Raw genomic sequence first — 72,089 nt, 5'->3', positions numbered from 1 at the left:
TAAACTGGGGCATTTCCAGCTCAGGCCATTCCCTCACCCCTGTACAATGTCTGTCCCTGCCACAGCCGGTAGTGCCGCAGTAGATTTATGCTGCACAAAAGCTGTGAGCCTTCTGCCTGGGGAACCCCTGCAAAAGCTCCCAACAGGAGTCTGTGGACCCTTGCCAGCAGGGACAATAGGATTACTTTCAGGAAGGTCTAGTTTGAGTTTAAAAGGGGTACAATTGGTGTGATTCCATCCTGCGGGGCTGTTCCCTGGAGCAGCATTTGTTTATCTCCGTCCGCCTTCTCTCCCATCTAAGTGCATGCAGCCACCTGATGGAAGATTTGATGGACATGGACATGAGCCCCCTGAGGCCCCAGAACTATCTATTCGGTTGTGAACTAAAGGCCGACAAAAATTATCAGTCTAAGGTGGATAATGATGAAAATGAGCACCAGTTATCTTTAAGAACGGTCAGTTTAGGGGCTGGTGCAAAGGATGAATTGCACATTGTTGAAGCAGAGGCAATGAATTACGAAGGCAGTCCAATTAAAGTAACACTGGCAACTTTGAAAATGTCTGTGCAGCCAACGGTTTCCCTTGGGGGCTTTAAAGTAACACCACCAGTGGTCTCAAGGTTGAAGTGTGGTTCGGGGCCAGTGCATACTAGTGGACAGCACTTAGTAGCTGTGGAGGAAGATGCAGAGTTAGAGGAGGAGGAGGATGTGAAACTCTTACGTGTATCTGGAAAGCAGTCTGCCCCTGGAGGTGGTGGCAAGATTCCACAGAAAAAAGCAAAACTTGCTGCTGATGAAGATGATGATGAGCATGATGATGATGAAGAAGAAGATGATGATGATTCTGAAGATGAGGAAGCTGAAGAAAAAGTGCCAGTGAAGAAATCTGTACGAGATACTCCAGCCAAAAATGCACAAAAGTCAAATCAGAATGGAAAAGACTCAAAACCATCATCAACACCAAATCAAAAGGACAAAAAATCTTCAAAAAACAGGAAAAAACTCCTGTGGGGAGACAAAATATACAAAAATATACGTGTGAAATAAAACTTAGAATTTTAATAAAGTAAAAAAAAGAGGGGGTACAAATACATACAGGAGTCATTGATTCAGATTACAGTGGGGAAATTCAAATTGTTTTATCTACTTCTACTCCCTGGAAAGCAGAGCCAGGAGAGCACATAGCACAGCTCCTGATTGTGCTGTACGTGGGAATGGGAAAAAGTGAAATTAAACGAACAAGAGGATTTGGAAGCATGAATAAACAAGGAAAAGCAGCTTATTGGGTAAATCAAATTACTGATAAACGTCCTACCTGTAAAATAACTATTTAAGGAAAGAAATTTAAAGGTTTGGTAGACACAGGAGTGGATATTTCAATCATTTCTCTACAGGACTGGCCATCCACATGGCCAATTCAACCCTCTCAATTTAACATAGTTGGAGTTGGTAAAGCCACTGAAGTATATCAAAGTAGTTATATTTTGCATTGTGAGGGGCCTGATGGACAACCTGGGACTATTAAACCAATGATAACTTCTGTATCTATAAACTTATGGGGAAGAGATTTATTACAACAATGGAGAACACAAGTTCTAATTCCAGAACAATTGTATAGCCCTCAAAGTCAACATACAATGCGTGAAATAGGGTATGTCCCTGGTATGGGACTAGAAAAAAATTTGCAAGCTTTGAAAGAACTGCTTCAAGCAGAAAATCAAAGTTCCTGCCAAAGATTAGGAGATAATTTTTGGTGGCAGCCATTATTAAGCCTCCAGAACCTATACCTTTAAAATGGTAAACAGATAAGCCAATTTGGATAGAACAATGGCCACTAAGTAAAGTAAAACTGGAGGCTTTAGAGAAATTAGTTACTGAACAATTAGAAAATGGGCACATAGCTCCAACATTTTCTCCTCGGAATCTTCCAGTTTTCATAATTAAGAAAAAATCAGGAAAATGGAGAATGTTAACTGACTTAAGAGCCATCAATTCAGTTATACAACCTATGGGAGCATTACAGCCAGGATTGGCTTCTCCTGCTATAATTCCAAAAAATTGGCCTTTAATAGTCATAGATTTAAAAGATTGTTCCTTTACTATCCCTTTAGCTGAGCAGGACTGTGAACAGTTTGCATTTACAATTCCTGCCGTAAACAACCTGCAGCCAGGTAAGCGTTATCATTGGAAACTGTTGCCACAGGGCATGTCAAACAGCCCAACAATTTGCCAGACATATGTAGGGCAAGCAATTGAACCTACTCATAAAAAATTTTCACAGTGTTACATTATTCACTATATGGATGATATACTTTGTGCTGTCCTCTCTCAAGAAATATTACTCCAATGTTATGATCACTTGCAAAATTCGATTTCTCACACTGGTTTAATTATAGCTCCTGACAAAATTAAGACTACTGCTCCTTACTCCTACTTGGGGACCTTAGTAAATGACACTACCATTGTGCCACAGAAAGTAACCATATGTAGGCCGGGCACGGTGACTCACGCCTGTAATCCCAGCACTTTGGGAGGCTGAGATGGGCGGGAGATGGAGACCATCCTGGCAAACATGGTGAAACCCCGTCTCTACTAAAAATACAAAAATGAGCCAGGCATGGTGGCGGGCACCTGTAGTCCCAGCTACTCAGGAGGCTGAGGCAGAAGAATGGCATGAACCCAGGAGGCGGAGCTTGCAGTGAGCGGAGATTGCGCCACTGCACTCCAGCCTGGGCGACAGAGCAAGACTCTGTCTCAAAAAAAAAAAAAAAAAAAAAAGGTAACCATACATAGGGGTCAACTAAAAACATTAAATGACTCTCAAAAATTACTAGGAGATGTTAATTGGATACGACCTGCTCTAGGCATTCCTACCTATGCCATCAGTAATCTATTTTCTATCCTTAGAGGAAATCCTAGTCTCACTAGCCCTCAGCAATTAACAAAGGAGGCTGAGGTCAAGTTACAGCTGATCAAAAAGCAAGTCTATAAAGCTCAGATAAATAGAATGGATCCAGAGAAGACTCTAGATTTGCTAATTTTTTCAACTCAGCATTCACCTACTGGTGTTATTGTCCAAGAACAGGACTTAGTAGAGTGACTTTTTCTTCCACATACTAATTCACAGACTCTAACTCCTTATTTAGATCAAATTGCTACTATGATAGGGATTGGGAGAACTCAGATTGTTAAATTACATGGATATGATCCTGGAAAAATTATTGTCCCTCTCACGAAGGCACAAATACAGCCAGTTTTTTTTTTTTTTTTTTTTTTTTCTGAGATGGAGTCTCGCTCTGTCGCCCAGGCTGGAGTATAGTGGCATGGTCTTGGCTCACTGCAAGCTCCGCCTCCTGGGTTCACGCCATTCTCCTGCCTCAGCCTTACTAGTACCTGGGACTACAGGCACCCGCCACCACGTCCCGCTAATTTTTTGTATTTTTACTAGAGATGGGGTTTCACCATGTTAGCCAGGATGGTGTAAATCTCCTGACCTCGTGATCCACCCACCTTGGCCTCCCAAAGTGCTGGGATTACAGGCATGAGCCACCGCGCTCAGCCACAGCAAGCTTTTATAAATAGTCTTACTTGGCAAACCCAGTTAGCTGACTTTGTGGGTATTCTCAATAATCATTTTCCTAAAATGAAGCTGTTTCAGTTTTTGAAATTAACTAATTGGATTCTCCCTAAAATAACTAAATTTAAACCAATTGAAGGTGCTGAGAATGTTTTTACAGAGGATCTAGTAATGGTAAAGCTTCTTATTCTGGTTCAAAAAGTAAAGTTTTCCAGACATTCTATACTTCAGCTCAAAAAGTGGAGCTTGTAGCTGTAATTGAGGTATTGGCTGCTTTTGATATGCCTATTAACGTGATTTCTGATTCTTCATACGTGGTTCATTCCACACAGATAATTGAAAATGCTCAGTTACGATTTCATACAGATAAACAACTGATGACTTTATTTACCCAATTGCAAACAGCAGTTATGAGTAGAATGCATCCTTTTTACATCACTCACATTAGGGCTCATACACCTCTTCCAGGACCTTTGACTGAAGGGAATCAAATGGCTGATCACCTACTTGCTACTGCAATATCTAATGCTAGACACTTTCACAATTTAACCCATGTTAATGCCTCTGGTCTCAAATGCAGATACAGCATTACCTGGAAAGAAGCTAAAGCTATTATCCAGCGATGCCCAACTTGCCAAATGGTGCCTTCCTCATCTTTTACAGGAGGAGTTAATACTCAACGAAGACTGGAACCTAACTCTCTTTGGCAAATGGATGTCACACATGTTCCCTCATTTGGGAGACTAGCTTATGTACATGTATGTGTGGACACCTTTTCTCACTTTGTCTGGGCTACATGCCAAACAGGAGAGTCTTCTGCCTGTGTTAAACGTCACCTTTTGCAGTGTTTTGCGGTGATGGGCATTCCAGCTTCTATTAAAACAGATAATGCCTCAGGCTATACTAGCCAAGCTCTAGCTACATTTTTCTCTATGTGGAATATTAAACACATTACTGGTATCCCATACAATTCTCAAGGACAAGCCATAGTGGAAAGATTGAATCTCTCCCTAAAACAGCAGTTGCAAAAGCAGAAGGGAGACAGAGAATATAGATCCCCACAGATGCAACTGAACCTAGCATTATTAACTTAAAAATTTTTGAGCCTGCCCAAAGGCCAGATGTTATCAGCAGTTCAACAGCATCAACAGAAACCAGCTGCAAACACAGAAACAGAACAACTGATTTGGTGGAGAGAACCAATAACAAAAAGTTGGGAAATAGGTAAAATACTAACTTGGGGTAGAAGTTATGCTTGTATTTCTCCAGGACTGAATCAACAGCCAATTTGGATACCATCAAGACACCTGAAACCTTATCATGAGCCAGATACCGAGGAAGAGAGTCTGGGAGGATCCTGAGGACCCCCCAGTTGCAGCCATGTCGAGACTGACGCCGAGGAGGACCTCAACTGTCATGAGCAACACTTGTCGAACACAGCCACCCATCTGGGGACAGATCAAGAAGCTGTCACAGATGGTGGAAGAAAACCTGAGGAAAGTGGGACAACCAGTCACAATGAATAATTTAATGGTAGCTATGATAGCGGTTATCACCACTGCCGTGAGTATTCCTTCAATAAGGGCTGGTAATAATGCCTGGATGCAATCACTATGACACAGTCACACATGCTTTCTGATCTCAGTATTTACCATAATAAATCTGCTTCTATAAGTGAGGCATACTGCCCTCAAAAACCTATTTGTAAAAGTATGGCAAAAGTTCCTATTACTGGAACCATGGCGGTATAGTGGCACCTCAACCTCAAATGATTTGGCCCATTCTAGGAGCTTAACATAAGGATTTGTGGAAACTATTAAATGCTCTTAATAAGATCAAAATTTGGGAAAGAATAAAAAAGCATCAAGAAGGACACTCTACATACTTGTTTTTGGATATTACAAAATTAAAAGAACAAATATTTAAAGCATCCCAGGCACACCTGACCTTAATGCCAGGAACTGGGGTGCTTAAAGGAGCTGCAGACAAATTAGCGGCTAGTAACCCATTAAAATAGATAAAAACACTCAGAGGCTCTGTGATTTGAATGATGACTGTGCTTTTAATCTATGTTGTTTGTCTTTGTATAGTCTGCAGATGTAGATCCCAACTCCTGCGAGAAGTAGCTCACCGTGACAAAGCTGCCCTTGCTTTTATCTCTTTGCAAATCAGAGAAGGGGGACATGTTGGGAGCAAGTCCCCCAAAATCTGGCCATAAACTGGCCCCCAAACTGGCCATAAACAAAATCTCTGCAGCACTGTAACATGTTCATAATGGCCTTAACGCCCGCACTGGAAGGTTGTGGGTTTACGGGAATGAGGGCAAGGAACGCCTGGCCCACCCAGGGCAGAAAACTGCTTAAAGGAATTCTTAAGCCACAAACAATAGCATGAGCAATCTGTGCCTTGAGAGCATGTTCCTGCTGCAGTTAACTAGCCCAACGTGTTCCTTTAATTCAGCCTATCCCTTCGTTTCCCATAAGGGATACTTTTAGTCAATTTAATATCTATACAAACAATGCTAATGACTGGTTTGCTGTTAATAAATATGTGGGTAAATCTCTGTTTGGGGCTTTCAGCTCTGAAGGCTGTGAGACCCCTGATTTCCCACTTCACATCTCTATATTTCTGTGTGTGTGTCTTTAATTCCTCTAGCACTGCTGGGTTAGGGTCTCCCTGACCGAGCTGGTCTCAGCACATATGGTGGTGTGAACCTGTGGTCCCAGCTACATGGGAGGCTGAGGCAGGAGGATTGCTTGAGGCTGCAGTGAGCCATGATCATGCCAGCCTGAGGAACAGGGGAAGATCTTGTCTCCAAAAAAAAAAGAGAGATGTATATGGAAGAAAAAACTAACAAGAAGGGGTGATAGACAGCATAAGGCATGTAGGAGAAAGGGCATGTTTCAGTTCGAGCAACTGGGTGGGTATTGTTAACTGTTTAGTGAGATGGAAAATCAGGAATTTGGTTTTAGTCATGTGATCTTATGAGCTATAACTCCTAAATGAAACTGTAACTCCTCCTGGGGAATATGTGCATTTTAAAGAAGAAAGCTCTCAAGGATCAAAAAAGGTGAAACTAGAGTGGTGGATTGGCAGGCAGTTGGGTTGTCATTTTTTAATCAGGGATTCAAAAATGGGCTTGGAGGACTGCCTATGGAGAAGGCTCTCGGCATAATGACCACATTGTTATAGAGATGGGCACAGACTCTGGAAGAAAGCCTGGGACATTTCTTCCTCTACCTCCTCTAGTCTACATCCTTCCCCTGCCTTTTTCCTTAAGATTTGTTTCAGTGCTACGAACCTGAGGTTTAGTGGAAAGTTTTCCCTCAGTTGCTCCTGACTATACTTTGATCCAAAAGGCTGGGTGAGATCTGCCTCACCCTGCAGTCCCTCCCAGAGCAGCCCTCACCTCTAGTTTCCAAGCTCATCACCCTTGAGGGAGGACATAGCTGATGTTCCCAAAAAGCTGCCAGACTTTCCCTGGGAAAGGAGACCAATTCCTCTGAAAATCAGTGACAGGAAGAAGAAGCTGCAATTGCTGGAAGTGAATATTCACACAGAGCAGGAAAGAGAAAGAGAGGCAGGAGCCAGGTTTCCTGAGCTCTGATTCTCAGAAGCCTTGTTCTTCTCCAGAGTTATCCAAGTCCAGCTGTTTCTCCCAAACCCATTCAGAGGAGCCCCTTGGAAAAACAACAATCCTTAGATCAAAAGAATTTATACCCAAAAATGTTCCTTAGAACAAATTCTTGTCTCTCTCCATCTAAATACCTACCACTTGCTTGGCATTTGAAATGCTTCAAGTTATACCAGCTTGAAGAAGTTTCCTATTGATCTCCACTTATTATACTGAAGTTAGACTATGAAGCCATCAAGAAAACTTGGTTTATACTATCTACAAAATCAGTTCATCTAGAGGAAATCCTCATGCTTTTATAAAAGCAACTTTGCTTTTCATGTAAAATTCTCAGAGCCTTTTATATATTATATATAATATATTATATATAATATATATTATATATTATATTATATAAGTATAGTTATATGAAATATTATATATTATATATTTATATAAGTATAGTTATATGAAATATATATTTATAAAATATAGTTATATGAAATATAGATATTTTATAAAAATATATAATTTATATAAAATATAGATTATATAAAAATATATATATATTTTAGATGGAGCGTTGCTCTGTCACCAGGCTGGAGTGTAATGGCACCATCTCGGCTCACTGCAACCTCCACCTCCCAGGTTCAAGCCAGCACCAGCAATAGCGACACACAGGTCCCACGCTTTGTTTCGAGTCTAGAAATCCTTTCACTTCCCTGTTGATACCCCAAGTTCCTGACCTTTTCTGCCCAAACTTTCCCCTTATCTCTTACATTGTCCTCATAAAATTCTCTCAGGGGAGAGAACAGAATCACGGCATATTTGATACTCCTCTGGTATTAGCTTTGCCTCAACCTCCTGAGAAGCTGGGACTACAGGCGCGCCACCACACCCAGCTAATTTTTTTATTTTTAGTAGCGATGGGGTTTCACCATGTTGACCAGGATGGTCTCAATCTCTTGACCTCATGATCCACCCGCCTTGGCCTCCCAAAGCGCTGGGATTACAGGCGTGAGCCACTGTGCCCAGCCTAATATTAATGTACATATATACATTATGAATCGCCAAGATAGTGTGTATGTGTGTGTGCGTGATCTCTTAAGACTAAAATTCTGCAGAATCTTTTTTTGGGAAATACTGACTTACTGAGTAATTCTACCTTCCTCTTACATACTTTTTTGCTGCAGAAAGTGTCAACACCTTTCTCTTCAGTGTCAACATCCATAGAAAAAGTGTCAACACCTTTCTCTTAAGTGTCAATGCCCCTAAGTGTCAACACTTTTCTCTTCAGTGTCAACACCCATAAAAAAGTGTCAACACCTTTCTCTTAAGTGTCAACGCCCATAAGTGTCAACACTTTTCTCTTCAGAGGTCTTCATTTTCTTTGTGTGTGGCATGGCAAAAGCCTAAATGAAAGTTTAAAGATCCAGTGTGTGTAGATATAGATACATATACAGATAGATAGATTTTTTTCTTTTTTCTTTTTTTTTGGAGACAAGGTCTTGCTCTGTCACCCAGACTGGAGTGCAGTGGTGTGATCATGGCTCACTGCAGCCTCAACCTCCTGGGCTCAAGCCATCCTCCCTCCTTCGCCTCCCAGGTAGCTGGAACTACAGGTGCATGCCACCATACCTGGCTTATTGATGTATTTTTTGTGGAGATGGGGTTTCGCTATATTGTCCAGGCTGGTCTTGAACTCCTGAGCTCAAGCAATCCACCTGCCTCAGCCTCTCAAAGTTCTGAGATTACAGGCGTAAGCCACCATGCCTGGCCAAATATGTATTTTTAAATAAGAAGGAAGTAAGTTTTTCTTACAAAGTAAGTTTTGTCTTTTTGCCTATTGAAGCCAGGAATTTTATTATTCTTTTTTTTATGTATAAAATAGTCCCTCAGTGACCAACACAAACAGAAAAATATAACAAAACTGCTTTCCAAAAGACGATGAAGTTAGAAAAACAATTTTACCAAAATATAACTTTAAAATATACACTTAAATAAAACTACCACAAAACAGAGATATACTGTGATTTTGCCACCATATATTTGAAAAGTAGAATGACTCATTATTTTAATATTTCCTAGAAGTATTGTTTTATAATTTGCCCAAGGATTTGATTTGATTTTCTAGTGGCCCCAAAGGTGGCAATATCTGCTTATGAAAGCCTTGATTTGGGCTGTGTAGGCTGCCATAGTTTTTTTCAGACTTTTCTTTTCGTTGAAACGAGATTGCACTATAGGTCAGCAGCGTCACCCATGCTTCCTAGACGCTTATATAATCAGAATTTACTTCTTCCTTTTCTTTGCAATAACACATTTTTTTCATACTTAATGAGTGTAAAATATTCTCTGAGAGGAATCCACAAACGTTGAAATTTCTTCCTCCTTAGGAAAAGACAGTAGATTGTCAATTTATTTATCCTTCATTTCACTCAAAATATTTTCTTATAAATTCCCTGCAAGCTTTCTCTCTTCCTTCCTTTCTATGGAGATTTGTGAAAAATGTGACACACACACAACTGATAGTAGTGGCATGGGCCTTGGCCCATCCTCGTTTGTCTTTTTTTTTTTTTTTTTTTTTTTTGAGACGGAGTCTCGCTCTGTCACCCAGGCTGGAGTGCAGTGGCCGGATCTCAGCTCACTGCAAGCTCCGCCTCCTGGGCTCATGCCATTCTCCTGCCTCAGCCTCTCGAGTAGCTGAGACTACAGGCGCCCGCCACCTCGCCCGGCAATTTTTTTGTAGTTTTTAGTAGAGACGGGGTTTCACCGTGTTAGCCAGGATGGTCTCGATCTCCTGACCTCGTGATCCGCCCTTCTCGGCCTCCCAAAGTGCTAGGATTATAGGCTTGAGCCACCGCGCCCAGCCTCGTTTGTCTTTTAAGAGGTGTCCTCCAAAAAAAATTATAAAAATTAGCTGGGTGTGGTAGTGACACCGGTAATATCAGCTACTTGGGAGGCTGAGGCAGGAGAATTACGTGAACCTGGGAGGCAGAGGGAGGCGGAACTCGCAGTGAGCTGAGATTGCACCACTGCACTCCAGCCTGGGCGACAGAGCAAGACTCCACGTCAAAAAAAATAAAAAAAGAAGAAGAAAGCAAGTGGGCGGTCCTCAGCTCTGAGAGCTGCCCCCACTCCAGTGGGGGTTTTTCCTCAAGTGAGATTCTTCAGAGAATCCATTTCCTTTTTCTTTTTTTTAGAGACAGAGTCGCGCTCTATGGCCAAGGCTGCAGTGCAGTGGTGCAATCATAGCTCACTGCAGCGTCAAACTCCTGGGCTCAACTGATCCTCTCACCTCAGCCTCCTGAGTAGCTGGCGTATGTCACCATGCCTGGCTAGTTTTGTTTGTTTGTTTAGACTGAGTCTGGCTCTGTCATTCCCACTGGAGTGCAGTGGCATGAACTTGGCTCACTGCAAACTCTGCCTCCTGGGTTCAAGCAATTCTCCTGCCTCAGCCTCCTGAGTAGCTGGGATTACAGATATGCAGCACCATGCCTGGGTAATTTTTTGTATTTTTAGTAGAGACAGGGTTTCACCATGGCCAGGCTGGCCTCAAACACCTGACCTCAAGTGATCCACTTGCCTCGGACTCCCCAAGTGCTGAGATTACAGGCACGAGCCACTGTATGGTTCCATTTGCTGTACAAGTTGGAGTGGTGGCTGGATTACAGAGTTGTTGTGTAGCTCAGAGACAACCGTGCAGGTTATAATTTCTCTACTTGCCTCCTGGATTCATTTTTCATCCTTCCTTGCCCTGCTCTGTGCCTGAGGAGACTGAACCAACCCCTTCAGATCACAGGACAAGAGGAGAGAGGGGCCAGGCTTTATTCTCTATGCCTTTGCTTAGGAGCTGTGTCTGTTGGTAACTGTCATGCTCCATACCTATCACTCCCATCAGGTGGCCCATGTTGCCAGGCTCCAATACAACTTTTCTCTCCCCTTGCTCCTTTAGTCCTAGGGGAAATAATGGTTTCCTGGAGCCAGACTTTGGGTGCCTCATGCCACAGGGTATGGATTTAGCTAGTAGCCATGGCAGTTGCCTGACAAGACCATTCTGTTTCCTTGTGGCAACCTCCATAAATCACAGGACTGGATTTATGTGATATTTAAAATCTTACAGATTTAATTAAAGATTTTCGAGTAGATGAGCACATAAGATCAGATATGTAGTCTAAGAATATTAACCTGGTAGAGTATCAAGTATATGGGAAAGGGAGAGAATGGAGATGACACCAGTGAGCAAACACTGCCATGGTCCCTGTCAGTGGTGATGACAGGTGAGATACACAAGGTCAGTGGGAAGGTTCCAGATAGACATCTACTCCAAAGGAACCAAAAACAGATTGTCTTCGGGGGACACAGTGGAGGGATGTTTCAAGTAGGAATCTGCCAACGTTGTCTTTTCTGAATTTCCTTTTGTGGGGAACTGCTCCTCTGCTACTCTATGTGATTTTGATGAGGCTGCCAATTGCAGAACTCTGCCCCTCTGACCACAGAGGGGTGTGTGTGTGATAGTGGGAGGGGCAGCCAAGAATAGTACCTCAAGCCCAGCCCATCTTAGTGCCTCATTCTCTTGGGCAGAGTGATTGATCTAGGGATGGCCATGTGCCTGAATCTAGGCTAATCAATGCCTTTTTTGGTGACTTTTCCATTTGGAGCTGAAGGAGAAGGGGCCTTACTTTCAGAAATATGTGAATAGGGATGCTGCGGCCTCTTTTCTTTTCCCCACAACATGAAGAACAAAGAAAACATAAACAAGTGAGTGGAGGGTGAAGATGGTGACTTCCTTAGAGTTCCTGAGTCTAGTCAAACTGGAGGTGAGATCAATTTCTGGACTTCCCAGTTATGTGATCCAGTAAATCTCCTTTTATGCTTAAGCTAGTTTGAGTTTTGAGTTGGGTTTCTGTCACTTGTAATTGAAACAAGTCTGAACTTAAAAAAAAAAAAAAAAAAGCAGGGGGGCAGGTGTCGGGCACAGTGGCTCACACCTGTAATCCCAGCACTTTGGGAGGCTGAGGCAGGCAGATCACCTGAGGTCAAGAGTTTGAGACCAGCTTGGCCAATATGGAGAAACCCTGTCTCTAGTAAAAATGCAAACATTAGCCGGGCGTGGTGGCATATGCCTGAAATCCCAGCTACTTGGGAGGTTGAGCCAGAAGAATTGCTTGAGCCCGGGAGGCAGAGGTTGCAGTGAGCCGAGATGGTGCCACTGCACTCCAGCCTGGGTGACACAGCAAAACTCCATCTAAAAAAAAAAAAAAAAAAAAAAAGTAACATGTTCTTCCTATTAGAAATAGGCTTAAGAAACTTCCATGAGTCCACAGTAAATTCAATGGAATGAATGCTTAAGCAGATATGATCTAAGGAAGTTTTATCAGCAAACTATGGATAAAAGGTGTTTAGGAGAATGTTGGGGAAACTAGTTTTGCTCATTTTCATTCTTTATTTTCCTTCTTACGCTAGTAGTTTCTGCTTTTGAAATTCTAAGAGGAAAAGAAACAGTAAGTGTAGTCAGCCAAGGGAAAAGATATAGACTGGGAAGCAGTAGAGGAAGTCTGGGAACAGAATGATGGAGAAGGGAATTACGAGAAACGCTATGGCATATGAGGGAGCTCCAGCCTGGGAGTCAGGACCTGCGTACAGTCCTGGCTCTGCCACAAATGTGCCATCTGCTTGCATAAGCTAGTGTGACTAAGTTGTAATTTCTATACCTGAGAAATAAGCAGGCCTGGAATAAAAGATGATTAATATTCCCTTTCAACAGTCTATTATTCCAGTGTGTCCCTATTTTTAGCAGGAACATGAAGGAAGCAAGGGATTAGGGAGCATCACTATTAGATTCATAGCTGTGAAGACAGTTTCCCAGAAGGGTTCCCAGGAGGTCTGGCTTGGAGGGCAGCTGCTCCAATGCCCCCAGACCCAGGCTCAGATCAAACCACAGGCAGCTGAGGCTCTGGCTTTATCCTGGAAGGGTTAAGACATGGTCAACGAATGGGGGAACCAAGGCAGGTCTTCTTGTTTTGCAAAATAGTTAATGCAATCCCTTAGGCAGACAGGGTAAAACCAACCTCACTTCCTCCTTCCCTCCTCACCCTTTTCCCACCCAGTGAAGGAATCCTGACTCAACCTAAACCCCACCCACATCAGCATACCTGGAACCCATCCAACCTAGTGGTGACCTGAACAAGCCAATTTCACACCGGAAAAATCGACAGCCTGCTATTATCACAGCCAGGAAGGCAGGGAAGGAGCAGTTTCATCCTCATGGCAATTCAAGCAGGAGGAGAGAAGAGTATGGGGAGAAGTAGTGAATAAACACACAGGAAAAGGAAGTTCTGCAGAAGTTTGCTCCTGCTCCAAAGTTTGGGTTTGAAGGGTAGTGTATAAGAAGAAATGAGTTTTCTTCTAGCTCTTTCAAACTTTCTGCCATTTCTGCCAAAATACCACCAAAGAGTTTCTCAGTTCTCAGATTCCTGAGAAACAAGAGCTGCCACACAGTAGGTACTCAGTAAATAATTTTATTTTAAATTATTAATTTAAACATTAATTTAAAGTTAAATTAAAATAGATTACTAATTATTAAGCACCTCGCTCTGTCACCCAAACTGGAGTGCAGTGGTGTGATCGTAACTCATTGCAGCCTTAAATTCCTGGGCTCAAGTGATCCTCCCATCTCAGCCTCCAGAGTAGCTGGGACTCTAGGTGTGCACCACCATACCTGGCTATTTTTTATTATTTTTGGTAGAGGTAGGGTCTTGCTCTGTTGCCCAGGCTGGTCTCTAATTTCTGAGCTCAAGTGATCCTTCCACCTTCCAAAGTGCTAGGATTGTAGGCATAAGGCCCAGCAATAAATATTTACTGAGTGGATAATTGAACAAATGGATGGACACATCTGTTGATCATTATATTGACTCTCTTTGTGGTGCCAGACGTGATGAGCCGCCAGAGTAAAATATGCTCCATGAAAGAGAAGGGAGGATCAGGAGAGGCGCTCAAGCACACTCAGCTGAAGCTGCTTCCCCACTCTGGACTATCCAGGGAGAGTTTTAATATTGGTCACAGAGGGCATCGCCCTCAGTCAAGGAGCTTCCATAGGCCCTTCCTATAGGCCCAGGACCATGAAGTTATTTATTAGTCCCTGACTTATAAGAGCTTGCAGTCTAAGTGAAGAGACAGTGTTAGCTCAGAGGGAATAAAATGATATGATTTGCATAAATCAATAAATAATTGGCCTTAAGTAGAGAAATGTATAATTATAATGAGTTCTAAGAAAAGAGAGATGAGTGGGGCTGGAACAGTCCAGAAAGCACCATTGAAGAAGTGGGATTTGACTTTGATGCAGGGAACAGGCAAATGCTCATTCACGTGGGGAATGTGGATTAATTTTCTGAACCCCGATCCCACCTGGGGCATCACAGTGCTGTTTTCCAGATGCATGCCCAAGTCCCCTTTCAATTTTCCATCTCTGGTCTGCATGGCAGGCAAGATTTCCATCACCATTAGAGCAGACGGGGCTTCACAAAGAGCAGTGCAATTTGAGTGCTGATGAGGCCAACAGGTTTGATTCAGAAGACTGTTATTGCTGCCAGGCTGTAGCTTAGACATATAAATTTGCTGCTTCAAATGTTCCATCAGGAGAATCAGCTGGGGAGCACTAATCCTAAGTGAAACCATCTTGATTACAAAGGAAGAAACGACAACACCATATCGTTTAACTGCTGAACCTTACAGTGAAACACAAAGCGGCATTAAAGTTCTCTGCCTGTAATGCCATGGTTTAAGCGGTTAATCTTATTTTAGCTGAATGGCATGTTCATTACAGCAAATAAGTAGGTAATGTGTGGGATTACTGAAGAGGGAAGATAAATTAAACCAGTTACGGGCATCATGTTGATTTTTTTTAACTGTCTGATTTAACTTGGTATTTTTCAACAGCCAGATCTAATAAACACTCATTTAGCAGAGATTAAAGAGATGGGACTCTTGCCCAGAAAAGGTGTTATATATGACTTGAGATGCTAGTTCTAAGGGCAGTAATTCATGATGCTCAGCACTTGCTCCAGCCTGGAATTTTCAGTGCTTTAACAGGAGGGGTTCATGAATGGCAAAGCAGTGCTTCTCACTTTCCACTAAATAGTTATGTTTCTACCATTTGTACTTTTCATGGGCAGCTAAAGGACTTTTCTTCAAGGTCTCAAACATTCTTTTCTGTAGACCTGCTACAAAGACACCTTCTAACATCAGACAATGTAGTTCAGGAATGTATTTTGTTATCTTTTCTCAAACAAGCGCTACTCTAACTTCAAAAACCATTCATTGAACTATGGGTACCAAGGACAGAGGAGATAGTCCTTGAATTGGAAGAGATTACAATGTAGTCTGGAGAGGAGGAATAACAATCACACACAATAAAGAACAATAAAGAAGCTGGTAACAGCATGAGAAGTGCATAAACAAGTGCCAAATTACATAGCCAATTTGTGCAGTGTAGCCCATAAGGAAACAGATGGACAAGTACTTACTGAGCAGCAAGAAATACTCCAGGTTGGGTATTGTGCTGTAGGCTTTTTGTATACTTAATTTGCACAAAAAAAATTTTTTTGAGGCAAACATTATGACCTCCCATTTCACAGGTGTAGAAACCGAGGCTGAGAACCAAGTTGCTTGTTCAAGTGGGGGAAAGGCCGAGGTCTGATTTCAAAGTCCTTGCCTTTCCTTTATGGCAAGTTGTTACTTTAAGAAATGTGAAGAGTCAGGAGAAGAAAATCATGTAAGATGTCATGGAAGGAGTGGAATTGGATCTGAGTCTGAATGTACCCTTCAACCCAACTTCAAAGCAGCAAATGCCTTGATGCAATTTGTTTTACAATCAATTCTGCTTCCAGGAATTAAGCCTAAAGAAATAATTAAGAAAATGTCCCTTTAGAAAGTCTGTATCCATTTGCACTCACACCATATGTTATATAAATTCATTGTTCTCATGCCAATTCCAGACATTATCATTCCTTTTCAGTATCTGCAGTATCTGCCATTCCATTAGATCACCATGTGGCTACAATTTGTGTTTCTTTAGTGGGTAGATATGAACACCGAACACCTATTCATATCTTTGCTGCCTAACTTTGTTTTAGAATTCTCTGTGCCTTTTCTTTTGCTGAATTTTTTTTTTTTTTTTTTTTTTTGAGACAAGGTCTCGCTCTGTCTCCCAGACTGGAGTGCAGTGGCATGATCTTGGCTTACTTCAGCCTTGACCTCTTGGGCTCAAGCGATCCTCCCACCTTAGCCTCCCAGGTAGCTGGGACTACAGGCACACACTACCATGCCCAGCTAATTTTTCAAAAAATTTTTTTGTAGAGATGGGGTTTTGCCATGTTACCCAGGCTGGTTTTGAACTCCTGAATTCAAGCAATCCTCCCGCCTCAGCCTCCCAAATGCTGGGATTACAGGCATAAGCCACCACGCCATGCTTTGCTTATTTTTCTATGAGATATTTATTTACCTCTAAATAATTTTATTTTAAATTTAATTTTATAAATTAAAATTAATTTTAATTGTCTCATTAATTTAGAACACTTTACATGTTAAGATTTTTGAACTGTCATATATGCTGCATACTACTTCTAGTTGATTTTTTTTTTAACACAGACAAATCTGAGTCATTTTCTTTATAATTTCTGCAGTAGCATCCTGGAAATACGGTTATAGCAAGAAGTAACCTTCAGAGTAAGTAGCTTTCTCGAAATGGTAGCTCAGGTGAACCAACAACCAGGGCAGACTTGTATAGCTTCTAAGTATCTGCAAGGACAATCTCAGTCGTGCAGACTCAGGGCTCCAATGAGATTCATAGGTGTTAAAAGGACAGGTAACCCCTGATGGCTATACAACTAAAGGTCGCCTCAGTTACACTGATTTCTTAGTAACTTGAATTCCTAGGATAATCTCTAATTTGTTCAAAGTGTACTATTCTTTTAGCCTACCGATAAGTCCACAAATACTGTATGTGACATTTTGTCTTAAGATTGATGCAGGATTTTTCTTGGCCCCTTCACTGGACTCCCAACAGGAGGGAACATTTACTCGGCCCACCACATTCAACCCCTTGTGGGTGGCAGCCTGTGAGCGAGTGAGTGCAGGACCCAGGCGGCCACTCCAGGCACCAGCAGAAGCAAGCTCCATGTGGGGCCCATGGCCAAACCAGCCATGAGCCCGTGAGTGTGGGATCTGGCCAGTTGCTCTGGGCACCGGCAGGAGCAGGCTCCATGTGAGGCTCATGGCCAGATCAGGAGTGAGCGAGCGAGTGTAGGATCTGGTTGGCCACTTTGGGCACTGGCAGGAGCAAGCTCTGTGCAGGGCCCATGGCACCACCAAGATGAGGGAGCTTGTGACCCCAAAACCCCAGGGGGAGTTTTACGGTGCTCTCTTAGTGCTGCCATCTGCAGACGGCTGTGTGTTAACAGCTCAGCTGGCCCCTTGTCTCGTCACATGGGGTGGCTGCCCTCTGACAGCAAGGGCAAAGGGCCGGTGCGATAGCCTTTTGGGGTCCCCACACTCCGTGGGCCCCGAGCTCTTGTCCATCCAGCATCCAAGGAGAATGAGGTTGCGTGGACACTTGAAGGATGGTGAGGGTGGAAAATTTAATTAAGCAGTGGAAATGGCTCTTAGCATAGAGGGGAACTGGAGAGGGGATGGGAAAAGCAGATAGTCTTCCCCAAAATCTGGCCCTCTCTTCCCCAAAGTCTGGCCATCTCTCCTTTCTACTGACTGAGTCTGGGATCTTTATAGGCACAGGATGGGGGTGGGGTGGGGTGGGGTTGGCCATAGGTAGTTTTGGAAAAGGCAACACTGGATTGGTAAAAAGACATTATTCAGAAGGAACCAATCAAGAGAGACAGAGCAAACAGGAATAGAAGTTCTCACTTTGGGCTGCAGGTTTCAGGCTTTTGGGCTTAAAGATGGGGTTTCACCGGGGACCCATCCCTGTTTGCCTAGGCATTTGGCTGCTTCCTGCCACTCTCGATATTTTTGTTTTGTTTTCACTCTCAATATTTTTTAGTGAGATTTTTTAGTTCATTTTTGTGCTATGTTCATCAGATTTGACATCAAGATGATGCTGACTTTGTAAAATTAATTGGAACTTCCTTCCTTTCCTCCCTCCCTCCCTCCTTCTTTCCCTCTTCTATTTCATCTACTTACTGATATTTGAGTTTAGTATATCATGTTACTATTTGTCCTGTCCTGTGTTCCCGTTTCCCTCTTTTCTTGATTTCTGCTATATTGATATTTCTCCTTCCTCCCATTAGTTTGGTAGTTACACCTTCTTTTACTTTTTTTTTTTTTTAGCGGTTACCTTAAAGGTTTCAACATTAATCCTAATATCCAATGTTACTTGAATTTTTATCTCACTCCCAAATAATGCAACAACCTAAAACATTTGAACTCCAAGAATATTGTGGTGGTTAATTTTATGTGTCAACTTGACTGGGCCACAGGGTGCCCAGACATTTGGTCAAACATTATTCTGGGTGTGTTTGTGAGGGTATTTCTGAATAAGCTTAGCATTAGAATCAGTAGACTGAATAAAGTAGATTGTCCTCCCCAATGTTGGTGGACCTCATCGAATTAATTGAATACCTGAATAAAATAAAAAGGCTGATAAGAGGAAACTTCTCCTGCCTGACTTCTGAGCTGGGGCATTAGTCTCCTGCCCTCATATTGGAACTACATTGACAGCTTTCCCGGAGCTCCAGCTTGCCAAATGTACATCTCGGGATGTCTCAAGTGCCATAATTACATGAGCCAATTTCTTACAATATGTATGCATGTCATAGAAGACATTTATATGCTATATATATTTAATATATGTCATAGGAGACATATAATACAGAGAATATATGATATATAGATCATATAACATGTAGATTGCTTATATAGAATGTTATATATGTAGATTATGTATTTCCTATGACATATATTAAATGTACAATATATATAAAATATCTATCTCCTATGACATACATATTAATTATTAAGTAGTGGCTTATGGCCAGGCATGATGGCTCACACCTGTAATCCCAGCACTTTGGGAGGCTGAGGCAGCCAGATTACCTGAGGTCAGGAGTCCGAGACCAGCCTGGCCAACATGGTGAAATCCCATCTCTACTAAAAATACAAAAGTTAGCTGGGTGTGGTGGCACATGCCTGTAATCCCAGCTACTTGGGAGGCTGAAGCAGAAGAATCACTTAAACCCAGGAGATGGAGGTTGCAGTGAGCTGAGATTGTGCCACTGCACTCCAGCCTGGGCGATAGGAGTGAGACTCTGTCTCAAAAAATAAAATTAAATTAAAAGTAGCTTATATATTATCATATATAATATGGCTTATATACCATATATCTCTCTCTTCTCTTGGTTGTATTTTCCTGGAGAACCCTAATATAAACCATCTCTTGATTTTTATGTCACTTGTGCATTTTATTCTTTATATATGTATGTATATATACATATATATATGTTAACTCCACATGACAATATTGTGTACAGCCAATATTTATTTAGATTTATCCATATAGTTACCCTTTACACTAATTTCCTATTCTTGCACCTGTGAGTTTCCAACTGGGTTTATTTTACTTCTACCTGAAGACATCTTTAGTGTTTTTTTAATGCAGTCCTACTTGTGATGAATTATTTTTGTCCTGAAATGCCTTTATTTCCCTTTTAATTTTGAAGACCATTTTTGCTAGGCATGGAATTCTAGACAATTGGTTACCCTCTTTTTTTTTTTTTGAAGCAGACTCTCACTCTGTTAACCAGGCTAGAGTGCAGTGGTGCAATCTCAGCCCACTGCAACCTCTGCCTTCTGGGTTCAAGCAATTCTCCTGCCTCAGCCTCCTGAGTAGCTCGGATTACTGGCATGCACTACCACGCCCAACTAATTTTTGTATTGTTAGTAGAGACGGGGTTTCGCCATGTTGGCCAGGCTGGTCTCGAACTCATCTCAAGTGATCCGCCTGCCTCAGCCTCCCAAAGTGCTGGGATTACAGGCACGAGCCACCACGCCTGACCAATCAATTACCTTCTTTCAGCACTTTGAAAATATTCTATTTGTCTTCTGGCTTTCATTGTTTCTCTGGAGAATCCAGCAGTAAATCTAGTGGTTGCTCTTTTGATGGTGATGTCTCTTTTTCTCTAGCTATTTAGTAAGATTTTATCTTTGGTTATCAATTACTATGAATGTGCCTGGGTTTTTTGTATATTTTAAATTCTGCTTGGGATTTTTAATCTGTGACAATGCTTTTCACCAGTTTTGGAAAGTCCTCAGCTATTATCTTTTCAAAAGTTGCTTCTAGGCTGGGTGCAGTGGCTCACGCCTATAATCCCAGCACTGTGGGAGACCGAGGTGGATGGATCACCTGAGGTCATGAGTTCGAGACCAGTCTGGCCAACATGATGAAACCCCGTCTCTACTAAAAATACAAAAAATTAGCTGGGTATGGTGGTAGATGCCTGTAATCCCAGCTGCTCGGGAGGCTGAGGCAGGAGAATCTCTTGAACCTACGAGGCGGAGGTTGCAGTGAGGTGAGATCACAGTACCGCACTACACTCTGGGCGACAGAGCGAGACTCTATCTCAAAAAAAAAAAAAAAAAGTTGCTTCTCTCACATTGTCTCTGTTCTCTGCTTTTCAGGGACTCTAAATACATTTATATTAAATCTTCTCACTGTATCCCCTATATCTCTTATCCCCCTTGTCTGTACTTATGACCTTTTCTCACTCCATGTTTCCTTCTGGAAATGTTCTTCTAATATATTTTTAATTATATCTTCAACTATGTCTTATTTGCTATAAAACCTTTCCATTTAGTTCTTAATTTCAACTACTATTTTTCTTTGTTTGGGATTTTGTTCTTTTTATGGTTTCCATAATTATTAATCTTGTTTCTTGTTTTATCTCTTCAAACCTATTAAACACATTTCAGAGCAATTTTCTGTCAAGTAAAACTTGACAACAAAAAAAGCAATCAATAAGTTCCATTTCCACTTAGGATAGAGAAAGCCAAGAAGCATCGCTCTCACAAACTACTTTGCCTTGGGCAGAGTACAGGATGAAAGATAGCAGCAAATTAAAAAAAAAAAAAAAAAAAAGAAAAGAAAACTGAAATTTTAACAAATGCTTAAAAAGCAAATGTGGGCTAGTGTGACAGCTTAGAATCCCCGAGAGCCACAGACACAAGGAGAGTTTAGCCCCAGTTACTGGCTCTTTTTCATAGCCTTCACTGGGTGTTCATAAGAAAAACTAGGGGCAGAGCAGGAGAACTGAAAGAGACTCCTTTTGGTGACACAGGCATGCAGGTGACAACCAGCTACCACTGTGAGAGAGAGATGAAACCCAGGTCCTTCTCTTATATAAAGAAAAAGCCATCTGCCACCAGGGAAGTGATACAAAACCTCCTATCCCCTGGTTTCAGCCAACGAACTTGGCTGTAGGCAGGGAAGAGTTGAAGCAAAAACCATCTGCTGTTGGACAGGGCAAGGAAACTCACTTGTGACCATGATCCCGCACTGATACAAAGCAGAGGTTTGCCACCAGTGAGAGAGGGACAGGAAACTCACTCTCACCTAAGACTACCACAATTACAAAGCAGGGTCTGAGAGCCACGGAGAAAGGGTACCCAGCCCTGAAGCTCACACACCAATGGCTTGCATGAGACAGAGGCCGGAGGAGGAGAACCACCTCCTGCCCCAACCATAAGCCTTGCACAAAGTAGTAAGCAATAGATTTCTACAGCTGAGGAGGGACACGAGCAGAGAGAAAGAGATATCACTGATGATATAAGTGTGCAGAGTCTGCTAAAAGCTGAAGGTGGAGCAGGAACACTGAGAAAAACTCTGGCACTCTAGGCCACACACTAAGCCCACGGCAGCAGCAGTCCACCACTGAAGAATTTGAAATCTGTGATATACTGAAAGTAACTATAGCAGCAACAAACTCAAACCCAGATCTATTTATTAGAGTTATTTGCCCTCTCCCCCAACACTAATGGCCTAATAGAAGGAAGGCTGTGCCCATTTCCAGATATAAATACTAGTTACCTCAGTTTCTACTGTTCTTTAACATGCAACATCTGACATTTAATCAACAATTGTAAGACATTTTAAAAAGCAAGAAAAAAATGATCCATTATCAAGAGATAAAGTAGTCAACAGAACCAGATCCAGAGATGACCCAGATACTGATATTATCAGATAGAAACTTTAAAACAACTATGATTAAAATGCTAAAGGACCTAGTGGAATGGATGGACACCATGCATAAATAGATTGGGAATTTCAGCAGAGAGATGGAAGCTGCAAAAAAAGAGTTAAATAAAAATGCTAGAAATAAAAATATGATATTAAGAGATAAAGAATCTCTTCAACAGGCTTATCGGTGGACTAAACACAGCACAAGAGAGAATCAGTAAGCCTGAAATAGATTAACAGAAATAATCCAAATTGAAACACAAAGAAAAATAGAGTGTATAAAATAAAACAGCACATCCAACAGAGCCATGGGACAATATCAAATGGCCTAACATAAATCTAATTGCAGTCTCAGAAGAACATTTGATCATATAATGGTTGCAAATTTTCTAAAATTAATAAAAAACAACAAACAGATCCCAAGAGGCTTGGAGAATCTCAAGCAAAAGAAATACAAAGAAAAACATACCCAGAGGCTGGGCGCAGTGGTTTATGCTTGTAATCCCAACACTTTGGGAAGCCAAGGTGAGAGGATTGTTTGATCACAGTTGTTCCAGACCAGCCTGGCAACATGGTGAAACCTCAGCTCTACAAAAAGAAAAAAAAAAGAAAGAAAAAGAAAAGAAAAGAAAAAAAGCTGGGTATGGTGGCACATGCATGTAATTATAGGTACTTAGGGGACTAAGGTGAGAGGATTGCTTGAGCCCAGGAGGCAGAGGTCACAGAGAGCTGAGGTCACACCACTGCACTCCAGCCAGCGCAACAGAATCAATCTTGTATCAAAAAAAGACACATCACAGTTTAACTGTTGAAAATTTTAAAAAAGGATATCTAGAAGGCAACAAGAAAAAAAAAATTATGAATAGATGACCAAAATTTAGAATTACAGCAGTATTCTCAACAAAAACTTTGCAAGCCAGGAGGCAATGGAGTAATTTCTTTAAAATATTAGAAAACTTAGACTTTACCACAATCCTATCAGGTCACTTGAAATCTTGGTGTTAGTGAGGCTAATCAGGGCTAGAGTTGAGAAGAAGATGGTGGTACTGTGGGAACAAGAGTAAATGATAGGGCTTAGATGCAAGGTGCTGGGGTGCACCTGAGAGCCAGAATGACATGGGTATGCCTCTTGAAATCAGGCCATCAATAAGCAAGGTCCCCAAACCTAAAATGGGTTTTTCAGAGCCAGACCACATCAGAGACTACATTCTCTAAATAACTTTCAGCACAGTGGAGTTGGTTACAAGCAAAATTGCATAATTGCAGTGCCCACCTAAGTAACTATCCCCCAATGTCTCAAAGACATAGAATGAATGGTACAGATTGTGACACTAGCCAAACTACAAAGGATAGTTCCTATGATTTCATCTATTGTGATATCAGGAGACAGGAAGAAGAAGGTGAACAAATAATCTGCTAATGCAGAGGTCACAGACCCAGGAGGAACTGAAGTAGCCAAACACCCATGTGCTCCTATTTGAGATATTGAGTTGAAGCAAGGGGTAAGTCCTGAATGGATGCTGGGCCAATGTGCCAAGCAGTGCAAGGTCAAGCAGAACTTCAATCCTTTCCATAATCTCCATCATTTCCCAAAAGCTTAAAAATATACAATCTAATTTTACAATTTCTACACATACACTCTTCAAGACAAGTGACTCCCAACTTCCCTTTTCCGTGTAGACTGCTACCTCTAGTTCCCTCATATACATTCAGGAATCACAGGATGGAGTCAAGACTGGGGGTAGTGGAAATTCAATCTAGAGATTCTACTTGCTTACTTACCTTCTTTATGCTATCCTTATGCTAGCTGTCACAGTAAGAGAGAACATGAGCATGGGGTGGCGAGGGAGGTGGGTGGGTGTTGGATTTTGACTGCTCAGAGTCTCTAGGTTATACAAATAAACATTGTGCCTTATTTAATGGAGGACAGCCAAGATGTAAAGAGGGTTTCAAAAAGCCAAGGCCAACCAAGCCCTTTGTAGCTCAGCTCCTATTACGTTACTGGCAATAGCACTACAAATCAATGTAGAAAATGAGGTACTAGTAGGAGAGAGAGGAAAAGGAAGAAATAGCTGATCCTCTCTGGAAAGAAGGATGGCTGCAAAGCTTTCTTCTGTGGGCCACTGCCTCTAAAGATACCCAATACAGTGACAGTAGCTTTTTCCTCCCTTCTTTTTATTTTTTGCTGGAGTGCAGTAGTGCCATCTCGGCTCACTGCAAACTCCGCCTCCTGTGATTCTCCTGCCTCAGCCTCCTGAGTATCTGGGATTACAGGCATGCACCACCATGCCTGGCTAATTTTTAGTAGAGATGGGGTTTCACCATGTGGCCAAGATGGTCTCAAACTTCTGACCTCAAATGATCCGCCAGCCTCAGCCTCCTAAAGTGTTGGGATTACAGGCGTGACCTACTGCACCCGGCCCTTCTCTTACCTTTGTGTGACCACTCTTCTGTTTCAGAAGTCAAAACAGGACAAGCAACTAATAATTTTCATTCTGTCTATCTTTACTCTAGTTGTATACAATTATTCTGAGAAATTACAATTGAATTATTTTCCACTTCCAATGCTATTGGGCAAATCTTTCAGACATGATCCTGAGCATTTAAGACAATGGAGGAATTACCACAATTTCTAGCTAAAATGAGCCTATCATTTTAGTTTTTTTTTCTTTTTTACTTTTAACTTTTTAATTTTCAAAATATGAGATGGGGGTCTCACTTTGTTGCCCAGGTTGATCTTGAACTCCTGGCCTCAAGTGATCACCCTGCCTCAGCCTCCCAAAGTGTTGGGATTACAGGCAGGAGTCACTGTACCCAACATCATTCATTTTAAAGCTTTGAAATGTTTTGATTGCATTGGGGTACTCAGATGAATTTTTTTTTTTTTTTTTTTTTTTTTTTTGAGACAGCGTCTTGTTCTGTAACACAGCCTAGAGTATAGTGGCACAATCTTGACTCACTGCAAGCTCTGCCTCCTAGATTCAAGTGATCCTCCCACCTCAGCCTCCTGAGTAGCTGGGACTACAGGGACACACCATGATGCTCAGCTAGTTTTTTAATTTCTTGTAGACAAGTTCTCACTATATTTCCCCGGCTAGTGTCAAACTCATGGGCTCAAGTGATCCTCCCGCCTCAGCCTCTCAAAGTGCTGGGATTACAGGTCTGAGTCACTGCACCCAGCATGTTTTTAAACATACCTGTTGATCACAAGAAAAACATATTTTAAAAATCATTATTGAAAAGCTCCACACTATAAGAAGCATGGATCAGTCAAATTATCTTTTAAAAGCCCTCTTTAATTCCAAGGAGACAAAGAAAGTATTGGTCATTAAACATGTTACATGTATGACTAATATTTATTATAGCTAATATAATAGTTTAGAACAAGGAAATTTAGTAGAGTTGTAACATTTTGGTGCACATATATAATTCAGCATAAGCCAAAGCCCTTTTAAAATAACCGTATCATTTTATGAAATCTTTATAAAATAAGCACAGTAGTACAGTATTTAAGCATCTCAAGTCTCCATTTTAAAGTTGATTATCAAGGAATGCCTGTTATAAATAAAGAGCTCTATGATGTTCTGCTTCTTTAGTTAATAAGGTAGGGAAATAAGTGACACACTTTTTAGAGGAATCCATGCAGTGGACAGAAAGTCAGATTAGGTAGTCTCTAGGGATCCATCCAGTTCTGGGACTCTATGATCAGATGGCCTCTAAGGTTTCTTCTAGTTCAGAAAATAGAGGTACCTGGAATATAATTTTTTCCATTTTAAATGGTTATATAGGTTAATAGTATTTTTTGCTTTTCAAAATTCACTGCTGGTGATGTCTATTACTTATATGATGTCATGTCTTTGGCCAGGAATGCAATCCTAACTAGTTTTGTTCCAGGAAAACATTTCATTTTACAGGAAGCATATCCCAGAAACATTACAAAATACTAGTCCCAATATAAGTAACATTTACCAGCTAGACTCTGGGCTACACTTTAAAATATCTGATGTTCAGCCAGGGGTGGTGGCTTATGCTTGTAATCCCAGCACTTTGGGAGGCTGAGGCAGGAGGGTCACTTGAACTCAGGAGTTCAAGGCCAGCTTGGGCAACACAGTAAGACATTGTCTCTACAAAAAAAAAAAAAAAATTAATTATCAAAAAAATAAAAAATATATCTGATGTTATTTCTCTCTCTCAAGTTCAACAATAAATAAATAATCCAAAGTACATTTTTATTTGCAGCAAAATTTAAGATAGATGGTACTTTTTTTTTTTTTTTTTTTTTTTTTTTTTGAGACAAGCTCTGGCTCTATTGCCCAGGTTGGAGTGCAGTGGTATGATCTCGGCTCATTGCAACCTCTGCTTCCCGGGCTCAAGACATCCTCCCATCTCAGCCTCCCAAGTAGTTGGGACTACAGGCACTCACCACCATACCCAGCTAATTTTTGCATTTTTTGTAGAGACAGGGTTTCGCCATGTTGCCCAGGCTGGTCTCGAACTCATGAGCTCAAGCGATCTGCCTCAGCCTCCCAAAGTGCTGAGATTACAGGTGTGAGACACTGTGTCCAGCTGATGGTACTCGTAAAAGTAGGCATCCAAACTCAACACCTGAAAAACTGCAATGTGATGTTAAACTACATCTGAAAATTTAAAAATGTATTTAAAAATCCAAATACAGCTTACAACTTCCTTATTTTATTTCCTTTATTTTAATGTGTCAAAAAAACACTTAAAGATATTCTTCTGAATACATATAAGCTGACTCTCAGCATTCAGAACTATGCAAATAATTTTTCAATATGACAAAATGAAAAATGTACATACTTTAGGGTAGCGCTTAATACTTATCTTTGAAATCTATTGCTGATGCTATGTCTAAGGAGCAATGACTCAACCAGAAAAAATAGTAAAGGCTGCCTTTTCCTTTTTAAAGTGCTTATTAGCTTTATATCCAAAAACAATGGCTTTTACAAATACGTAATACTGAAAGGTGCTCAAAAAGTCACCACTTATCTGCATTAATGAAGATTGCTTCCAATGGCTCTCAATCATATGCTTCAAATCAAGACAGTGCTAAGTTCCAGCAGCATGAACAGTGACAGCAGAACAAACTCCAGCACATTTTCAGTGGATCACAGCACATCAGAGAAAGTATAACAGCTTTTGAGTATGTTACACATCCAAGAGCCTTATCTTTCGCTCCACATATATGGTAAACATAAAAGAAAAAAGAAACACTTCATCTCCCTATAGAGCATTTTATACTATAGGAAGGGATTCAAATTCTCTTATTATTTAACAAAACTCTTGTTTCTATATAGAGGAGATATTATATTCTTAATGTTTACAACAAAGCCTATTTCCACCAAAAAAGCAAGAAGAAATTAATAAATGAAATCCTGAACTCTAAAAACCTAAGAAATAAAATTGTGAACAATTCTGAAAAGAAGGTTTTTTTTTTAAAGGCTAATACAAACATACCAAAATAGAATTTCTGAGCATGAAATATGTGATTTCATTTCAATCGTATCACTTTCATCTGATTGAAAAATTTAGAAAAAATAAGGATCATCTTAATCTCACTGCTTTCTGTATGAGACTATCATTCCAATTCACGCCCTCAATACACACCACTGTCCAACAGTCTTATAGTGAGCATCCTCTCAGGTCCCTGTCTGCTTGCTGAACCTTAAGCTGGTTTTACCCCTCCTTTCTCTCTGCTCCCAAATCCTCTACATATCTCAAGAGGAAAATATTCCTTTAAAAAAATGACAATTTAAATATAGTATGATAATGCTACATTTGATTTAAAGTAGTAATAAATTATAAATTGCCAAATAACTTAATGTAATTCACGATGCAAATCCTTGGTATAAAAATAATCCATATTGCCCTGAATATAATAAAGCAATCCAGTGATTTTTAAATTAGTTATGAAATAAAGGCAAAAAATAAGATGTAAAATACTATTTATAAAAGTCAAGTAAGAAACCAGCTACCATAAATCTTTTTACAAAGATAAATGTAATGTGGCTTACTACTTCTAAAAATTGTTAGGGAGGTCTGGAATCAGTGGTTTCAAAAATGACTCTAGGGAAACTAGAGACTGAATTATATATTATTGTGATGTACAACATATTAACTACATATATAATAATAATACTGCAATGGGGAGTAATTAATCTTTGGGCGTGCTACTTCCTGACAAGTACGTTTCTTTTTCAAAGTATTTGCTGTAACCAATTAATTTTTATTTATTTATTTATTTATTTATTTTTTTGAGACGGAGTCTTGCTCTGTCGCCCAGGCTGGAGTGCGGTGGCCGGATCTCAGCTCACTGCAAGCTCTGCCTCCCGGGTTCACGCCATTCTCCTGCCTCAGCCTCCCGAGTAGCTGGGACTACAGGCGCCCGCCACCTCGCCCGGCTAGTTTTTTTTATTTTTAGTAGAGACAGGGTTTCACCGTGTTAGCCAGGATGGTCTCAATCTCCTGACCTCGTGATCCGCCCGTCTTGGCCTCCCAAAGTGCTGGGATTACAGGCTTGAGCCACTGCGCCTGGCCAACCAATTAATTTTTAAATGTTAGTTTTCAAAAACGTTTCTACTTGAGATACTTATGTTATTCTTATTAATACCAGAAGTCTAGAATAGTGATAAAATGCCTATAAAATAAAATAATGATTGTTCTTGCATCTTCTGTTATTGTTACAAATACACATTAAAATAGATAACATTGCTACACCTGGAAATTAAAAATATCCAAATCTGTTAGAAAGAAGTGGAAAAGGAAAGAAAAATGGAAAATTCTTATTTAAAAATGGATCTGAAGTCCTTGTATTTCTTAAGAACTTGACTTATCAAATCACAGTTTATCTTCTTTCTGAAACCAAGTTGTGTCTTCCACCATTCATTCACGTGATATGTCAACTCTCCATTTTGTAGGTCTCAGTTTGAATTTTCTTGAATGTTTGCAAAACTGGTACTGGACTTGAGACGTTTGGCTAGACAAATCAAAAGAATTGTATTTTAACTTAAATTTAATTATCAAACATAATTATTTACTATTTTTATGTAAACTACAGTATTTGTCTATCAATTCTATGTTTGAATCCTAACAGTTCCAGCCTTATAAGAATTAAAATCTAATTAAAACTTTTTTCTACCAACCTCAAAAAACATAACTTTGTTAGAAATTGCACGACTTTGCTAGAAGCAGTACCAAATAAAACAACATTATTTATATCTTCTTGAACATCACAATCTTAAATATGTAATGTAGGTGAAATAAATATACTTAGACAATGAAAGCGCTATAAGGTAGAAAAACAAAATTATACATCTAAAAGTCTAAGTTAGAAATCCAAATCTAAATTTCTCTTAAAAGAATTCAGTGAAAACTTCTTCAACCTGATAAAGAGCATATACAAAGATTCTATAGCAATCATTATGCTTAATTGTGAAAGACTGAATGATTGTTCCCCCTAAGATCTAGAATAAGACAAAAATACCTGGTCTTGCTCGACATCATGCCACTAATTTATCACCAGTGCAACAAGGCAAGAGAAAGAAAAGGAAAGGTATATATATTGAAAATAAAGAAATACAACTGCTTCTATTTTCAGGTGAAAAAAAATTCAGTGAAAGAACTCTGTAATGGAAAAAAAAAAAATTTTAATGACCCTCAAAGAAAAGTGAGTTGTATATTATTATGGAATCCTGCATTATGAAAAAAAATCTTTAAAGATGCTCAAAGAAAAGTGAGTTTTATGTTATATACACACACAAACACATATGGCAGCTAACAAAATACATTACCATCAATTCTGATTTGATGCTAATGAGACTGAGTCATTAGGGTTAATAAAACAAATCATGGCTATTTGACTTGGTAATATGTTTTGTACTTACAGTTAAACACGAATGTTTCTCATGTTCTAGAAATGAAAAACAATCATGCCCACAGTGAGAGCATTTATACTGAGTAACTAAGAGTGTCCCTACTTCAGAGCTTCACAAAACTTGGGTAGGGGCTATGATTTAGAAGCTCTGTAATGAGACCCTAGTACCTGTACTTTTTTTTAAAGCTCTGCAATAATTCCGATATGTAGCCAAGGATGAGAACCAGTGTTTCTGCTTATTTTATTTTATTTTCATTTTTTACTTTTTATTTTTTTATTTTTAGACAGAGTCTCATCTCTGTCGCCCAGGCTGGAGTGCAGTGGCTCGATCTCAGCTCACTGCAAGCTCCGCCTCCCGGGTTCACGCCATTCTCCTGCCTCAGCTTCCCGAATAGCTGGGACTACAGGCACCCGCCACCATGCCCAGCTAATTTTTTTTTTTTTTTTTGTATTTTTAGTAGAGACGGGGTTTCACCATGTTAGCCAGAATGTTCTCGATCTCCTGACCTCGTGATCTGCCCACCTTGGCCTCCCAAAGTGTTGGGATTACAGGCGTGAGCCACTGCGCCCGGCCTACCAGTGTCTCTGGTTTCCATCAGGGTCCCCCTGTCCACCACTGTAAGTGGAAAATGACAACATGACTTCCTGGACCAGTGTACTGCTTCAGCTTAAACTAAAGGGAAAACTTAAACTAAAAACATTGACCTAAACCAAAATCTACTTCTTAAGCCTTCAGCAGATTTGGGAGGCAAACCAAATCAATAGTTTGGGTTTTTGAGAATTACTTTGTTAAAAACTACTAGAAGTGATCTAGCTTCTGACTAAATTTCAAATGACTTAATAAACTGGCCAAGTTAAATACGAATGAGTACATACACCTACAACTTACTTGCCTTTATATTCTCTACCTGATAAATCCCCACATCCTTTAAAATTCTACCCCAGGGATCATCTAATGGTGAATTTCAACACCTCTAATACAGTCAGCTGCTCCCTCCAGGCAGGGGAGACAAACAAATAGAGAATAAATGAAGAAGATGATTTAAATAACCAATTATTTAATTAAAATTAGCTTAAGTGATTAAGTGCCATTAAAGAAAGACGGCACAGAAAAATGAATGGAGGGGTGTACTCTTAGACTGGGGAGTCATAAAAGGTCTCTTTGAGCAAGTAACTTTAGAGCTAAGACCTGGCTTGCAAGAAGCCAGGTAAGGAAAGAGGCACGGGCCTTGGAAAAGCGGCAGTGTGAATGAGCTTGGTAGCAGAGAAGAACAGAAAGGAACCAGACTGTCCACAGCACCATGAGCAATGAGGAGAATGGATGTGACGAGTTTAAAAAGGTGGCTATGGGGCAGGTCATGTACAGCTTGGAGAGCAGACCCTGGAAAGTAAGTTTGGATTTATTCTAGGTACAATGGGAACACATTAAGGGCTCCAAGTAGTAGAGAAACATGGTGAATTTGTGTTTAAAAAATTATTTTAGCCACTATATGGCATATGGATTTTAGTAGATCAAGAAATGGAAGGAGGGATACCAGTTAAGAGGCTCTTGCATTAGTACAGGTAAGAGATGAAGGGCCAGGCGCGGTGGCTCACGCCTGTAGTCCCAGCACTTTGGGAGGCCAAGGTGAGCAGATCACAAGGTCAGGAGTTTGACACCAGCCTGGCCAATATGTTGAAACCCCGTCTCTACTAAAAATACAAAAATTAGCTGGGCGTGGTATCATGTGCCTGTACTCCCAGCTACTCAGGAGAATGGGGCAGGAGAATAGCTTGAAACCAGGAGGTGGGGTTGCAGTGAGCCGAGATCATGCCACTGCACTCCAGCCTGGGTGATAGAGTGAGACTCTGTCTCAAAAATAAATAAATAAATAAATAAATAAATAAATAAATAAATAAATAAGAGAGAGATGAAGATGGCTTGGTTTACCAGTGGGGGGAGACAGAAGACTAACTAAGTAGGACTGGCAGCATACTTGCTAATGAATTAAAAGGGGATGAGGAGGGGAATGTGGGAATGGAAAAATGAAAGAAAGAAAAGAAGTAAGAAATGACTATAAGGTTTGTGGCTTCCATAGCAAATAGTGACACTGGTAGTGACTTTTACTGTGACGACAAACAAAAAATCCTGATCAGAAGTAGTAAATACTTTCCATAAAGTTAAATAGGTTTGCAAGGCAAATAAGATATAAGATGTTAAACTTTAAAAGTACACCAAGCTCTGAAAAATAGTTTCTCAATGGTGAGGTGCCCACAATATTTTGCTGTTATTCTGAATAAGTACTTCAAGGACCTGAGCTACTACATATTTACAGAATGCTGGCAGCCTTCAAAAAGCTTTACTAAATACACCCGTGACAAAGACTCTCCCCTCTAGTAGCATTTTAGAGTGATGAAACATTACAAATTCAGTTCAAACTCATCTACAGGTAACCTTTTTTTAAAAGTTAGATATATTAGAAGCAAAGTTAGATGAAGCAGTGATCGAAATTTACGGGGAAAAGAATTTTTATATCATACATTCCTAGACTACAAACAGTATTTGAGAGAAAAGAAAGTTAACTTTTTTCCCTAAACAGTTCACTTTTTTAAAAACTAAAATTGTTAAAGCATAAGCCCATACTTTCATTCTGATAATAAACAAGAAACCCACGTGACTTAGAAGCCACTCTTCTTTAGCTGGATGGGATCTCTAGTTAGTGCTTCTTTTGCTCTGGCCTATTTCATAGGGAGAAAGAAAGGGAATGAATATGTATTGAGCATATACTATTATGTCAAGTAATCTCCTTGGAACTACGATTCCAATTTGTTCACAAACTGCCTGTATGTTAGCTATAGTTTCTTCCTGCCTGCCACACTTTTAGGTGGTTCTAAGACCCATGACTCCAGTGGATCTAAGAGCTGTATCTCCCTGCTATTGCCATGTCAGGAGTGCAAAGCCTCTGTTGCTATTCTTCTGTTGTTGCCAACCTTATTCCAGGGGTAATCTAGCATTTTCAATTTAATCATCTGAAAGACACTGTGTTTTAACTTTTTTTTTTGAGACATTCTCACTCTGCTTCCCAGGCTAGAGTGCAGTGGGGCGATCTCGGTTCACTTCAACCTCCGCCTCCCAAGTTCAAGTGATTCTCTCCCCTCAGCCTGCTGAGTAGCTGGAACTACAGGCATGTGCCACCACACCCGGCTAATTTTTTGTATTTTTAGTAGAGATGGGGTTTCACTGTGTTAGCCAGGTCTTGATCTCCTGACCTCGTGATCCACCCTCCTCAGCCTCCCAAAGTGTCCGAAGTGCTGGGATTACAGGCGTGAGCCACTGCGCCCGGCCCTGTTTTAACTTTATATTGTCTACACTTATAAAATTTTCACAGATCTTTTTCACAGTAAGCATGACTGTAAAATTTAAAGCAGAGAGTCCTTTTAGGCTAATCCACTTTGAGTTCTCAGAGTAGCTATCATTTCTAAAACAGGTCTAAGTTTTTAAAATACAGGCTTTTATCTATAAAATAAATAATTGTAAAAAACTTACGCAGAATGAGTTTGCGTTTCTTTTGTTCTGAGTGAAGAAAACTACTAAGGTAGAAGACGACAGGTAGAAAGAGAATGAACACAGAAACAGCAATTACAGGCACTGTGTCACTGCAAGGGACTGAACAGTTGAAAGTTCGACTCCAAAGTTTTCGGGTGATGTTCATCTGTAACAAGAACAAACAATATCATTCTATTTTATATTTAACTTGTCTTCAATTTCTTATAATTATTTTGCTAATAACTAAACAGGAACCTAGAATTTAGACTAAATACATACCTCTAAAAATCTACTGATAGTTGAGGACAACTTCTTCTGCCACGAAAAAAACCTGGTTCACAATCAGTCATTGTATAAATTTATATCCATACAGAAATTTCATATTCTAAGTCCATAACACTGACCACAGTATTCTAGAATGTCAACCATTTGTACATTCAAACAGAGAACTTGTATGAAGAGGAATATAGTTAGGCCATGTTTTATTCATTTACAAAATATTTATTATTTATTGAGAGCCTACTAGAAACCAGGTACTGTTTTTAGGCAATAGGAAGGGAGCAGTAAAAACAAACAAAAATCCACACTGTACATTTCATTTTAAGTGCTTTTTAACCATCTCGAATATTATTGGTCCTTATAGTTCCCTCTGAGCTGCTATGATAATTCACACTCGTTCTCAATTCTTACGCTCATTAATTTTGACCTCAAGTTCTCCACTTTGAGCCAATAATTTCTGTTTCCTCTGATGTCCCAATACTCAGGCATCATAGTGCCTAAAAAGGCATGATTGCCATCTAGTGGCACCCTATGTAAAGGCAGGCTATAAAATGGAGAAAAAAAAATTTTTTTGACCATTCAATTTGTTTATTAAGCCCATTATATGCTAGACTGTCCTAAATACTGAATGGTGAACAAAAAAAGCCTAAGTCCTTGTCCTCATGTGGCTTATATTTTGGTGAGGAAGACAGACTATAAACAAATATTTTCAGACGGTAACAGATATAAGAAAATAAAACAATGGAATAGGAAGTTATTGAGGAATGGCTTCTAAAACAGGTAGTGAAATCCAGAAACATCTTTTTTTTTTGAGACGGAGTCTCGCTTTGTTGCCCAGGCTGGAGTGCGGTGGTGCAATCTCTGCTCACTGCAACCTCTGCCTCCAGGGTTCAAGCGATTTTCCTGCCTCAGCCTCCTGAGTAGTTGGGATAATAGGCGTGTGCCACTATGCCTGGCTAATTTTTGTATTTTCAGTAGAGATGGGGGCTTCACCATGTTGGTCAGGCTGGTCTTGAACTCCTGACCTCGTGATCTGCCCGCCTCGGCCTCCCAAAGTGCTAGGATTACAGGTGTGAGTCACCACGCCCCACCCAGAAACTTCTTAAATTAGCAATAAGTGCACAAGAAACTGAAATATAAACATATAACAATACCTACACCTCTGCAAATGGCACATATTTTCAAATTTAAAAAGATTAAATGTACCAAATCATCAACTCAACTTATGAAGTGCCTAATTAATTTCTGTTTTATTTTATTTTTATCCTACCCATGAGACTACTAGGGAAATATCCATTTTGGTTTAACAGACCAGATATTCTAAAACTTTACTACTTTATAACTAGTTATTTTTGGTTGAAGACAGAATATGCAGATTCCACCGCATCTCCAAAAAGAATAATCACACTGAAGGTACATTCAATAACACTCTAAGATATGTATCACATCAGAAGCAAAGTACTTACTGCATCTTCCACGTCAATGCATAAATGTGTTCCAGGTTCAGCCTTATTCTCAAGTTCATTCATTTTTTGCATTTCACTGTACAGACTACTCAGAGTTTTGTATGCTTCACGACAGTTTTTGCATACTTCTGAATAATTTTTTGTCTGTAAAAGACTATGTGCATTCCCCTAAAATGACAAAGGCACATGTAATATATACAATAAACATTATACACAATATCTCTTTAATGTAAGCTATTTGCCTTTCTAGAAGACGGGAAACAATATGGTATGTTAAAGTGCTAAGCTGTGATGTTGGGTAGGTTACTAAATCACTCTGAGTCTCAGTTTTATCATCTATAAAATAAAACGACCTCTACCTGTATTATAAGTCCAAAGGATTAGAGATCTGGTATGTGAAGCAGATGGCAAACTGTTTGGAACTTTCTAGGTGCCTCTAAATTTTGAAAACTGCTGCATTAGCTAATGTTAACTGAAGATAACAATAATTCATATGCCAAATTACTAGTAACTAAATACAAAATTTCCTAAATTATCTCATTATAAACCTGCAGTTATCTATCCTACTCTCACTGAATAAATAAAATAGGTTCCTGCCTATGCTGACTTCAACACCATAGTTTATCTTGCTGAGACAGGACTTTTTAAATGGAAAGGGAAAAGGCACCAAAACTGCATCCCTACTCAATTCTCTCATCACAAGGCTCATAATCCAGGCCTTTCTAGTCAACAAAAAGGGCCAAATACCAAAGAATTGTATAACCTAAAATGAGGAGAGTAGAGGTACATAAAATATTATGCTAGTAATACCAAATTTATTGAGAGTTTTTAGCATGAAGGGCTGTTGAATTTTGTCAAAGGCCTTTTCTGCATCTATTGAGATAATCGTGTGGTTTTTGTCTTTGGTTCTGTTTATATGCTGGATTACGTTTATTGATTTGTGTATGTTAAACCAGCCTTGCATCCCAGGGATGAAGCCCACTTGATCATGCTGGATAAGCTTTTTGATGTGCTGCTGGATTCGGCTTGCCAGTATTTTATTGAGGATTTTTGCATCAGGGATATTGGTCTAAAATTCTCTTTTTTTGTTGTGTCTCTGCCAGGCTTTGGTATCAGGATGATAATAAGAGCTATTTATGACAAACCCACAGCCAATATAATACTGAATGGGCAAAAACTGGAAGCATTCCCTTTGAAAACTGGCACAAGACAGGGATGCCCTCTCTCACCACTCCTATTCAACATAGTGTTGGAATTTCTGGCTAGGGCAATCAGGCAAGAGAAAGAAATCAAGGGTATTCAGTTAGGAAAAGAAGAAGTCAAATTGTCCCTGTGTGCAGATGACATGATTGTATATTTAGAAAACCCGATCGTCTCAGCCCAAAATCTCCTTAAGCTGATAAGCAACTTCAGCAAAGTCTCAGGATACAAAATTAATGTGCAAAAATCACAAGCATTCTTATACACCAGTAACAGACAAACAGAGAGCCAAATCATGAATGAACTTCCATTCACAATTGCTTCAAAGAGAATAAAATACCTAGGAATCCAACTTACAAGGGATGTAAAGGACCTCTTCAAGGAGAACTACAAACCACTGCTCAGTGAAATCAAAGAGGACACAAACAAATGGAAGAACATACCATGCTCATGGATAGGAAGAATTAATATCGTGGAAATGGCCATACTGCCCAAGGTGATTTATAGATTCAATGCCATCCCCATCAAGCTACCAATGAGTTTCTTCACAGAATTGGAAAAAACTGCTTTAAAAATTCATATGGAACCAAAAAAGGGCCTGCATTGCCAAGACAATCCTAAGTCAAAAGAACAAAGCTGGAGGCATCACGCTACCTGACTTCAAACTATACTACAAGGCTACCGTAACCAAAACAGCATTGTCCTGGTACCAAAATAGAGATATAGACCAATGGAACAGAACAGAGTCCTCAGAAATAATACTACACATCTACAGCCATCTGATCTTTGACAAACCTGAGAAAAACAAGAAATGGGGAAAGGATTCCCTATTTAATAAATGGTGCTATGAAAATTGACTAGCCATAAGTAGAAAGCTGAAACTGGATCCTTTCCTTACACCTTATACGAAAATTAATTCAAGATGGATTAGAGGCTTAAATGTTAGACCTAATACCATAAAAACCCTAAAAGAAAACCTAGGTAATACCATTCAGGACATAGGCATGGGCAAAGACTTCATGTCTAAAACACCAAAAGCAACGGCAACAAAAGCCAAAATTGACAAATGGGATCTAATTAAACTAAAGAGCTTCTGCACAGCAAAAGAAACTACCATCAGAGTGAACAGGCAACCTACAGAATGGGAGAAAATTTTTGCAAACTACTCATCTGACAAAGGGCTAATATCCAGAACCTACAAAGAACTCAAACAAATTTACAAGAAAAAAACAAACAACCCCATCAAAAAGTGGGCAAAGGATATGAACAAACATTTCTCAAAAGAAGACATGCATACAGCCAACAGACACATGAAAAAATGCTCATCATCACTCGCCATCAGAGAAATGCAAATCAAAACCACAATGAGATACCATCTCACACCAGTTAGAATGGCAATCATTAAAAAGTCAGGAAACAACAGGTGCTAGAGAGGATGTGGAGAAATAGGAACAGTTTTACACTGTTGGTGGGATTGTAAACTAGTTCAACCATTATGGAAAACAGTATGGCCATTCCTCAAGGATCCAGAACTAGAAGTACCATACGACCCAGCCATCCCATTACTGAGTATATACCCAAAGGATTTTAAATCATGCTGCTATAAAGACACATGCACACGTATGTTCATTGCAGCACTACTCACAATAGCAAAGACTTGGAATCAACCCAAATGTCCATCAGTGACAGACTGGATTAAGAAAATGTGGCACATATACACCATGGAATACTATGCAGCCATAAAAAAGGATGAGTTTGTGTCCTTTGTAGGGACATGGATGCAGCTGGAAACCATCATTCTCAGCAAACTATCACAAGAACAGAAAACCAAACACCGCATGTTCTCACTCATAGGTGGGAACTGAACAATGAGATCACTTGGACTCGGGAAGGGGAACATCACACACCGGGGCCTATTATGGGGAAGGGGGATGGGGGAGGGATTGCATTGGGAGTTATACCTGATGTAAATGACGAGTTGATGGGTGCTGACGAGTTGATGGGTGCAGCACACCAACATGGCACAAGTATACATATGTAACAAACCTGCACCTTATGCACATGTACCCTAGAACTTAAAGTATAATAATAAAAAAATTTTTTTTTAAATTATGCTAGTAAATCTCAATCTTTTGTACTTCTAGACTGACACTTGACTTTTCAAGAATAAGTTTGCTAAACAGTCAATTCACACCTTTGCTTTCTATGCCAGTTATTCTTTACCTTCTAGTATGAAGAAAGGATATTAACTGAACATTGGGATGAAAGAGAAAAGAGAAAAATCAAACTAACTACACTGATGTAGGCCCAACAATGTGACCTTCACCATCTATTTGACAGAAAAACTAAGTCTCTCCTTAGTCTGCTACAAGAAATAGCCTATTGCTTGTTTTTCACAGAACAATTGTGCACTTAGCTAAAAACTGAGCACAGGGCCAGGCGCGGTGACTCATGCCTGTAATCCCAGCACTTTGGGAGGCCGAGGTGGGCAGATCACGAGGTCAGGACATCGAGACCATCCTGGCTAACACAGTGAAACCCCGTCTCTACTAAAAAGACAAAAAGTTAACTGGGCATGGTAGCAGGCGCCTGTAGTCCCAGCTACTCAGGAGGCTGAGGCAGGAGAATGGTGTGAATTCAGGAGGTGGAGCTTGCAGTGAGCTGAGATCGCGCCACTGCACCCCCGCCTGGGTGACAGAGCGAGACTCTGTCTCAAAAAAAAAAAAAAAAAAAAAAAAAATTGAGCACATGATCAATTTAGCTAAAATTGTGCATATAATCTTGATGGGGAGTAATTTAACCTTTTTTTTTTTCTTTTTTGCCCAGACAAATTTCAAATCCTGGGCTCAAATGATCCTCCCACTTCAACCTTCCAAAGTGCTGGGATTACAGGCAGGAGTCGTCATACCTGGCTGCCATTTTTATTAAAATTTAAAATGCACGTATCTTTTGATAATGTGAAAGTTGCAGACATTAGGATGAAATCATCTTTGTCAGACCCAGACAAAATACAGCCAGGAAGGCCCAAAGGAGAGGAGACTCATGCTTATGTATCTGACATAGCTGTTTCCAAGGACTTTCTAAAAACCCCACAAGAAACCCTTTCACACCCTTCATGCAACTCCTGCTTTCACATGGTTTACCACTGCCATTCTTTAGGACTGCAGTGATTTGGATAAGATGCGCTCAGAAGAACACTTGCCCAGTAATGGCATCTCCACCAATGAACTGACGACAACTCTGGCTTTGAGCCTCTGGAACCAGTGGACTCAGTTTCTAAGCAGCTTGTGTGAACCTCTCCCTTTTTGCTAGTAAAAGCTTCCCTTTACCCTTCCCTCACTGGATGTACTGGTGGTTTGCCAGTGCATTCCAAATTATGATACTCCTTTCTTATTCCCTAGTACACTCATCATATTTGGAGATAATTTTCTCTAGTGTCTTTTTCTTAGGTTGGTAATATAGTAATTCCACTTCTAGAAATCTACCAAACTCATACAAGTGCTCTAAGTTAAATGAAAAGAAGACTGTTTATGGTATGCAATTTAAAACTTATTGTTTCCAGAATTTTCCATTTAATAGTTTTGGGCTGCAGTTGGCCACAGGTAACTGAAACTGTGGAAAGTGAAGCCATAGATAAGAGGACAACTTTATAGAAAAATTGCTATTTGAGTGTTACAACACACATCAGTCCACTAAAGGTTGTGAAGTCCTGTAGTAAAGCATTTCTCAACCTTAATGGAATACTAAACCCTTTCTGATAGGACATCTATTAACATGCTGCAGAACAAATTCTAAGAAATGTTCACCTATTTTTTTTTTTTTTTTTTGTTTTTGAGAAAGAGTCTCGCTGCAACGCCCAGGCTGGAGTGCAGTGGCGTGATCTCAATTCACTGCAACCTCTATTTCCCAGGTTCAAGCGATTCTCCTGCCTCAGCCTTCCGAGTACCTGGGACTACACGTGTGCGCCACCAAGCCTGGCTAATTTTTGTATTTTTAGTAGAGACAGGGTTTCACCATATTGGTCAGTTTGGTCTCAAACTACTGACTTCAAGTGATCTGCCCGCCTCGGCCTCCCAAGGTGCTGGGATTACAGGCATGAGATACCACACCCGGCCCAATTTTTACTATTCTCAGGGAAATTCATAATTCAGTGTTACCACATTTATTACAGAGGAAATCATACATGCTTATATCGTAAGCATGTGTACATCTACTGTGGGGATTACTTCCTTGTTATGTAAGTTTCAAAACTACATTGTAGCCAGAGTTCCAACCTCATCCTTCACCACGATCAGACAAGTTCCAATACCAAAATTCAAGAGTCAGAGGCAGAGACGGCAAAAATCTACAAGGTTAAGATTCTTAAAGGCTACCTTTTATTATCATAATTCAATACTCAAAGTTACCTTACTAAACAGTGCTTTTTAAGGTAGGTAAAACATATTTAAGCAAATTTCAGGCAAAGAATAAACTTCCTATAGACAGAATCACACTACACTGCAAAATACCTACCTAAGTCAGATTGAAAACCATTGTTTTAATTAAACAATCACACACCTCAATGTTTTCACACTCATTATCTCACCAGATTCTCATTACAAAATACTTGAAGATAGGCAGGATAGATATTATCTCCATTTTACAAATGAGAGAACTGAAGTTTTCATGATTTGTAAGTAGAAGAACTTACTTAAAGAGCAGAAATCCAGGTCCACTAACTCCTCTATATCATGAATTTAGATAAATATCAATAATTAGTGCTATAAAAACTTGGAACTGCACATTATTCCTTTGTATAAGGCAACATTTTAATTTTAAATATTATATATAAAATACCTGAAGGTTATGCTCAAAGCAGGTCAGGGTGTGATTAAACAGATTAAGGAAATATACTGTGCTGTTTGATAATTCTTCACTGTTGTTTGTTAAACAATCTGTCAAAAAAATTCAAAAAGTATATTAACATAACTCAAGGAACAATTATATGTTGTCGTTTATCTCTTAAGCTATCAGCTTCATTTCACACTACAGTAATTCTTTATTCAAACAAGCATGAATTTTCCAAATATATGAAGTTCACTCCTTTCATTTTCCAAAAGTTAAAAAAAAGTCATAACCATTTTCATGAACATCTTAAAATAATCACATACTCTCCTCTTTTCATAAAAATATACCAAATAAAATTCAAATTGACTTTTGATGGCACAAGGTCATAATCATGGAATATCAACTATCAAATGCTGCCTTAATAGTGCTATTTAGGCGTAAGACTGTTTACCCCGCATTCATTTTACCAAAACTCATATGCCTTATCATCATTTTTTGTGTCAAATTTCATAGTTCCCTGTATCTTCCAACTTCACTAATGAGTCATTTATTGTACCTAATGGGGTAACTTTTAAAATTTGCTCTTTCTAATCCATCATGAGTTGGGAGCCCAGAGAAACAAACTGATGAGAATTTTGCCTAAAATACTGACATGGGGGCTTCAAGTAAAGTCTAGAAACAAAATTGTTTTACATTTTTAAAAATCCTACATAAATGGTATTTCTCTGCAACTGGCTATACTTGCTTAGAGTTAGCTCAAGTTCACTCACCCCTTTTGTTTTCTATGTATATCACAATTTATGTATCCATTTTCTCTTCTTCAGGGAATAATCTATTCTTTTTTTTTTTTTTTAAGAAACGGGGTCTTGCTCAGTTGCCCAGGCTGGAGTGCAGTGGCACAATTGCAGCTCATTGCAGACTTGAACTCCTGGGCTCAAGTGATGTTCCCACCTCAGCCTTCCAAAGTGCTGGGATTACTTAAAGGCATGAGCCACTGCGCTCAGCCAGGGAACCTAGTCTTTATCCTCAGGTAAACCTTTTTCTTTACCTCTCCTTGTGTTCTCAGCCTGCTATCTCCAATCGAGGTTCAAGTGCCTGGATCCAGATCTTGGAACTTGTGGGCAGCCGTTTCCATCTCACTCTCCTAGAATCCTTGCCCTCTTTATCTTCCGCACACTCATGGCCATTTTCATCCCTGGACAGTCCCCATCTACTTTCTATACTCTCATTCTGGTTATAGAATACTACTACAGAAATTCTAAAATGATAAGGGACCCAATTCAAATTCATGTGTTCTGATCTCAGGGAAACAAAACGATCCTTGTAGATGCCCTACTAATTGTTCTACAAGGGATGCTCCAAATATTTTCTAATCTCTAGTCCCCAGCCCTACTCTTGTTCCCCTTAATTTCAACAGATGGCTTTGTATTATGCCCACCTTATTTAGAAATTCAGGGCCATCAGATAGGATCTCTCTCAACTGAAGTGGAGAGACAACATACAAAGCTATTGCAATTACCCAGGAGAAAGGCAGCAGGGCAAGTAGAATTCGTGGAGAAAAGAGAGACTGACTAGGTAGACACTAGGATATGACACACTAAGGGACATCCATGTACTCTGATAGACAAACACTACAACGAAAGTTAACACTTGCTAAATACTTGCTATGTTCTAAGAACTATGCTTACACTGCACTTCAAACACATTTGCCCATTTAATTCTTGCAGTGATTCCATGAGGCAAAAATTATCATTATCTCTATTATATAAATAAGGAACAGAGAGAAGTTTAGAGAAATTAAGGAAGTTGCACAAGGTCATAAAACTGGTAAGTAAAAAGCTAGAATCTCTACTCATACTGATTCTTCAGCCTGCACTCTCAAACACTGCAAAATAAATAACATATTTATATCTACATTCTAAACCATTAAAAGTTCAAGACTCAGAGTCTGCAAATACATGCCACTGCCTACTCCCTCCACTACCCATATATATCTTACACCATACAGGGATTCAGGCAGTCCCCACCAACTGATCAGAGTTAGCAACTGAGATGAAACCTAAACCTCGTAGACAGGGGGCAGACAGCACAGTAAAGCTCCTTTGTGCAAATCAGAAAAAGATACCCGCTCTGGGTGGATAAATTACAAAAGGTCATTCCTGCCTCCAGAAGCTAAGCTGGAGTTCAGCCCCATTCACCTCCTTGCACAGGCCCCTTGTGCAGGGCTCCTTCTGCACCCATTGTACACAGGACCCTCTTGGTAAACCTATTTCTAGAGTCGTCCCCTCTCTGAACTCACATACCCTACATTCTCTGAAGCTTTATCTTCTCAAGAACATGAATCTCATTCTAACTTCTCACCCTTATCATTTAAAAAATCTGAGGGATCATTACAAATTAGGAAACTAAGCCAGAGAAATCGGTGATATGCTGATGATCATACCACAAGTTAATAAGGCACTGAAATAAAAATAGGCCCAGCATGGTGGTTCACATCTGTAATCCCAGCACTTTGGGAGGCGGGCAGATTGCCTGAGTCCAGGAGTTCGAGACCAGCCTGGGCAACATGGTGAAAACCTGTCTCTACAAATAATACAAAAATTAGCCAGGCATGGTGGCGTGCATCTGTGGTCCCAGCTGCTTGGGAGGCTGAGAGGGGAGAATTGCTTCAGTTTGGGGAGGTCAAGGCTGCAATAAGCTGTGACTGCACCACTGCATTCCAACCTGCACGAAAGAGTAAGACCTCGTCTCATAGCTCCTCTTAATGTTACTTTAATATCAGCATGAAGTAGCCTGCAATCCTTTTAGGGATGAGGCAGAGTTGATATAAATAAGAACAACTACATATATGCAGAATATTAGGATATTAGGCTAACAAGGCTGAACAAGTTTTCAGTTTTTGTAGTTGATGTGTTGCAGGGAAGTTGAGGGAATACAATTTTATTCACAACAATTGTACATCCGTGTTATAATAAGTTATGTCATGACAACTGACATACACAATATAGGGATGAAAGGGGTCCACATACTGCCTACAAGAGTAGTATACAGTGCATTATCATGAGAGAGCAATAGCAAATTTCTTTTATGCAAGATACATAATTAAAACAATTTCTTTTTAAAAAGTAATTTATAAAGAAAGCTTCTCTGAAGAACAAAAGAACTTAATGTCTTCTATCTTATTGACAGCCATTTACTTTTTACGTAAAATAATTTGAAAATTAAAAGCCAATATAGACTGGTCATCTTGTTAAGTACTACATTAATGTACCATCAAAACTTTTTCAATGATCATTAGACGGTGGTAACATAAAGCACAAAGGAGTTCATTTATATAATGGGGTTAAAAAGTCTTCATTATTAAAGAGCCGTGACTTTCTGAATCAAAATAACAGATCTCTAGTAAACTCCTTTTTTATCTTTTTGCAGGAATTGGGAGCTTAAGGTTATAAACAGTGAGAAGCTATACGGTTTAGAAATTGGTAAGTTAAAGAATATTAATAATAATAAAGCTTCCTTTAAGCACTAAGTGAAGTGGTCATTATGAATTTCCTTCATCTTAATCAATGGAGCCTCATCAAGGACAGATTAGCAGAGTGGCTTTCTCAGAGAAGACTCAGGCATCAGCTTAAGAGTCATTCTTCTTTTTTTTTTTTTCTGCAACAGAAGAATCTCACTCTGTCACCCAGGCTGGAGTGCAGTGGCATAATCTCAGCTCATTGCAGCCTCCACTGTGCCCGGCCTCAAGAGGCATTCTTAAGGGTATTAAGGATTCGAGTTAAGACCTCACATAGAAACCTACTAAATTATCATAACAGGAATTATGCATCTTTAAATAAAGCATTTGGCATCTCTTAGGAATTTTACAAAGATCTTTGCTGTTTTTCAAAACTAGTTTTATAGAAAATAGCAAAGATAATCACCAATTTAGGGTAAGCTTCAGAAAATACAAAATAAACTACGGAAACTTTGTACCTAAATGACCGAATTAAGTTTAACAAATATGAACACTAAGATACTTTAAATTATAAGATACAAATAATATGATTATAACCCTTAGTACATTTCCCTCTGGATAAAATACAGGAAAGAAAGGTTTTGGTTAATTGACCTTCTGGTTAACCATTAAGTACTACTGTTGTTGCTTTTTAAAGCATCGAGACATATATTTTATGTATTACCTGAAAGTTAGTTTTCCTTTGATGAATCAGAATATACATCAGGATTACACAGTGGTTCAATAGCATCATTATGCTAATTAATTATCACCCAGATCACCTGGATCACTGAAGATATAGGTTGCTCATAAAGAAAGAGTTTTCAGTGTGTAAGAACAAATATCTGAACTGATAATTTTGAAGCCTATCCTATTACAATAATGCTTCATACTGGATACTGCTTACCAAAGAACCCAAACACTAAAGCAGTCACGAACTCATGAAATCTGGTCATTCTGCTGATTATTTAACTGTTGTATGCACAAAATAAGCAAGAAGGGTCTCAATAACAAGGCTATCCCTATGTCAACAATACACAGTTTTAAAATTCTGAGAAACCTTTAATACATTTTCTTTACTTTTTAGCAGTCATTCTCCATAAGAAAGAGCTAGTTTCCATGTTGTTTGTGGTATGAGTAGAAAGAGTTGCACTCTTAACACTTCTTTTGACCTTCCATCCATTTCCAATAACCAGCTTCCTACCAAGACTAATACCATTCGAAGACACAGGAATTCTGAGGAGAAAAGGGATGGGAGTAGTACATGGATGGCATTCTCTCCTCTTTTGGATTCCTAGCCTTCTTTTCATGAATAATAACTGCAGAGACTAGATGCCACCCCTATTTCAAGCTAAATTAAGCAGAACAGAAAGATAGTTTGGGGCAGTATACTCATTTTAATAATATTCTTTCTAGTAATATTTTACCTTTTATGTTTTTACATTTTTTTCTATTGTTTAATAATATTATTTTACAAAAATTCTAATAGCCCCTGCTATGGTCTGAATGTGTCTCCCAAAACTGATATGTCGAAGCTTGATGGTCAATGCAATAATATCAAGAAGTGTGGCCTTTAGGAAGTGACCAGGTCATGAGGGTTCCTTCTTCACAAATGAGATTTACTCTTCCACTCTTCTGCCACGTAAATGGGATGGTGAATGACAATAATTTTTAATGCATAATTCTGGAAAATAGCTAATCTCTCCAACCACATCTAACATACAAATATGCATCACAGATTTGAACATTCTGTTAAATTTTTTAAATTTCTATATATTTTTGAAGAGGTATTAAATGTATATGGCATAAAATCCAGAGGGTACAAATGCAAATACAGTGAAAACTAAATCTTCCTTCCTTTCCTGCCCACGCAGCTATCCAACTACCTTCCTTCAAAATACATATGTATTTTTAGAACACAAAATATCATACTTTTCTGTACCTTGCTTCTTTTACCTGAGACTGCATGTCTGGGCCAAATTAATTTTAATTGGGAAGAGTCTTTTAAGTAAGTCATATCTAATTGCTTAGCATTTTATTTGGTCCTCAGAAGTTCAATGTAAGGAATATTTTCAAGATAGGATGCCTTACAGAGGAACAAAATACCCTAAGAATTTATTCTAAAGCATTTTATATCTGCCATACTGAGTAACTATGCAGTAAAACGTTTTCTTTTCAACTAACTGAGCAAAAAAGGTCTGTACTTCGAATTAGTGAAATCTTTATTAGAAAATGCCTTTTAAGCCAGGCACAGTGGCTCACACTTTGAATCTCAGCACTTTGGGAGGCCAAGGAAGGAGGCTTGAGTCTAGGAATCCGAGACCAGTCTGGGCAACATGACAAAACCCCATTCTCCATTAAAAACACAAAAATTGGCTAGGCATCCTCGTGCTGCCTGTAGCCCCAGCTACTTGGGAGGCTGAGGCTGGAGGGACTGCTTGAACCCTCAAGAGGTGGAGGCTACAGTGAGCTGAGATTGTGCCACTGTATTCCAGCCTGGGCAACACAGCAAGACTCTGTCTCAAAAATCAAACAAACAAAAACACCTTTTAAAGACAAAAATGCCTTACCTCTTCTAAGTATATAAATTTAGTCACATCAGTCAAAAGAAGTGAAACCCTGGCTCATCTGAAGGTAGTGAGTTATCTCAATTAATTGTTCACAGTCAGTTACAGACTGAACTCCTTGTTCTACTCTTTCTCCTCTTCTCACTGCTGCACTTGACTAGTCTTAAAAAATTAAATTAATTAAATAAAATGTAAAAAAAAAGAAGTGAATCCCAGTATATATCCACTTATTCCAATTAACTGATTTTAAATTATTTATAATTAACATATTTGTCTACGTTAATGGATTTTTCTAAAAAGCTTAAGAATACTTAAAAACAGGTTTACATATGTTAAGCAAATGCTCTTCAATCATATTTATACTAGAAAAGTATATATTTATATAGTGTGTATATATATATATATATATATACTAGAAAAGTATAGACTTTTACTCTGAAAAGTAAAGGATATGCTAAAAAAAAAAAAAAAGTTGTGTTAGTCAAGCTTCAGAGACAAAATTTTAAAAGTCAATATTCAATATACCATGGTATAATGACAAGGGAAAAAAACTGGCTGGGGCTTCTTCACCCACTTTAGTTTTTCTTCATATGAACTAAACAAAAAGACAAGTCTTTATAAAAGCTAAGCTACTTAATGACTTATAGGGACACAAATTTTTAATCTATCCTTCTATTTCCAAGGCCCCTCCCTACTTCACATTTTCTTTCCTTCTTGCCTAAACCATAGCAGTAAACTTCTTACTGGTCTCTCTTTCTTCCAATGAGGTTCCATGAAAAAAGGATCTTTGCAGTTTTTTTTTTTTTTTTTTTTAAGGCTTAGAAAGTGCTAGGTTAAATGATGTTTAAAAAACCTTTTTCTTTAAGACAGGGTCTTGCTCTGTTGCCTAGGCTGGAGTGCAGTGGCGCAATTATAGCTCAATGCAGCAATCATAGCTCAATGCAGCCTCCAATTCCTGGGCTCAAGCACTCCTCTCACCTCAGCATCCCAGGCAGCTGGGACTACAGGCGTTTGGCACCATGCCCAGCTAATTTTTTTCTTTTCCTTTCTTTTCTTTTCTTTTTTTTGTTGCCTAGGCTGGTCTTGAACTCCTGGGCTCAAGCAATACTACCATCGTGTCCTCCCAAAGTGCAGGGATTACAGGTGTGAGCCTCCCCATTGAGCCAAAAACAAAATTCTTTTAAAAAACTCTGTAGTACTACTCAATGCATTTAATATTCCAGGTACACTGTAAATCCCAAAGATATTACAACATATAGTAGTCACCTCTTATCTTCAAGGGATACATTCCAAGACCCCCAATGGATGCTTGAAACCAAGTACAGTACCAAACCTTCTATATAATATGCTTTTTCTATTTCTATTTTTTCAAGTATAGTACCAAACCTTCTATATACTATGATTTTATCTTTTTTCTATATCATACCCATGATAAAGTTTAATTTATAAATTAGGCACAGTAAGAGATTAAAAACAAAAACTAATAATTATGTTACTATTATTAAAGAATTAGTGGCCGGGCGCGGTGGCTCAAGCCTGTAATCCCAGCACTTTGGGAGGCCGAGACGGGCAGATCACGAGGTCAGGAGATCGAGACCATCCTGGCTAAAACGGTGAAACCCCGCCTCTACTAAAAAATACAAAAAACTAGCCGGGCGAGGTGGCGGGCGCCTGTATTCCCAGCTACACGGGAGGCTGAGGCAGGAGAAAGGCGGGAACCCGGGAGGCGGAGCTTGCAGTGAGCTGAGATCTGGCCACTGCACTCCAGCCTGGGCGACAGCGCAAGACTCCGTCTTAAAAAAAAAAAAAAAAAAAAAGAAGAATGAGTAAGTAAACTAAGGGTTACTTGAACACAAGCAGTGCCATACCATGGCAGCTGACCTTAAAACCAAGATGCTCCTGAGTGCCTCGCAGGAGAGGCAGCATCTACAGCATAGTTATGCTGGACGAAGGGATGATTCCCAGCCTAAGCAGATGAAGCAGGATGTCGTGGGATTTCATTATGTTACTCAGAATCATACACAATTTAAGCTTATATATTGTTTACTTCTGAAATTTTCCATTTAATATTTTTGGACTGCAGTTGACTGCAGTAACTGAAACTACAGCAAGTGAAACCATGGCTAACAGAATACTGTATAATCATAATAGGAGAATACTGTATAAGCCTTTCTTTTCTTTTTTTTTTTTTTGTTGAGACGGAGTCTCGCTCTGTCGCCCAGGCTGGAGTGCAGTGGCCAGATCTCAGCTCACTGCAAGCTCCGCCTCCCGGGTTTACGCCATTCTCCTGCCTCAGCCTCCCGAGTAGCTGGGACTACAGGCGCCCGCCACCTCGCCCAGCTAGTTTTTTGTATTTTTAGTAGAGACGGGGTTTCACCGTGTTAGCCAGGATGGTCTCGATCTCCTGACCTCGTGATCTGCCCGTCTCGGCCTCCCAAAGTGCTGGGATTACAGGCTTGAGCCACCGCGCCTGGCCTTTTTTTTTTTAATGTTGTTGTTGTAGATAGGGTGTAGGTCTGTTGCCCAGACCGGGGTGCAGTGGCACAATCATGATTGATTGCAGCCTTGACCTCCTAGGCTCAAGTAATCCTCCCATCTCAGCCTCCCAAGTTGCTGGGACTACAGGCACATGCCACCAAGTCCAGCTAATTTTTTATTTTTTGTTTAGAGAAGGTTTTGCCATGTTGCCCAAGTTGGTCTTGAACTCCTAGGCTCAAACAATTCTCCCACCTTGGCCTCCCAAAGTGCTGGGATTACAGGTATGAGCCACCATGCCTGGTCTATAACTCCTTCTTAATAATATGTTGATATTCTAAGCAGTATAAAAAATGTTGACCCAAACAGTAAACTACTCTATCAGTCAAGGTCCTACTTTCCCTTGCCAACTTTACCTCCCACTATGCTTCCTGGAACATCTGTTGCCCTTTTATACCTCTGTGCCTCTGCCCATGCCACTACCTGCCATGTCCTTCTCTCATTTCTACTTTTTTTTTTTTTTAAGACAGGGTCTTGCTCCGTTGCCCAGGCTGGAATGCAGTGGCACAATCATAGCTCACTGCATCCTTGAACTCCTGGGCTCAAGGGATCCTCCTGCCTTAGCCTCCCAAGTAGCTAGGACTACAGACACATGCCACCATGCCCACCTAATTAAAAAAATTTTTTTTTTGGTAGAGACGGGGGTCTCACTGTGTTCCCCAGGCTGGTCTCAAACTCCTGGGCTCAAGCAATTCTGCCTTGGCTTCCCAAAGTGCTGGGATTACAGGTGTGAGCCACCTCACTGGCGTTATCTCTACTTATTGAAATAATGTCCAATAGTACAGGCCTAGGTTCAAAAGGTAGCTCCTCCAGGAAGTCACTTAATATTCTCCCCAGTAAAATTTATTTTCTTCTTCCACCAAGGACTTTATAACTTTATTAAAGCATTTATGTGTCTGTCCTAGGTTGTATTTGTAAATATATCTTTCTCACTCACTAAACTGAAAGACTTGAAAAATAAGAACTGCCCGGCACATAGTTGGTATTCAAAACACCAACTGAATTGGAATAGTGATTTTAATTTTTCCAAAGACTATCTAAAAACAGATCTTATTTTATTACACAATTACACACAAACCTGCAAAGAAGGTAGAACAGATGTTATCATCCCACCCCACCCCCTGCCACACACCACTTGACAGATTACTGTAAACATCATAATTATTATTATACTAAACAGTTAACATTTCTTGAACATTAAATATGTGTCAGGCATTGAGCTAAGTGCTTTACACAATTTACTTCACTTAATTCTCAAGGCGACTATATAAGATAGGTTCTATCATTACCACCAATTTACAGATGAAGAAACTGAACTTCCAAGAGGCAAAGTTTTTCTCCCATATCTGACAGCTAGTAGGTTAGGGCTGGTAAGTGGCAGAGCTTAGAATCAAATTCAAGTCTGTCTAAATCCAAAGCGCATAGTAACTGCTACACTTTTCTACCTTTCACCATTTGCTCAGTTGCCATTAATAAACCATGGTGTCCATGACAGTTTATTTAAACTTAGCAATAAAAAGTATTATCCAGCTTCAAAGATCCCAAAATTCACTAAAATAAAATCTGACATTTGTACTACTGAACTGTAACTGCAACAAGAAAAAGAAAGACTTACTTACTTGCACAATTTGCCTCCTGCCATGTGGTATTAAAAAACTCTGAGAGAATCACAACTATTTGCATTCTATCTGCCATTAAGAGACTTCTGGCACAACTCTGACTCTCTGAAGTATTCTATAACAAAAACAAGAGAGAAAAATACAATCTGAGTATTTTTAGATTTTGCAAACAATTTGAGGCAAAAACCTTACAAAAAATAACATTTATTACAAGCTTTGTAACATTTTGTTTGATATGATCAGATAATGTTAACATTAATAATAACAATGATAATAAAGTAATTAGCAGCTAACATTTATTGGTACTAGGTTCACCTGCAAGGGAAGAAAATCTTTGTACCTAAATAGCTTGTACTCAGATGGAAAAATACGCTTTTGCAGATCATTTTAATAATGAAAGAAACTCATGCTATGCAAATAACAAATCCAAGTTCCCAAATTATTTGATCCTTATCTATTTCGTTTCCCTTGTGCCCCAAGCAAGGAACTAAGTCCTGCTGACCCTTAATTCTTTCAAAGTTATTTAACTCCTACTATTTACTAGGCACTATAAAAATCCTGAAGTTTTGATGATATAAAAAGTATAAAAGAGGCCAGGCGTGGTGGCTCAAGCCTGTAATCCCAGCACTTTGGGAGGCCGAGACGGGTGGATCACAAGGTCAGGAGATCGAGACCATCCTGGCTAACCCGGTGAAACCCCATCTCTACTAAAAAATACAAAAAACTAGCGGGGCGAGGTGGCAGGTGCCTGTAGTCCCAGCTACTCAGGAGGCTGAGGCAGGAGAATGGCGTAAACCCGGGCCACTGCAATCCAGCCCGGGCGACAGAGCAAGACTCCGTCTCAAAAAAAAAAAAAAAAAAAAAAAAAAGTATAAAAGAATGCCATCGATTCTGGGGCTTTGAGAACCTCTCGCAGATACACAGACAAGGAGTTATACAGTGTGACGAATAATAGACGAGAGTGGTAACTCCTGGGAAACAAATGATAGCCATGTGGGAGAAGAAATGGAAAAAAGGAGAAATGGAAGAATCTCTGCTTTAAAATATTTGCTGATGTTCATTTTGGGAAGGTTATCTTCTTTGTAGCTTAGTTTTGTCATCCCATTAAAAGGTCCATTTGAATGAGTGCTTGCTTTTAAAATAGTGAATTGAACAAAACATTTTATTTATTATTATTATTATTATTATTATTACTATTACTATTATTGTTATTTGAGACAGAATCTCACTCTGTTACCCAGACTGGAGTGCAGTGGCAAGATCTCAGCTCACTGCAGCCTTTGCCTCCCAGGTTCAAGCAATTCTTGTGCCTCAGTGAGAATCTGGGACTACAGGCGCACGCCACCACACCCAGCTAATTTTTGTATTTTTAGAGCCACTGCACCTGGCCATGAACAAAACATTTTAAAAGACTCCTTTTTAGAATTACCTTCTGAGCAATACCAGTCATAGAAGAAAATTTTCTATTATCACTTTTTTTTTTCTTTTTTTTTTTTTGAGATGGAGTCTCACTCTATCACCCCAGCTGGAGTGCAGTGGTGCCATCTCAGCTCACTGCACCATCTGCCTCCTGGGTTCAAGTGATCCTCCTGCCTTAGCCGCCCGAGCAGCTGGGACTACAGGCAACGTGCCACCACACCTGGATAATTTTTATTTTTAGTAGAGATGGGGTTTCACCATGTTGGTCTGACCGGTCTTGAACTCCTGACCTCAGGTGATCCACCCGCCTTGACCTCCCAAAGTGCTGCATTACAGGCATGAGCCACCATGCCTGGCCTATTATCTCTTCTTAAGTAGAAGTAATAATAGTGTATTAATACAAGCCTGAGTCACTAGCTAGTGACCTTGGGCAGCTGACCTACCTCTCTAAGGTTTGGTTTCAAAATCAAGGGTCCTACAGTTACTGTATGTATTAAATGAAATAGCATACATTAATCACTCAGCACATTGTCTGGTACACAGTGAATGATATATGCTATTTCACCTAGCTACCATGCTGCCAACATGAAGTGCTCTAAGTAAGTTTAGTTGGATAAGTGTAATTAGTTGCTTAAGTTGAATCTTCATAAGTAGGTGACTGGCTATTTTAAAAATCAATATAGTAAAGCCTGTATGGGTGTTCAGTGTGTGGAATAGTTCAGTTGAGGAAGATATCAACGTAGTTTTGAGAAATTAGAAAACAGTTCATGAAGGAAGGATATGAACTAAGCCCTATATTGAGGAAGAGAAAAGGATTCGAAAATAAGAATTAAATGATCATGGGATGAAAGTGATAATGATTATGTGGTATTCGGGGAGTATTCAGTAGTCTATGAAAGTAGGGCTATTAAAGGGCTAAGTTAGAACAAGGTTATGAGAAGCCTTGAGGGTCATGAGAATTAGTGAGAAATTCTTAAAGATTTTTGAGGAGGGTGTCATGAAAAGCAGTTTCAGGAATATATGTTTAGGCCGTGATATGTAGGGTGAGGAGGCAGGGAGACTCATTACACTACTTCCATAGCTCAGGTATAATGAAAGGATGATGACAGCAGTGAGGACAGAAAGGAAATGATTAATAATCCAAACAATGATGAGGTACTTATTTAGTACTTCTCAGTTCTAAATGTCCCAACTGCACTTCCTTACTTAATCCTCATAACAACTCTATGAAATAGGTACTGTTAGCTGGGTAGAGGGTAAACTATCAAAGGTGACTGAGAAGGAAGAATTCGAGAGAGAAAGAAAAATAAGGAGAGCATGATGTCCTGTAAATCAAGGAAAAGGGAAGTGGTGGTTATGTCAAATCCTGCTGAGAGAATTGGAGGTACATCTGTCAACACTGACAGTATTGGTGACACTAACAAGAATGAATTTGATGGTGTCTTTGGGTGTGAAAGTGAGGTCAGAGTAGGCTGAACAGAGAATGGAAGATGAGGATGTGGGAAGAGTGAACCTAGACAACTGCTGAAGAGTTTGGCCTTGATGGGGAGATAAGAAAGAGAGGTCACTAAAGAGCAATGTGGGACCCATGCATCATTACCCTGATGCATGGTTTCTTAAAGCATGACATCCACCTATTACGTTTAGGTTTCTCTTCTGGACAGACGTCCCTTTAAAATGGAAACTGCTGGCTGGGCGCGGTGGCTCAAGCCTGTAATCCCAGCACTTTGGGAGGCCGAGACGGGCGGATCACGAGGTCAGGAGATCGAGACCATCCTGGCTAACACGGTGAAACCCCGTCTCTACTAAAAAATACAAAAAACTAGCCGGGCGACGAGGCGGGCGCCTGTAGTCCCAACTACTCGGGAGGCTGAGACAGGAGAATGGCGTGAACCCGGGAGGCGGAGCTTGCAGTGAGCTGAGAGCCGGCCACTGCACTCCAGCCTTGGTGGCAGAGCAAGACTCCGTCTCAAAAAAAAAAATAAAAATAAAAATAAAAAAATAAAAAAATAAAAAAAATAAAATGGAAACTGCCACATCTTTGTATTCCCAACACCTCGCCAAGTGACCAAAAAAACAATGGTCCTTGTTTATACTTAGACCTCTTAATACTCAAATCTATCATAACCACTTAGCAGAACCCTAACCATCATGAAGCCAGCCATTTCTTTTGATCATGCCTGCACCCAGGAAGTCAGGAGTTGCTGGCAAAAAGTTAACAACACAGATTAATTCCACAGTAAATCCATAATCCTAAACCATACCCCTCACTTTTCTGTCTGCTCATTCTCTCCTTTTTATAACTTCTCCACTCTCCCAGAAACTCTGATCCCTCTCCCACTCTTTACTCTCAAGAGAAGATCTAGCCTCCTGGATAACAGAAGCCTTCAAGCTGAAACTCTAACCTGCCTACCTCTACATGTAACCTCTAGTTCTACCCTCCTATTATGGTGAGGAAGGCACCTGTCCCTTTCAAGGCCCATCTCTCTAAGGATGCCCTAGATCCCATCTACCCTGCCTTTTCTAGAAACTGACCTTGTCTGCTTCCCACTCCCTCCTACAGAATCTTCACCTTCTCTAAAGGACCCTTACTATCAACATTTAAACATGTCCAGCTCTCGCCCATCTTGGGCAAGGAAGAAAAGAAGGCAGGACAGAGGAATGGAGGGACAGGGGAATGGAAAGAAATAACAGAAAGTCAGCCTGGCATGGTGGCTCATGCCTATAATTGCAGCACTCTGGGAGGCTGAGGCAGGCGGATTACTTGAGGTCAGGAGTTTGAGATCAGTCTGGCCAACATGGTGAAACCCCGTCTCTACTAAAAATATAAAAATTAGGCCGGGCGCGGTGGCTCAAGCCTGTAATCCCAGCACTTTGGGAGGCCGAGACGGGTGGACCACAAGGTCAGGAGATCGAAACCATCCTGGCTAACATGGTGAAATCCCGTGTCTACTAAAAAATATGAAAAACTAGCCGGGCGAGGTGGCGGGTGCCTGTAGTCCCAGCTACTCGGGAGGCTGAGGCAGGAGAATGGCGTGAACCCGGGAGGCGGAGCTTGCAGTGAGCCGATATCATGCCACTGCACTCCAGCCTGGGCGACAGAGCAAGACTCTGTCTCAAAAAAAATAAAAAATAAAAAATAAAAATTAGCCAGGTGTGGTGGTGGACACCTATAGTCCCAGCTACTCGGGAGGCTGAGGCTGGAGAATCGCTTGAACCCGGGAGGTGGAGGTTGCAGTGAGCTGAAATTGTGCCATGCATTCCAGCTTAGCTGACAGAGCAAGCCTCTGTCTAAAAAAAAGACAGAGAGAGAGAGAAATGAAAGAAAGTCTCTGAGTCCCACATTGCTCTTTAGTGACCTGTCTTTCTTATCTCCCCATCAAGGTCAAACTCTTCAGCAGTTGTCTAGGTTCACACTTACCACATCCTCATCTTCCAATCCCTGTTTGTTCAACCCACTCTGATCTCACTTTCATACCCAAGGACTCCATCAAATTCACTCTTGCTAGTGTCACCAATACTGCCAGTGTTGACAGATGTACCTCCAATTCTCTCAGCAGGATTTGACAAAAATAACCACCTCTTCCCTTTTCCTTGATTTGCAGGACATCGTGTTCTCCTCATTCTTCTTTATCTCTCCAGTTCTTCCTTCTCAGTCACCTTTGAGAGTTTACCCTTTACTTAATCTTAAATTCTTAGTGTTCCTACTCATTCTTCAGGTATGTTCACCCAAGTCATAATTTCAAATGCCATTTTTATGCCGACACTTCCAAAGGCGTTATCTCCAGTCCAGTCCTCTAGATGTCTATATTCAACCTCATAGGCAATATCTCCACTTAGAAAGCTCATAAATACCTCAAAATCAACAAATTCAAAACTGAGTTAATGATCTTCCCCCACTAAACAGACTCCTCCTGCCAGCTCAGTAAATGACAACCCTATTCACTAAGCTGCTCTTATTAAAACCCTGGAAATCATCACTACCTTTTCCTTACTCCCCACTTTCAATTAACCTCCAAGCCTGTAATTTCTGCCTCCTAAGTATCTCTGAAATCTACCCATTTCTCCCCGTGATGATGGCCCCCACATAGTCCAGCCACTACTGTCTCTCATACCACTGTAATAGTCTAATTCATCTTCCCACATATCTTCTTCCCCTACCCTCCCCAGCCCCAACCCCCTCCATTTTCTGTCACACAGCAAAGTACAAATCTGATTATGTCACTCCACAGAATTAAACCTTTCAATAACATCATACTGCTTTAAAATCAAAGTCTAAAATCCTTAACATATCCTACAAGGCCCACATGACCTGCCGCCTGTCTACTTCTTTAGGCTCAGACCACGGGTCTCCTTCTTGCTCACTGTGCTGTGTTCTAGACCTCAAATACACCACAAACTCCTTTCCATCTCAGTCTTCATGCCTGCTATTTCTTTACATGTATACCTTCCCTCCCCTGCCCCATGTCCTCTCAAATTGTAGGTGTCTGCTTTAATCACTGACCATTCTACCTACCCCCCAGTCATACTCTAGATCAGCACTCTTGTCATATGCATTGGTAGCATCTGAGTTTTTTAATCAGCAACACTTATTACACATGAATTAAATAATTATTTGTATAAGGAGATGCTTAATGTCTGTCTTCAGACTATAAGCTCTGCTCATTCACGCTATATCCCTAGCAGCTACCACAACCTATACATAATAGGTACTCAATAATATTTTCTTGAATGAATGCAGAAGAAATATTACATTTTCTGATCTCTAATGAAAGGCATAGATTATTATACTATGTTCTGGTTTTCTCCCTATAGTCCTAAGAATTTGTTAGTTAATAATCTATAGTAAAAGTATATTGAATACTCACCAAATACATAACCCAAATGATTAGCACTTCACAAAGATATACAGATACATAGATAGAGATAGATAGGTAGATGGATGGATCTATAAATCTAAATTTTAAACACTATCTAAATTTTAAACAAACCAAGTAGAATAGGACAGAGCCTACCAATTCAGAAACTGAGGGGGCAAAAGCATCCTCAGGACCATTCTGATAATGCTGAATCACAATGAAACTATGTCCCTATCAGTTTAAACTAAAAGGAGCAAGTATGACTCTAAGGAAGAAGGAATCCCTCAGTTCTATCATTCAGGTTTCAGAAATCACACTGTATTTTTTACCTTGAGATAACAAAACTATATGCAATCCCTGTCCCAGAAATTCTAAAAGGAAGTGACAAGAACCTAGGATTCTTATCAGGGAATTTTATTATAGTTAATTATATTGCTGTACCACATAAATAGCTTACTAGTTTCTGGCTTTGATTCTTTTTTTCTCCTTGTTATACTCCTCTCCTCTCTCAATCAATCAATGTCCATTCACACTAAAGAAGGGTAGAAAGAATGCCTTGAGATTCAGCTTGTAGGTTTCCTCTGATGAATCAGCCTTGCTCTGTTCCCTCATTTTTTTTTTTTTTCTTTTTTTGAGACGGAGTCTCACTCTGTCACCTAGGGTGGAGTGCAGGGGTGCAAACTTGGTTCACTGAAACCTCAGCCTCCCAGGTTCAAGTGATTCTCCCACCTCAGCCTCCTGAGTAGCTGGGATTATAGGCACACACCACTACTCCTGGTTAATTTTTTGTATTTTTAGTAGAGACGGGGTTTTGCCATGTTGGCCAGGCTGGTCTCGAACTCCTGGCCTCAAGTGATCCACCTGCCTTGGCTTCCCAAAGTGCTGGGATTACAGGCATAAGCCACTGCACTTGGCCCTGTTCCCTCCTTTAACTTGGCATTCCTTTCACTCTTTTGCTCTAAATTGCTGTGGTACAATTTATAACACTCACTGATATTTTCCTATTTCCCCATATAAGGTACTTTATTTCCCCTAACTATACCAATAGTTTGAGGGCTGAATCTTACCCTTCTTTTCCTTCTTATCCTTTTACCAGCCCAGTATTCAAGAATCGTAGGTGCTTGCTAAAAACTAATTTAAGGGAAAGACTGAGTCTGAGTCAAACAAAATACATTACACTGGATAGGCCGGGCGTGATGGCTCATGCCTGTAATCCCAGCACTTTGGGAGATAGAGATGGGTGGATCGCCTGAGGTCAGGAGTTCGAGACCAGCCTGGCCAACATAGTGAAACCCTGTCTCTACTAAAAATACAAAAATTAGCGAGGTGTGGTGGCAGGCGCCTGTAATCCCAGCTACTTGAGAGGCTGAGGCAGGAGAATGGCTTGAACCCAGGAGGCGAACGTTGCAGTGAGCTGAGATCATGCCATTGCACTCCAGCCTGGGTAACAAGAGGGAAACTCTGTCTCAAGAAAAAAAGGCTGGGTGCGGTGGCTCACGCCTGTAATCCCAGCACTTTGGGAGGCCAAGGCGGGCAGATCACAAGGTCAGAAGATCGAGACCATCCTAGCTAACACGGTGAAACCTCGTCTCTACTAAAAATATAAAAAATCAGCCGGGTGTGATAGTGGGCACCTGTAGTCCCAGCTACTCAGGAGGCTGAGGCAGGAGAATGGCATGAACCTGGGAGGTGGAGCTTGCAGTGAGCAGAGATTGCGCCACTGCACTCCAGCCTGGGCAACAGAGTGAGACTCTGTCCCCCCCAAAAAAAAACATTACACTGGATAAATAAACCTCCCCAAAAGACAATTAATTCCTTCAAGTTCACTCATGACACATTTTTCCATAGGTTTTTGTTTCGTTTTTTTGCGATGGAGTCTCACTCTGTCCCCTAGGCTGGAGAGTGGTGGCACTATCTTGGCTCACTGTAACCTCCTCCTCCCGGGTTCAAGCAATTCTCCTGCCTCAGCCTCCTGAGTAGCTGGGCACCACCACGTCCAGTTAATTTTTATTTTTATTTTTTTATTTTTAGTAGAGACAGTGTTTCACCATGTTGGCCAGGCTGGTCTCGAACTCCTGGCCTCAGGTGATTTGCCTGCCTCAACCTCCCAAAGCACTGGGATTACAGGCATGAGCCACCATGCCTGGTCTCATAAATTCATTATTATACATGATGGTTCAACTCCCAAACCAGTCCGTATAGCCTTTTAAATCTATAAAGTACCTCACAACTACTTCAAAAGTAGAAGTCATGCTTTTGAGCTAAAGAATCATATACAGCTCTACTCGGGAAAGAAGGGGAGCTGAGACCAAGGCCTAGGATGAGTTGGAGAGAAAATACAAAAAAAGTTTCCCTGCCTCTTTTCACCTATTTATCTACTTCCTTTCACATCAGGGTGAGTTGAGCTGGGTACCCAGGTTGCTGGTAGAATCTGAGGGAGAGGAAGGGGGTTTCTACAACTCCCCCACTGGGAAGCCTCCTCTGGGTAGTGGGGAATTCATATAGAAATTCATATGCAGATTGGGTGATGCCTATAATACTGCACACTAGAGTTTGAGGTGCTACTTTTAGCCTCTTTTTAATTCCACAGTACCTACACATACGAGAAAAGCTTTGCTGCCTCCAAAGACCCACACTTTGCATCATGATCCCTGGCCATTCCACCCGCAATAGCACTTGTCCTTTAGAGGAAATGGAACCCTAACACAACTCATCTTAACGGCTCAACACTGAATATGATGCTATATCATATTCTGCTGCAGTTGATAGGGACATGTCTTGGGTACTATGTTTTAAAGTGATAGTAAGATATATATTCCTTGCTATACCCAACGCAAGTGTGCCTGGAAAATACTGCATGTAAGCCTGAATTTATTTACCTTGAAAATATGTCCTTGGCCAGATGTGGTGGCTCACACCTGTAATCCCAAATCTTTGGGAGGCCGAGGTGGGTGGATTATTTGAGGCCAGGAGTTCGAGACCAGCCTGGCCAACATGGTGAAACCTGTCTCTACTAAAAATAAAAAACATAGCCAGGTGTGGTGGTGCACACCTGTAGTTCCAGCTACTCGGGAAGCTGAGGCAGGAGAATCACTTGAACCCAGAAGGCAGAGACTGCAGTGAGCCGAGATGACACCACCGCACTCTAGCCTGGGCAACAGAGCGAGACCTTGTCTCAAAAAAAAAAAGAAAAAACAAACAAAAACACATGCTCTTTACAGAAAGGTTGACTACAGAATTTATCTAATGCAAATAAATTCCCCATCTATGTAAAATGACAGATTTTTATTTTTATTTATTTATTTATTTATTTATTTATTTATTTATTTTGAGATAGAGTCTCACTCTGTTGCCCAGGCTAGAGTGCAGGGGCGCAGTCTCGGCCCACTGCAACCTTGGCATCCCAGGGTCAAGTGATCTTTCTGCCTCAGCTTCCAGAGCAGCTGGGACTACAGGCATATGCCACCACACCCGGATAATTTTTGTGTTTTTAGTAGAGACAGGGGTTTCACCATGTTGGTCAGGTTAGTCTCAAACTCCTGACCTCAGGCGATCCTCCACCTCAGCCTCCCAAAGTGCTGGGATTACAGGCATGAGCCACCACACACAGCCATGACAGATTTATTTTAAATAATAACAGGCTGACTTAAAGCAGGATACAACTAGATACAAATTTATATTTAGTGCAACTACAAACAAGTTTAGACAAGTTTAAATTTATGAAATGATTCCAACCACATTTTCATGAGACTACTTGCTGTCCCCTTAATACAAGAGGAACTTTCTCATTCTCCAATCCCAATGTTATTCCTCATGTTTTTCCTTTACCAAACATATCCGGCCCACACCTCGTGACTCCCACCAACCCTGACACTCTAATATTTTCCTAAACTTTATAAAGTACTTAAGAGCAGGAATTGTGTCTGTTTTTCTTTTTTAAATTAAGGCCCTCACAGCAGGTACCACACAACTAGAAACACCCTCAAGGTACCAAGAATGAAGTGCAGTCTTACAATTTCTTAAAATTTTATCTCCCATTTACTTAGAGGTATTACTATGTGTCAGTTTTCTAATTTGTTGTTGTTTTTGTTGTTGTTGATGTTGTTTGAGACGGAGTCTCGCTCTGTCGCCCAGGCTGGAGAGCAGTGGCGCGATCTCGGCTCACTGCAAGCTCCGCCTCCCAGATTCACGCCATTCTCCTGCCTCAGCCTCCAGAGTAGCTGGGACTACAGGCGCCTGTCACAACGTGAGGCTAATTTTTTGTATTTTTTAGTAAAGACGGGGTTTCACTGTGTTAGCCAGGATGGTCTTGATCTCCTGACCTCGTGATCCACCCGCCTTGGCCTCCCAAAGTGCTGGGATTACAGGCGTGAGCCACTGCGCCCGGCCTATCCCCATTTTACAGATTAGTAAACAGGGACAGAGAATGTAAGTAACTTGCCCAGAGTATACTGCTAATAAGCAGAATGGAACTGGACTCCTGGCCGCTAGCTCCAGACTGTCTATATCACAAAGATGAAGTCACAGGCAATATCTCTTTTAATTCTTCCAACAGCCGCATTAGGCAGCTGTTCTTTCCACTTTATAGAGGAGGAAATTAAGGTTCTGAGAACACAATTAATCCAAGGTTACATAGTTAGAAGGTGGTGGACATGGAACATTTCCGGCTACAAAGCTCAAATTCCCAACCACTACCAGTGTCTCCACCCCATCTGTTTCAGAAAAGGATCCTTCCCGGGAACTCCTGGAGAAGATGAGGAGAAGCTATGGTGGATTGGGCGGAGGAAGAGGAAGAGGGTTGAGGCATCAGGACCCCCAAGAAAACCAATCACACCTATATGAACAAAAGCTGTCCAACAGCATTCATTGAAGCAAAAACCCAAACCCCAAGCCCCATAATGCCACCCCCTTTTCCTAATGTCCCAACTCCACAAAGTCCAACCCCTTTTTCTTACTGTTGGGGAAACTGAGGCCCCCAGCATTGACCATCATTACATCCTCCTCCTTTCCCAACTCTCCCGCGCCACAGTGCGGGACGTGGTCCTGTACCCACCCCCACGGCTCGGCTGATGTTGTCCATCTTGCTGACGACCTGTTGGAAGAGGGGGTAGCAGGTCTGACAGAGGCGCACGGGCCGGGCGCTGCGCACCAGACACCCTGTCAGCTCTGCGCTGCTGTTGGCAAAGTCCAGCAGGAGCTCCCGGCACTCGGGATCCAGATCCGGCAGGTCCGGGGGCAGCGACAGAGGCCCCAGCCTTCCACCCTGCAGCAGGGACAGGGACAAGTCCTCCACCTCCAACAACTGCTGCTCCGACAGGAGGTCGTGGAAGACCCGGTGCGGACTGCTGCCGAAGGGGAGCGCGCCCAGGGCCAGCCCCGACCACAGCAGCAGCCCCAGCGGCAGCCACGGCGGCAACGAACACCTCCGCCGCGCAGCTGTCGGGCCCGGCTCCATCACGGGGCTCACACACCCCAAGGCGCCCACCACCACCCCTCCGCCCCCAACCGGCACCGCAGACAGCCGCCGCTTCCGGTTTCCGCAAGCGCAGGCCGAGAGCCGGGTCACGAGGAGGGCGCGTCACGGCCCCGCCCCTTGCGCGCGACGCCCCGCCCCATTGGCTGCCGGCTGTCTCCCGTACGCAGGCCTGCGCGCGTGCGGGACGCGCCCACCCTGCGGCTGCGCGCTCCCCAGCTGGCGTTAGACGCGGTGCGGGCCGGAGCGGAGCACTGAGGGCTGCCGAGCCCAGGCTCGCCAGCCGGTGACTACGAGCGCCCACCGCTTTGGACAATTGCATCTCGGGGGTCGTGACCCTTGAACGCCCACCTCTCTGGGAGTTCCGGGCGTCCTACAAGTTTCTTACCTCGCTGGACGGACGACGGCCTCCGCTGTGGAAATGACCGTCGGCTGCGTTCGCAGAGAAAGCCCGCTGGCCGGTGCCTCGGCAGATTTTCTGCGTGGTGTTCCTTAGCGTAGTTTTTTCCTCATCCCATTTGGAGAGAGTAATAATGCCGGTTGGTTATTACAGGTGGTGGAGCCTAGCGGTTTCCGAGCTTTTTGTTTTTTAAAAAGCTCTCAACTGTCTGCCTCAGCGTTGTCAGATGGAACTCTCTGGGATGAGGGAAATATTCTACATCTGCGTTATTAAGGCAGCCACTGGACACATTTATGGTGTTGAGCCGGCTGAGGAACTGAATTTTAAATTTTATTTAATTTAGGGCCGGACGGGGTGGCTCACGCCTGTAATCCCAGCACTTTGAGGCCGAGGTAGGCAGAGCGCTTGAAGCCAGGAGTTGGAGGCGAAACCCCGTCTCTACTAAAAATACAAAAATCCGCCGTTGGGCGTGGTGGCGCAAGCCTGTAGTCCTAGGTTGAGCGGGGAGGATGGCTTGAGCCAGGAGGTCGAGGCTGCAGTGAGCCAAGATCGCGCCACTGCTCTCCAGCCTTCGCGACAGGGTGAGACCCCCATCTCAAAAATAAGTAAGTATTTAACTTAAATTTAAGTAGCCACATCTGTGTAGTGGCGACTGTACTTGACGCAAGTCTGGTCCGACAGTGGCCAAGAAGCAGGTTTGCTTGGAACTGAAGGGGTACCAGGGACGCAGCGCGTTCAGTGCTAAAACCCAGGAAATCCTGAACAAACTACTCAACTTCAAACTCCTATCCAGTTTCTGACATGCCCGAGGCAATAGCAGGGGACACTCGAAAAAACGTCCTGATACCATTGCCAGTCTGTAAAAAGAATTTAAGCTCATAATCTGAAAAACAGTTATCTGACAAGTATCTGACCAACCAGGTTGGTAGAAAATTACTTCCGGGCTTTGTGTCATCCTGCTTTTCAGGGTTGTAATTTTTGCCTTGTAAATTGCAGAGCTGCTGCACTAAATTCTACTTACCTTAGAGTCCTAATTTATGTTTCTGACGGTTCTTCCAAAACTTTGTTGTTGTCGTTGTTGTGTATTTGGTTTGGTTTAGAGACATAGTCTCGCTAGACTGCCCAGGAAGGACTCGAACTCCTAGGCTCAAGGGATCCTCAGGAGGCTGCCTCGGCCTGCCAGACAACTGGACTACAGGCACAGGCTGCTTTGCCTAGCTTGGGGGTTCTTACAGTTGTTTTTTACCCCGCCTGTTTAGTTGTTGTTTTATGTGCCTAAATTTGCTTTGGATAGCTAAATTTTGTTTCATTTTTGTTTATAAGAAACTGAATAGTAGGAAATTTGATTTGTATACCAATAAATGTATTTCCAAAAGAGAAAATAAGTTGTCTTAAGTTTTGCAAAAGTCATCACGTAACTCTTAGGTCTTTCTGCGTATTAGAATTATTTTTCTTTTAAATTCTTTAAAGCACCATTCTGTGTTGTAAGTGAATGTGTAAATTGTTAACTTCTATGGAAATCAATGTGCAGAATCAACAACACGTGCTCTTTGATGCACGTGCTCTTTGATGCAGCAAGTTCACAACCTTGTCATAGACACTTATTCATTGCAATATTGTTTGTAATGGTAAAAAGGATGGCTTCAAAAAGCATGTTAAGGGGCTGGGCACGGTAACTCATGCCTATAATCCCCGCACTTTGGGAGACCGAGGCAGGCAGATCACCTGAGGTCAGGAGTTCGAGACCAGCCTGGCCAACATGGTGAAACCCCATCTCTTCTGAAAATACAAAAATTAGCCAGGTGTGGTGGCAGGTGCCCGTAATCCCAGCTGCTCAGGAGGCTGAGGCAGGAGAATCTCTTGAACCTGGGAGGCAGAGGTTGCAGTGAGCCAAGATCATGCCACTGTGCTCCAGACTGGGTGACAGAGCGAGACTCCGTCTCAAAAAAAAAAAAAAAAAAATGTTAAGGAAATTACAGACACTTTCCCTCTTCCTTTGCTTTCCATTCCTGGAACAATTCAATCTTAAAGGTCAAGTAGAGCAAGAAGGCATCTGTGCTTGGTAGGGATGGGGTGTCAGAGACCCAGAGAGAGGTGTCAGAGCACAGGTAAGATGAAGAGGACAGTGGTGTGAGGTAGGGTGGCAGCATCAGCCTGATGCAGAGTATTGGGTTCTGAGTAGATAAGAAGGGTCTCCATGCAGAGGATTGGCAGCGGTGACTGGGAGGTTGCTTGCATTCAGAAGGATTGATGGAATCAGTAAATATATTAAGAATAATTGGAGTCCAGTTTCAGACTGTCAGAGAAGAAAGTTACAAATATGAAAAGAGAGAAATGAACTCTAATGTTGGATTAAAATTCGAAATATCAGTGCAAATTCATAGCTTAAAATACATAGTCATCCATTGATACCAGCTGGGGAATGGTTTCAAGACCCCCCCCACAGATGCCGAAATCTTCAGATCCTCAAGTCCTTTACATAAAATGCCATAGTATTTGCATATAACCTACACATTTCCTTCTGTATACTCTTTTTCTTACATTCTGTTAAAGCATCTTCTTTATACTTTTAAATCATATCTAGATTACTTACAGTACCTAATACCATATACATGCTTTGTAAATAGTGGTTATACTATGTTTGGTTTTTTAATTTATATTATTTTTTATTGTTACTTTTTTTCTACTAGGAGATAATACTTTTTTAAAAATTATGGTAAAATATAACATAAAAGTTACCATTTTTAATGTACTTTCAGTGGCATGTTACTTTTTATTGTGGTTTTATTTTTGAATTATTTTTCTCTTTTTTTGTAGAGATGGGGTCTTCCTGTGTTGCCCAGACTAGTCTCAGACTCCTGGGCTCAAGTGATCCTCCCACTTCAGCCTCCCAAAGTCCAGGAATTAGCAGTATGAGCCCCTGTACCCAGCCCTCAAATATTTTAGACCTGCAGTTGGTCAAATCCAAGGATGCAGAACCCATGGATACAGAGGGCCAACTATATATAGTATGGAAATAAATATAGATGTAAATATATATGTATATATATTTTTATGTGTATGTACATATATGAATATATGCTGTATGTATACATATATGTGTGTGTGTGTATTTCCTCTGGCTTTGTCCACTTAGCACTTAGTAGCAAAGGTACCCTAGTGATAATGAGCATGCATAATGCCCAGATCTTGGATTCTAAGTATCATTCTCCACTAAAAGGAACCAAAGATCCTTGGAGGAATGGCTGATTCAGAAAAAGCACAAATTGAGACTGGATCATCTTGTGCCAGAAAGTAAGGAAGTGCTCAAAGAATAATGTTGGAAACATGTCAAGGGCATACAGAAACCATCTTAAATAGACTCCCACTGGTCAAATCTGAGTCAATCTCAGCATCGAAATAATGGTTAACAAATTATAACCCATTACATAAAACCACAAGCTTACAGGGATCAATTTAAGTAATAGATTGATAAGTACATTTATTTTCATAGATTCTCCCTACCAGATACTTATTAATTACAAATGGGGAAAAAGGAGTAAATTTACAGTGGAAAAGCTTGTCCAGTCCTATGTTAATTAAACGATCAACATGAACATCATCATAATGGAACATACAGAAATTGTATGCACCTGATAGGCTGCAATTAGAAGAATACAGTGTCAGTTCTGTTATATTCCTGCCAAAGATGCATAATCTGATTCTAATCGTGAGGGAGGTGTCAGACAAACCAAATTAAAGTTCATTACGTAAAATATCTCGACTATAATCTTCAAAAGTGTTACAGCTACAAAAGTCAAGGAAAGATTAAGGAACTGCACCTGACAGGACATTACTGGGACAACTAGCAAAATTCAAATAGTGTCTGAGAATTAGATGGTAGTTATGTATATTGCTGATGAGATTAACTAATGATTATGAGAGAAGATTATATTTATCATAATACAATAGCCCCATAGTGTAAGAATAAGAAGAATAAAAATAAGGAAAGGTCTTGTCTTAAATGTAAACCTAATTAAAAAAAAAAAAAAAGTAATGCTATTGCCTAAATTCAGGTCCTTTGCATCTCTTGCCTGCGATATTGTAACAGCAAAAACTAGCAATCAAAGGGAAACGTCTGGAAACCAGAAAAGAGGAAGAGAAATTGACCTGCGATGCCACCTCACATTCCTCTTGTAAATTCAAAATGTTAATCAAGACTCTGTGAGACTTTCAAAAAATTTGTTTTCATGGGAAATGGTTAAGAAAAATTACCTCAAATTTGGAAATAAAGTAATAATCAGCATACTGGGGCATATTTTCTTATTCTTTTTTTGTCTTTTTCAGATTGCATTAATTTGAAAACCTTGTCTTTGAGCTCTGAAGTTCTTTCTTCTGCTTGTTTGATTCTATTGCTGAGACTTTGCCGAGCATTTTGTGTTTCTGTAAGTGCATCCATTGTTTCCTGAAGTTTTGATTCAGGAATTTGATTGTTTTTTATTTATGCTATCTATTTCACTGATGATTTCTCCCCTCATTTCTTGTATCATTTTTTATTTCCTTAAATTGGACTTTGCTTTTCTCTGGTGCCTCCTTGATTTTAGCTTAATAACTGACCTTCTGAATTCTTTTTCAGGTAAATCAGGGATTTCTTCTTGGTTTGGATCCTTTGCTGGTGAGCTAGTGTGATTTTTTTATGGATGTTGAAGAACCTTGTTTTATCATATTACCAGAATTGTTTTTCTGGTTCCTTCTCAGTTGGGTAGGCTGTGCCAGAGGAAAGGTCTAGGGCTCAAGGCTGCTGTTCAAATTCTTTTGTCCCATGGGGTATTCCCTTAATGAAGTACTCTCTCCCTTTTCCTAGGGATGTGGCTTCCTGAGCACTGAGCTGTTGTGATTGTTATTTCTCTTCTGGATGTAGCCACCCAGCAGGTCTACCAGGCTCTGGGCTGGTACTGGGGATTGTCTGCACTGGGTTCTGTGATGTGAACAGTCTGCACGTGTCTCAGCTGTGGATACGTGCACGTGCCTCACCTGCTCTGGAGGAGGTGGCAGGGGGGTGAAATGAACTCTGTGAGGGTCCTTAGTTTTTGGTTGTTTAATGCACTATTTTTGTGCTGATTGGCCTCCTGCCAGGAGGCAGGTGGCACTTTGAAGAGAGCATCAGCTGTGGTAGTATAGGGAGGATCAGGTGGTGGGCAGAGCCCTAGAACTCAGAGGAGTATATGCCCTTTGTCTTCAGCTACCAGGGTGGGTAGGAAAGGAGACCATCAGGTTGGGGCAGGGTTAGGCCTGTCTGAGCTTAGACTCTCCTTGGGTGGGTCTTGCTGTGGCTGCTGTGGGGAATGGGGATGTGGTTCCCAGGTCAATGGAGTTATGTTCCCAGTAGGTTTATGGCTGCCTTTGCTATGTCATGCAGTTAGTCAAAGAAGTGGGAGAGAGCTGGCAGTCACAGGCCTTACCCAGCTCCCAGGCAACCCAGAAGGCTGGTCTCACTCCCATTGTGCACCCCCCAACAGCACCAAGTCAATTTCCAGTCAGTGGGAGAGCAGGGCTGAAAGCTTGCCCCAGGCTACCAGCCTCCCACTGTGAAAGCCAGCTGGGTTTTTGTTCCTCCCAGTCTGCGAAGTCTGCACACCAGATTCATGCCAGGAGACTTCACATTCAGTTGAAATTGTTACAAAGTTCAGCTAGAGGTTTCCTTCTCCCTGTGGTCTTTTCCCTGGCAGCCCTCCTCAAGGAACCCTGTGAGACAAGGCAGAAATGGCTACCCGGGGACCCAGAGAGCCCACAGGGCTTTTCCTGCTGCTTCCTTTACCCCTGTATTTTGCTCGGCTCTCTAAATTGACTCAGCTCCAGATAAGGTCAGAATATTCTCCTGTAATCCAGACCTTCAGGTTCCCTAGTGAAGGTATGTGTTCAGGGGTGGACAGTTCTCTTTTCCCACTTCCACAGCTTGGGCACTGTCATGCACATCCATGTGAAGAGACCACCAAACAGGCTTTGTGTGAGCAATAAAGCTTTTTAATCACCTGGGTGCAGGCAGGGAGATAAGGGTGGGGCCGTTTTATAGGATTTGGGTAGGTAAAGGAAAATTACAGTCAAAGGGGGGTTGTTCTCTGGCGGGCAAGGAGTAGGGGGTCACAGGTACTCAGTGGGAGAGCTTTTTGAGCCAGGATGAGCCAGGAAAAGGACTTTCACAGGGTAATGTCATCACTTAAGGCAAGGACCGGCCATTTTCACTTCTTTTGTGGTGGAATGTCATCAGTTAAGGCAGGGCAGGAAATTTTCACTTCTTTTGTGATTGTTCAGTTACTTCAGGCCATCTGGGCGTATACGTGCAAGTCACAGGGGATGCGATGGCTTGGGCTCAGAGGCCTGACAGGCGCTCACAGTATTTAGGGTGTCTACAGGGTCCGGCAGGAGTCATCCACTTTCTTCAGACGGTCTGTGGGTTTTCTGAGCTTTCCTGGCTTATTCCTGCAGTCGTTCTGGAGCAAAAGTTTACAGTGCAAGTCTCCACACACTGCTCTGTCTGTCTGTGTGGGAGCTGCAATCTAGTCCTGCCTCCCATCCACCATGATCCCCTATGCTGTCCAGCAACCTAATACTAACATTTTTTCAATGCCTTCAGCCAGTTTGAGAGACAATGAGTTAATATTAATGAGTTAATACACATTTGACACATTTTCATTCTATATTTGTAAGAGTCACATTTTTAACTTGTTGAAAATTATACTTTGACAGTTTTTCCCATTAAAACATGGAATCGTGGGGAAGCAAGAATTTAAGCCAAGAAGGTAGTCAAAGATGACCAGAAAAGGCCCAGGAACCAAAGCCAATAAAACAGTCTCCCTATCCATACTCTTGCTCTCTTATGGATGGTTTATTCTTACTACAGCAGGCAAAGTGATTCCTTCAAAATTTAAGTTGGATCATGTCACTCTTTTTACTTTGACTCCACCAGTGGCTACAGATATCACCCAAAGTTAAAGCAAAGCTCTTGTTATGCCCTAGAAGAATCTGTGATCTGCTGCTTTTATCAGCATTCTCTTTTTCCCAACCTGCTTTATTTTTTTTCCATAGCACTTAGCACCATATGGAATCCTATACACTTGTTTATTTCTGTCTCCCTGCACTGGAATTTAAGTTCCTTGAGAGCAAAGACTGTGTTGTCCACTGCTTTCTCAGTGCTTAGAACAGTGGCGTGAAATAGATGCTCAATAAATATTTATTGAAATATGATTTCCTTTAGAGAGGGGTAGAATATAAGCAGTTTGAGGCTCAAAAAGAAGGTATTAAATAATTATTCTGGAACAAAATAAACTTATGAAAAAATGAATTTATTAGGTATATATAATAACATTGCCAGGCAATATTGAATGCCTATTTGAGATCTGTAAGCACAGTTTTAAGGTCTAATTAATAGACCTAATTAGGTATTCGCTTCAGCAGTGTTTAGTTGTTCAGGTGAAAGTGTAGAGCAGCGTAATGATTGGGCTTAAAATTGTTGGGACACTGCCTAGGCCAGTATGATGAAAGGAGAGTGTACCATATCACCTTACACATCCCACCTGACCCAGTTTCTAATGCCTTCCCACCTTCCCAAACCATTCTACTGGGTCCTATGGAACTCATAATCTCTGTTTTCTCCAATGTCTTCTCTAAACAGTCCCTTTACTCTCTTTGATGAAACAAAAGTTGACTATCTCTTGATGACCTCACTTTTGCTATGCTTCATGGCCTCTAAAGATATTGTGGAGCTTCCTCAGGAGCAGCCCCTAGTTTGAGGGTAAGAGGAGCTCAGTGAGCATTCCAGTCCCTAAGCAGAGCAGCCCACTTTGATCTGCTTTAATTATTGGATTCCACATAAGATTATTTTCAAGTTTCCCCTAGGGGAAAAAATAGTTTAGAAACCACTGTTTTGTTACATTTTTGCAGTGGGCTAACGTCTGCTGTGCGTCTCCGGTCCCTATTTCCTAGGTTATCCTGATCCCGTTCCATTACGGTGCGTTGGTATATGAGGTGAGAGAGCTTAGCCTTTCAGCTCACAGGTCTCTGGATCTGAAGGAGCCACATTTGAACCTGTTGTAGAAACTGTCCCACATACTACCCAAAGA

General features: G+C 40.9%; 1 protein-coding gene and 1 pseudogene across 1 annotated transcript; one reads left to right on the top strand and one right to left on the bottom strand.

Annotated features, from left to right (window-relative positions):
- Positions 1-317: 317 nt before the first annotated feature.
- LOC104677474 lies at positions 318-1,069 on the top strand (annotated as a pseudogene).
- A 27,820-nt stretch (positions 1,070-28,889) lies between these two features.
- On the bottom strand, positions 28,890-63,677 carry OSTM1 (osteoclastogenesis associated transmembrane protein 1). Its single transcript, XM_010382490.2, has 6 exons — positions 63,171-63,677; positions 51,840-51,954; positions 41,632-41,729; positions 35,596-35,763; positions 33,851-34,016; positions 28,890-29,427 (listed from the first exon to the last, which is right to left on the bottom strand). Exons 1-6 carry the CDS (start codon positions 63,570-63,572, stop codon positions 29,372-29,374), a joined length of 1,005 nt encoding a protein of 334 aa, XP_010380792.1. The 5' UTR covers positions 63,573-63,677; the 3' UTR covers positions 28,890-29,371.
- Between the last annotated feature and the right edge of the window lie 8,412 nt (positions 63,678-72,089).

Source organism: Rhinopithecus roxellana, chromosome 4 (assembly GCF_007565055.1).
Source record: "Rhinopithecus roxellana isolate Shanxi Qingling chromosome 4, ASM756505v1, whole genome shotgun sequence".
NCBI lineage: Eukaryota > Metazoa > Chordata > Mammalia > Primates > Cercopithecidae > Rhinopithecus > Rhinopithecus roxellana.
This window is presented reverse-complemented; position numbering and strand designations above follow the sequence as displayed.

Coding starts and splice junctions, on each gene's coding strand:
- OSTM1 (XM_010382490.2), bottom strand. CDS start 63,572: ATGGAGCCGGGCCCGACAGCTGCGCGGCGGAGGTGTTCGTTGCCGCCG. Junction 41,730..51,839: donor GCAGGAGGCAAATTGTGCAA/GTAAGTAAGTCT, acceptor TTTTTTTGACAG/ATTGTTTAACAAACAACAGT. Junction 34,017..35,595: donor GCATTGACGTGGAAGATGCA/GTAAGTACTTTG, acceptor TTCTTGTTACAG/ATGAACATCACCCGAAAACT.